This window comes from Colletes latitarsis, chromosome 6 (genome assembly GCF_051014445.1).
Source record: "Colletes latitarsis isolate SP2378_abdomen chromosome 6, iyColLati1, whole genome shotgun sequence".
Taxonomy (NCBI): Eukaryota; Metazoa; Arthropoda; class Insecta; order Hymenoptera; family Colletidae; genus Colletes; species Colletes latitarsis.
The window spans coordinates 20,747,889-20,819,977 of NC_135139.1; the positions used below are offsets into that span (position 1 = coordinate 20,747,889).

The following is a 72,089-nucleotide window of genomic DNA, read 5'->3' on the forward strand; positions in this document are numbered from 1 at the left end:
GGTAGCGTCCCTCGTGCTTCAATTGCAATCACGGGCTGTAACAAAAGTAAAACATAATTTTCGATAAAACACATTAAAATAAATGTACCTGTAACACAATAATAGCGATTTCAAACGTTTAGACGTAATATGTACCTAATTAGCTGTGAAGCTTGTCACCGTACCTCATCACACCAATTCCTAGACGACGAATGAAGAGCAGGTCAGAACACGTTTTCCGCGCAAATTAATGGGTGGGGGTAAAGGGAAGTAGTCACGTAGTCCGTCTCGACTCTCGATGTGTATCTACAAAGGAAAGGTTAAACCTTATATCTCGAATAATTGAAAATAAATAAAGGAAATATATAAAATAAATATAATAAATACAAAAAGATATCAAACAAACAATTAATTAATGATTTATTATCTTTATGCTCTTGTGACGTCACGATGGGAAGCAGCCAATCAGTGGCGCTGCTTGAACATCGAATATCGATCTATTATGAAACACTTAAGTAACTAGATCGATTGAAATATATTAATTAGAAATATAGTTGTAATGAGTAAATATTAACTATCAATCTAAATTTTAATCACTTTCTTACATAAATGTTCCTTCTCCGCACATTATATTTTCTAAAGTTGTTTGTTTTAATTCTCACTAGATTTACTTAAGTAACTATCTAGATTCTGGGGTTTGAGATTATGGGGTTTGTCACTTGTGGTAAGACAGCTTTCGTACAGGCATAAATAAAGTGTGGAATAGATGTCACGCACAATATTTTTTCGTAACGCACAGATTAAGGGCACAGACAATGCGTAATGCAGATGTGTAAAGCAATAGGTTTCGTGTCGCACGGGCAAAAAATTCGTGAGCCGAGCTCCAAGGTGAAGTCGAGAGTCCGGCGACCGAGAGTATAAACACAACCTAACCAAGCGTTCGACAGATAGCAAGCGTATCGGATTACTGGCCCTGAATTACGAATGCTAGCAATGGTAAGAATAAAATTACTTTTACAAAATATTTTAGAATACACAAGAACTAGGTACAGACGAGTAATAGACTAGAATACTATTTAGTGCGAGTTAGTAGATATTTTTCGTCTGTCGTTGTTGCATTCACCAAATTTATATCAAAAGCAGTGATTAAATCTCGGATTAAAAATCAATGTATTTACATATTATTAAGTACATATTTCAATCGATCTAGTTACTTAAGTGTTTCATAATACATCGATATAGTATATCGATATTCGATGTTCAAGCAGCGCCACTGATTGGCTGCTTCGCATCGTGACGTCACAAGAGCATAAAGATAATAAATCATTAATTAATTGTTTGTCTGATATCTTTTTGTATTTATTATATTTATTTTATATATTTCCTTTATTTATTTTCAATTATTCGAGATATAAGGTTTAACCTTTCCTTCGTAGATACATCGAGAGTCGAGACGGACTACGTGACTCCCTCACCCCACTCCCCACTCCTCGCGCGGTAGACGCGTCCGATCCTGTTCGTCATTCTTCGTCTGGAAAGTGGTGTGATAAGTGCGTTGACAGTTTCGCGTCTAATTAGGTACGCATTTTTCATTTTTAATCGTTTCTATTCTCTTCGTCATTCTCCATCGATGCATTTACACAATATTAATAAGTGTCTGTTAATAAATTTCTGTTTTATTTCTGTTAGAGCCCGTAATTACAAATACTACACGAGACTCTCAACTACGCTCAAGTACGGTCAAACTAAGGAGACTCAACCGACGCGACGCCATAATGCTTTGAGAGTTTCTGAACACATTTCGACAGGAAACCTGTATCTATGCGAAAAGGAGTATTTGGCGATGCCCACGTGCGAAAAATGTAAGTATCCTTCGTATTTTGTTCCGAGTACGCTTAAAAAAAATTGTTTTATTCAAATTTTCCTACATCAAGTCTTCAAATACGGTAGAAACCTTTTCGTTAAAACATTTACTCTTTCTTTCTATAGGATCCTGATATCTCATCATCGTACTTGTGGATCTAGAGAACCTCGTCGATGATTTCGCTGCTGACATTAATGCTGGCTTCGTTGCTGACTTCGCTGGTGGCTCTTACTAACCTAAATCGTCGCCCGGGTGCTCGCATTCTACAGTTGGTGAGTCGCATGCTATTTTGTTTCCTCTGGCCCCCAACCATGTTGAAGGATGAAAGATCCGAATCAACACGGGTGACCAGTTGTATACTTAGTATTTTTGGCGAATATAGTGACCGCGGGTATGAATCATACCCGTGAGTAGTAACATTCACTATTATATTTTATTAGTTCAGGATAGAGTTTTCTTGTGCGCCGCGATTTTTAATATGATGTCATAATATGTTAAATGATCCTGAATAAGGATATGTATGATTGAAAGTATAGGATAGAGTAATGTTTATAATATAGATTGAATATTGAATGTTTTTTATATTGTTCAATAATTACATTCACTTTGAAATGATGATTATCGAATATAATTTTTAATATTGATTGTCTTTTCAAATTGCTAATCTCAATTGTTTCATTCATGTTATAATTTGATAATTTTGTACCAAATATACCATAGTCTTTCCTTATTTATTAAAATGCACAAGAAGATATTTCGCGATGGATAGATTCTAGAGTCAAAGTAATATACATTGTGCACTATTTTCACATTTTCAAAATATACTTTGACGACAGAATCGTCCGAGGGTTACATATTCTGATTTATTTGCTTTAATAATTAATCTTAAATTTTTAAAGTAGTTTACTTTATTATAAATTCTGAACTGAAGTCATTTTTCTTATAGATATAATTAAATTTTGTTCAGTATACTTTTTTTACAGAATTACATCTTTCAAATATTAATTCGGATATTAAAATTAAATAAGAAATAATAGAGAAACTAGTCCGTTATATGTTATTATTCACAATAACCATTTTTTCTAGATCAGGATTTTCAGGATATCTTTCCGTGTTCATTGCCTAAATTCACCCAAGTGCCCAGGTGTTACTTGCATGAGTGAAGGCAATGGGCACGATGATTTAGTTTATAAGAATTTCTAATAACATCTATTTGCGACTGACATTGCGCTAGTGTATCGTGCGCGACACAATTTCCACATACGTGTGTGTGTGTGTGATTAGGCTGTGGAATTGCGTCGTTTTAAAAATTTTTTATAATTTACGATAAAAATTCTATTTTATCTTTTAAATATTTTTTTGCATACAAGATGATCATGGTACAGCATATTTAATCAAATATAAACGACTACATGATTTTAAACACAAATTGAAAATCGATTACGATCATTTATACAATAACATTATTTTATCAAGAATTCAATCAAATGAAAATAATGTAATATAAATAATAGAAATACGCAATGGACACTAGCCTTTATCAGTCGATTTCAGGAAATTGGTACGTACCTTAGAGTGTGAATGTTGTGTGAAATGTTCGGGTGTCGGAGGAACCCCGGGGAATCCTCTCTAGTTTAGGCTCTTGCGCCCGGACATTATGTGTGAGAATCGTGGAGTGTTTGCTTGCGAGAATGAGTTTTGCCATTTTTTAAATATAGCGTTAGGTAGGTAGGTAACTTACCTTCTGGTATGTGCGTTAGATGTAAGCAGGTAGGGTCAGGATAGAGCTGTTACAGGTTTTATTACCGTGGCAGACCTATTCCTATAGTTCGATTTGGAGAGTCGAAACGTTAACCGATCCAAACAGATGCTATCGTTTGTTTTGGTTTTAGTTTCGATTCTTGGAATCGCGCGACTTTACAGTCGCTCTTCGCGGTCGCGTTCGTTCGCGGTAGGATTCCCGAAACGCTCGTCCCGCTCGAATTTCTGCACACCTGGTCCGATAACGATTCGTAGAATCGTTGGAGGACTGTGTATTGCACGGAATCTCGAGCGTAGGTTTAAGTTTCAGGCTTTGGCAGGACCGCCGAAAAAAGAAGAGACTCTACGGAGTCGAAGAGGCCCTGACAAACTGTCGCAAGAGTGGGCTGCAACAAATGGCTCTTCATCTTCATCTTCGGATGAGGATGGAGTGTCATCGTTACTACTGTGTCACTATGTTCGCCTGTAGTTGTAGTTTTAATTCTTCAGACGATACTTGTATCACAACGACTAGTTCTTTTCTTTTTTTGGATATATCGCGGTTTGCTATTAGCGTTGCGAAATACAAATTATTCGCGTTTCTTTGCCTAATTAAAGTTTCAAATAATTTGCATTAATTGTGTAACTCCATTTAGTGGTGAAAACAGCTTGACAACAGGAATGAACGATTTTAATCCGCGACACTTTCTACTTTCTACCCAGGTCACTAAATTTGTAATTACGCTTCAAGTACTATATCTCAGCCATAGATCAGTATTTATAAGTACGTGCAATATATGGCTGAAATGTAGTATTTGGAGCAACGTATGTATGTGTGCTTCTATATCTGGTCTATGGCTCGAGTACTATCGGGAATGATATATTTTATTTACAGTTATGTCTGACCTATGTTCTATAACTGGGATATTTCTAATATTATATTCTGTTTGCAGTTAGGTTTAATCTATGACTGGAATACATTACTCGTAAGTATGTATTATATTTACAACTATATTTCTATTTGTTAGTGTGTCTGAACCTATTACTGGAATATATCATTCACAATAATATGATTGTAAATATATCTGGTTACAACTAGAATACAATTCATAAATATAGTTGAGATGTATTTACAATAATATTTACAATAAATTTTACGCCTGTATCTGGCCTATGACTAAAATATTATACTTTCACTTATGCATTCCGATCGTAGATATCTTTCGTCTGCGACTCGGGGGACATAGTATTCTAGGGGATATGTTCGCTCTAGAGCTATTTGTGGCTCATGGCTATGATATATAGCTTTCGGGGATATATTCCATTTGCATCTGTGTCTGTTCCAAACACGGGATATACCACTTATATGGATGCACTTTTTGCTATGGTCCGTGGCTGAGATATAGTACTTGCAGTGACATACTGTATTTGTCCGAACCTCTGAGCAAGAAAGAGCTTGAGCTACTTACCGGAATGGTCTGTGACTGACGAGCCTATTATATTTGAGAACATAACAGACTCGAACCGTCGTGAATTTGTGCACAACTAATTGGTGCCATTTGTCCACAAATACTAGCGATACAAATTTCGACTTTAGGCTTATATTGGCGTCCGTGGAAATTATTTATTAAATCATATAAACGAATCTAGATCGAAGCTGTCTCGTTCAGTTATTTTTATCGAAAAATAATCGATCGTTAACACACAATATACCAATTATGACGTAGAAAATAATTACCATGAAAATTTTGATGCATCGCATTCTCGAAAAGATACGCGACTCTGTCAGCTAATTACCAATCGACAATTCGAATTATCGCGCGAACGAAATCCGGGTTCGACGGTCGTCCCTTGAAATTCCTGACACGTTCTCGCAATTTGTACGTCGAACTCGTTATTCGCCGAATTTTGTTCGCGCTCGCCAGACGGGCTGTTTATGAATTCGCGCGCCGACACGCGTTCGCGTTGGCCAGTCGCCTATGGAAACTCCGGGAAGAGAAAAAATCCTAATTGAACGATGCTTTGTGAAAAAACGATCCGTATTCCCTTTTTCCCGGTGCGACGGTACCGAAACATTCGGCCCTGCAAAGCTATAATTAACTATGCCCGCGCGTTTGAAAAAGATCTCGTCGAAATATATCAACGTATTCGAATTCGAACGTCGCGTTTTTAATATTAAATTGGAATATTCAGAATTCCCCGGGTACCAAGGAAAACGTTTCGAAAGAACTTTTCGAAGGATCTTTATTGGAATTATTTAGCGGAAGACAGGACCACGCGATTGGTATGGAAAATTACGAGTATCTGACAGTGAATTATTTTCGAATTCACGGAACAGAGGTAAAATAGTTTCATTAGGGAGTCGAATAACAGGAAGCAGAGTGTCTGAAACCGAGGAATATTTTCTGGAACGTCCCGAAAGGAGAATTTATGGGTTTTATACGCTCGACGGGCTTCTGACGGGACGCGCCGTCGCTTGGAAGTTGCCAGATTGAAAATTACCTATTCCCTCGCGATTTTTACGTTACCTTTCAATCTTACCGACGAACATCGGCGACTAACTGGCTCGTCAGAGGCGCACGGCGCATACAGTTTAACAAGCGACGTATTTAATATCCGCAGGAGATTTTATCGGTCCTCGTTACTGGACGTAGCAAACCGCCGTGCACGAGTTGCAATTGCCAATTAAAGATGCCCCCGTCGCAGTAGGGGAGAAGCCACTCTGACGGAATATATTGGCAAGTCAGTCACCATGAGCCGCCATAAAAGTTCGAGTTCCTTAATGCCGCGTTCGCGTGGGAGGAAACACCCTCGAAGTTGTAGTCGAGGTTCCGGGGGGGGGGGGGGGGGGGGCGAAGAAAGAAAGGGATTTGAATAAAATCGATCTATTAATTTAATGGTCATTGTTTCCTCCTGGTAATCAATATCAATTTTTTTTACATTTTCTGGAAATATCGCCTCAAAGTTCTCCTCTGTGTTTTCTCGTAACCGCGTCTCACAAAATAATCTACGGTGGTTACTTTTCAAAAGCCAAAGGTGCTTGAATTTTTCCCTTTTATTCGTCCCTTCCTGGCGACGTAAAAGAGAATAATGCAACTTAAACAGACTCGTCGCGGAGGTTCCGGAGGCACAGTAACGAGTCCACGGCGCGTGTTAATTTATTTCGAAAGTGTTTTTACGAGCGGGGAGGAATGATTCGCGAATAACTTTAACGGTAGTCGCCAATGACGCGAAGTCGATCGACTCCGGGTGCCGAAGTTTCATTGCGAAAGTCTGATCGCGTAAAAGCTCTTTTACGAGTAGCTTAACACATTGGAATCCATCGAAGCCTGGCCTTTCTTCCTTCTCTTTGCCGTCGGTATGCAAACGATCGAGAACTGGAATTACAATCTTACGGTTCGCCTAAGGTCTCGTAAATTTTCTCTCCGGCGCGCGAGGCGCTGTTTAAAAATCCACCGTCTTCGAACGCCTAAGTTAATGCCTACGAATTTTCTGTAAATTTAGTATCGCGGTAAACGCGAAGGTGGTTAGAGAGAGACAAAGGACATTTTGTTGATCGCGAATAATAAGGTCCTTTGAAATACGGAGAAACCAAGGCCAAAGTCATGCGATATGCTGGAGCATCGAGCTTCCCCGGAAACTCCTTCCGCGTCTCCGACGGTTTAGTTTCAAACTCGTGGATCGCATCACCGCTACCGCGGCATGCCTAATTCCTTATTAGCCCTACTTTATGAACTCCTACACCGATGGGATTCGACAGACTCCAGTCGACAAATATTACTTCACGACTAGCTAGTAAATGCACTAAGTTTTCGTACATCTTTCGAGCGCGTTTACAGCATTTTCTGAAGTCCATTTTTCGAAGATCGAGTATAATACGCATAATTTAAAGTAGAAAACAGATAGTGAACGAAATCAAATCAATACGTCTTTAGTTTTAAATTCAAACATTACGATAAATATAGTTGTTAAAATTTTACCCAATTATTAGTCGTCTTTATTAACTGGACGTCGATACGGTTGATTACCGCGTCGTAAGAGGCATGAAAAGATGACCGATATCGATTTTTAATACCTCCCTGAATACTGGAATCGCTATCGCATACAAAAAAGTTTTTTAATCACTAGAAGCCGCATCTATTCATGAAACATTTATGAAAAAGAATTTGTTTGGATACCACCGGGCCGCATTAATCTGAGTTAGTCGCGATACAATCTCTCCCACCAGTATTGAAATCGTCGATAAATCAACTTTTTTATATCTAGAACGGTCACGACTGACGAGATGGGATATCGAATGAAAGCTTTGCAAAAAAATTACAATCGTGAAAAAAACCCCCCGTGAAATAGCTATCTTTATCTAGCTATCGTATTGCAAAATAGAATTATATCGTACTTTGTCACCTGGACGAGCGAATGAAATTATTTGACCGGTCGCGAAACGATTCGAAAGTTCCGTAGTCGGAGACCCTTCGCCCTCTGAGAGGAAATTTCTGGCAGCGTTCTTGGATCCGGTAAGCCCCCCTCCGTCCCCCCAATAGCAGTTTCTTGGCCAGGTCGAACCAGCCGCGGCGATAAAATAAATCCACGATGGGGTTCCGTGAGCCGAGGAGACCGGAAACGGAACCGTGGCCTAACCTGGCCCGTTTAAATATCGTCTTAATCTCCCGCCGGTTTGTCTGTAAGCCTCCCTCTTGCTCGAGTCGCTGGAAGGTCGCGCCTTAATTCCAAGCCGCGTAAACTTCCAGTCCAGGCTGACAAATCGCCCGGCACGGATTATCCGTCGACGAAAAACTAATTAAGCCCCGGAATACCGCCGTCTTCGTGGAAATATTCACGCCCGGGCGTGCGGGGGTAGGACGTGTAGGCGTTCAACTTTCCCGTTGCGGGGGTGGACAGTCCGCACGAGAGGCGGCCGCCATCGTCGTCGAGTATGCGAACGGCAGTCAGGCAGGTCGCTACTTGGCAAAAAGCGAAATCGCTCGACTTCCATACCCGCCTATCTAAATAGTTGGCCGAGTCTATAAATTTCCAGGCTTAAAGCCTTTCCGGGGGCTCTCTCTGCTCCCGAACTTCTCCGTTCCCCCCCCCCCTTTTGTTTCGGGGGATGTACGATTCCGTGGGTACAGGTGGCGAACGCGAACGAAATGCAAAGGACACCGACGCGGTAGGGTGAGCACCCTCTTGCGGCCGACGACTTCTTCCACGCTGGCTTAACGCCCTTAGCCTCGGCTTTATTGTTAGACCCTAACTCACCTTTCCAGGGGGGGAGGAAAATGGTTTCTATTCCGCCCGGTTTTGCGCGACTGTCGTCGAACGAACCTTCCCCGCGGCTCAACGAACGTTTTTTATGGTATATTCGGACCGCCAAAAATATCTTTGGATTACGAGAATCTTATTAAACGAGCGGAATTTATTCGTAGTACCGGGATGCGTGTTCGAATTTTTTTCTGATTAGGACAGTATTAAAAAAAATCACTGGCTAGTATTAGCGTGAACACTCTTTATAATAGAGTGATCTTTGTGACCTAGAATCTTGTTAACGAATTGTTGAGCTATCGACGTGATTTAAAATTGAGAGAAACAACTGAAACCTCGTTGATGAAGGTGACAAGGTCTGACAATTCGAGGCGTCTCGGTTAAAAAAGTAGATAACGATGCCGTTTTTCTTGCGTCGTCGTGGACCGAAGGCGACGTTTTCCCTCTAAACGGCGGGATTTGCAACGGGTTAGAGTAACTGATACCGGAAATTCGAGCCATCGCGCGGAAAGCTGTCGGAACACCGCAGTGGAAAGAGGACACTCGATTTTCCTCCGCATCGAGGCGCGAACGTTCGAGAACGAGCTAGGATACGGTCTCGCTTCGTCGAAGATTAAGCTAAGTCTTGTGGACAAAGTGGCGCATTGTCCCGCTCTTATCGTTGGCAATTGGCTTCCTTGTGTACCGACCCTAAGCTTCGCAAGAACGTTTACGCTAATTTTGTCCCATTTCCACCCCCGGAATCTTTTCGGAGCCGCGTGTCTAATTATTCCGCGACATAGCTGCAACCCTTTACTCCCGTCGGGTGTGCATGTACGATTAGGCGATAAGCCTGTTGTATTTATGGCGCAGATTTCAACGTGCAACGATCATTTTTCAAACGCGTCGCTCTGCAACTCACAACGATCCTCGACTTCCCTTCCACCGACCTTTTAGGCGAACGAATACTGTAATTAAGATCTTCGAGATTTCCTTACTACTTTTCGCACTATTAAAAATTATACAGGGTGTTCGGCCACACCTGGGAAAAATTTTAATGGGGGATTCTAGAGGCCAAAATAAGATGAAAATCAAGAATACTAATTTGTTGATGGAGATTTCGTTAAAAAGTTATTAACGTTTAATGTTCCACCCGTACTGAATTTTTTTCTCGAAACTGAGTAGGATTTCGGGGGAATGTTTAATGACCAAAAGTGATTGTAATCGACCCCTGCAACCGAAAATAATTTTTTTAGAACGATTTGAAATTTTTTAATTTTGTCGGAAAATTTCACACCTTGAATTTTTTTCTCGAAAAGGGGTAGGATTTCAGGGGTATATCTATTCACCAAAAATGATTGTAAGTGACCCCTGCAACCAAAAATAATTTTTCCAGAACGATTTGAAATTTTTGAATTTAATTATTAATAACTTTTTAACGGAGTCTCCATCAACAAATTGGTATGCTTGATTTTCGTCTTATTTTGGCCTCTAGTATCCCCCATTAAAATTTTTCCCAGGGTTGGCCGAACACCCTGTATATTGTATGTAATATCTTATGGACCAAGTAGGTCGTCAGTTTTAGACACTGTGCGTTCTCGAGACTTCTTTAGACTTCTATAATTTGATTTTGCATCATTTTCGAATCAACTCGAGACCTAATTAGATTTTATTTATAAATTCGTAAAAAATATCAATTCGACTCGAAATCCTTTAACGGAATTTTAATTGCATTCCAACGTGTCGCGGGGAAATAATTGCGCGGAATGGTAAACGTTAATATTGTTTATTCCGGATTCGCGACGCGACGCTTCGAAATGTCCGAAATCTGCGACGAGGGTCGATTCGTCTACTTACTTGGAAACACTGAACTACGCTTTAGAAATCTGTCGTTCGGTGATAATAAGATTTAGGTGGGAGGAAATTCCAGGGCGATCGGAGTCGACCGCACGTCCAGCCTCGACTTTATACTCGTCCCGTGCCGAAGGGAGAAACGAACGGGAAGAAAGGGACGACGATTTTCCGTTGCTCCCCATCCACGATACTAATAGGAGTGTCACGAACAGACCGAACCTATAATCCGTTCGCGCTAATTTCAAAGAATACCGAGAACGTCAGATTTTACAAGTTTATCGGTTTCTCGACCACTCGGCACTTTCCCCTCGAAACTGCTGTTTCCCGTTCGACGATGTAAAAAAAATAAGAACCGTGATATAGAGTCTGGTGGACCCTTCCAGCGAACGAAATTTCTTTTTATCGCGTAGCCTGCGAACGACACGTTAAAAATGATTTTGAATTATTCTGCGCTACGATCATTCCGCGAGTCGTTCCAAACCAGTGGTTCGTAACTCCGAAATAGTAGATAAACGTCCGGAAACTTTATTTATTAATATAAAAGTCGGAATCTACGTAAGATTAATCTCCTCCTTCCCAGGGAAAAATGACCACAAAATTAAAATTCGAATACTGATACATCAATCGAAAATAACATAATTTAACAAATATTTGTACACAAATATATTTTCTAGAAACTTCCAAGAGCACAAAATTTATTGAAAAAATTTAGCATAGCGGTAATTAAAAAATATCGATTTTGCTAAAATTTAAAAACGTTGTTTCGAGAAAAAGGACCCACGAGGACTGTAAAAACGAAAAGTTAAGAGCCACTGTTTTCAACGGTCCGAGCATTAAATTCTGCCGTTTCCTTTTACGTAACGTTGCTCGAAATATTTATATCGTTCGTATTTTCTTCTTTTTTTTTGTTTATTTTCCCTAACGTTCTTTTGTCACTCGAAACGTAGAAGTAGTAGTAAATCAAGCGCGGACGGTCTCCGTTTTTGCTTTTATTTTATTCGTACGGCATCGACCGTGTAACTGAATTCACTTCATGTAATTTCATTCATATTGACTTTATCGAAAATTGTTGTGCGCGAAAATGTTACAATTCGCGGATGACGCGTAACGAAGAACGCGCGTTCGCGTTTATTTTTCATTGCTGTTAATATTTTTTATCTTTTTTTGTTCGTAATTTTACTAAAAATAAAATCATTAAAGGAAAAATACAAATTTTTTTAAGGGTGGTTCGATCGGTATTTTTAAATTAAAAATCTGTTTTCCCGCTACAGAGCAATGTAATCGAATCGAAGATGAAACCTACGAATAGCTCTGATCGAACCTTTGCGCCGGAAATGCAATTAAAACAGTAAAATTACGCGTACCGCTGTGAACAAGAAATTGATGAGGAAAGCAATATTATTTGAGGGTTTAGACTGACGAAATGTATAGCTGAGCTTTTAAAAAACTAATTATACCAAATTACAATTCTCGAAGCTATTTAATTTTTGTTTAAACTACTGTTTCACGCGATGGATAATTCACGAGTAATTTGCATTTATAGATTAAAATTTCTCGACGTTCTTAACTTCGATCGTTGTACAAGAAAACTGTACTTTAAAACTTGTTTCTTCTTTCGAAACCACTTCGCAGTAGCTATAACGATCTGCAAGGCGAGACTGTGAAGTTTGTATTTGCTTGGAGGCCACTTCAAACTTTATTTTATTTATCGTTTAAGTTTGAGGGATCGCGAATTGGCAATAAAGCGCTCGCAAATCTGTGTTAGAACGCAACATTTGCCTGTTCCTCGTTTCCAAAATTTCAATTTTAAAACGGTTCAATATTTACGTTGGCTCATTTTCAATATTGTTCAACAAAATTTTAACTAGCCAACTCCCTCAAGACTCATTAAATGTTCCAAAACTCTTCAAAACTTTGAGACCGATTAAAACCAACCGAGACCTACCAGAACATTCAAAAACTTTTGGTATCGAATAATGTTCGAAACAATTTGAAACCTCGTAGTCTTGAATACTTCTAATTTTTTTAAAGACACTATCCATGCGTATAGATGAATTTTAATTGCTATTTCCACTTGTAATTTTTGAATTTGTCATCCCCTACTCTTCTAACGCCCACGCCGTTTTGAACAGAATCGTAGGTCCCCGTCTTGTCGCTGGAAAGCGGAAATTACTGTATTTCGCCTCGAAAGCATTCGTTTCGTAATTTGCCTGCATAAATTTCTGCGTGTTGTCGGATCTGGTCGAGTTCGAAAGTGGAACAATGGCCTCAAGTTACAGAAGTCCTGCAAGTCATTCCGACGAGGTCCGACCGGAGGTCTGTAATCTCGAAAGTTTCCTCGCGTTTGATAGCGCGCGCTCGCGGAGTAAAAGGGCTGGTTAATGAAACACAAAATAATTAGACCTAGCAACTTCCATCGCGCGCACCAATGCCTGTATTTCGACTACGTTGCTCCAGATCCTCTTCCACGGTCATTTCACGACCTTTAACCCTTTTAGTCGGAAGAAATTTCACGATTTTTTACTAAGATTCACTTACAATCGATCACAACGATACCAAAATCAAGATACTTTGCGTCGGATCAAATAATGGACAATTTTTACTTGCCAGGTGTTTTATGAAAATCGAAACCAAACACTCGTCGCCTGTTCTCGAAATAGTCTTTCGAGGACTCTTCTTTCGTTGTGTGTGTTTTAACAAATATGACCATTGGTTGCATAAACTACGGAACGCCAGAAATTCGTTCGGAAATAACTGACTCGATCAAATTGTATCAATAATTCTGTTTACCAACCTAGTCAAGTGACACTTGATATTATTATCGAATAAATAAAGGAGTGTTATAGCCAACAGCTTCTGCAATGCGCGTGGTGTAATCATTTCGTTCGCCCAAATTGCTGCGAAATTAAACGCGTTTTATTTTATTATTGCCAGACATGGAAATATTTTAGAAAACAAATATATTCATCGACCTAGAATTTATGCAAATAATTTATGAAAAAATCTTGAACGAACGCGTAAAGAATACATTTTTAAATTTTACCTATCACGTTGAATAAAAATCGAATTATTTTCGTGCTCTGCGAATAATATATATTCATGCACTACGCAAACTTTTTCGAGCATATAGTTTCGTTGCAATAAAGGTCGAAAAAAACCATGAATATTTTATATCCCCGACCCGGTGTAACCCCTTAAGGCGATTAAGATCGGTCCGTTGAACGCGTAACGATGGAAGGGGTAGGATAAATAATTAAAAAATTAATGAGTAAATCGATATCTGTTCATCGCGGACCGCCTTCGACGACGCTTCTCCGCGATCGTGTTGCAAAAATAACGATCGGAATCGGCGGGCATCGTTCGAATATCCGAACGGATGGATTTATGATACGGACACTTATTACTAGATTGCAGATTTTATGCATTTATGGCGTATGCAAATGTGGCAAACACATGCAAAACGTATGCAGAACATACAGTACTGGCCAAAAGTATCAGACCCAGCTTTATTCGATGTCGTTCTTCAGGGAAATATTTATACGTTAAAAAGGGATACTATAGTTTTTTGAAATGTTTCGGTCGATAGAGTTGATTTAGAGGCACGATAGTTTCTATATCAAGGCGGGATGTTGTTGAAAATAAATCTAGTTACGATTCATGAAATTTCTACGAGGTTACAAAATTTTTAAATTTCGAATTGTACAGTTTTACAAGCGTCGGGGAATAAAAATTTGGCATCGTAAAAAAATTCGCGAGTATTAATCTGTCAGTCAACGCGATGGGGTGTAATTTGTCACCGGCAGTTTAGCAGTTTGACACCCTAATCTCTCTCTTTCAGAGACCGGGACTAAAAAATCGGCCAAAGAATCGCCGCCCTTATTCTACCGCCTTCAAAGAAAAATTTATATCTATGTTCTGTATTATTCGTTTCGGGGGAGCAATATATCATTGCGTGTCGTTGTGTGTAAAAAATACTGTTGAACGTATATCAATCCTGGAGGATGATTTAACACGAAGCGAACTTTTAATATACCGTGCACATTCTTTCGTCTTTGTTTAAAGAAAATATTTATTTGATATTTTAGTTCATACAAAAAATGTGCGTTGGAAAGTGTTAGAGTATCGAATGAACATTAATTCTTCCCAAGAAAATTTTGAAATCTTTTCAAAGGAAGCAAAACTTTAAAGAAGTATTTAAAAGAAAGTTCTTCCTGAAAATGATCCTAGGTCACGTGTAAGGCACCATGATACAAATAACGAGATTAAAGTCAAGCACGTGAGTAGGAAGAATCTCATTTTAACCTCGTATTTAACTTTGTCTAATCTAATTTTTGAAACTGCATAGCCCGAATAATGTTCCGCTTCGAAATCTCGTATTCTCACATTATCTTAATCCTGTAGAAGTACATTCGTTAAAACGAGTTAACACGTCCTCTACCACCATTCGGTAGGGAAGACTATGCTAAACTTGCAGTAATTTCATTTTATGCAGTTACTTCTAATAATAGTACCTTTTGACCACTAACCTTCTATAGATTACACTATCTCTTCCTATTATCAATAGACATTGTGGTTTTTAAATAGTAATATAGCCTATAAAAATCAGTATGCAACAATTATAGGTAGAGTACACTTAAAAATACCTGTTTATTGAAATTCATCTTTCAATTTGTCTCCGTTGTCAGTATTCATCGATGATCGTATCGTATAGTTTTTCCCAGGAATCAAAGCTTGCGTTGTAGAGGGTTAAGGGTTAGTATGTCTTAACTATCGTTACTGCTACACTTACCATAAAGAATTCTCATTTTTTATCTTTTTATTTAAATCGGTTCGAATGGTTAGATTCGACACAGAATCCGGATCCTCCCAGCGACGCATAATCAGCGTAGCCCTTTTCCCGTGGTCGGTCTGGCGCAAGATTGTACGCGTCCTGTGTCACGAGCACTTAGCTTCCTCGAGCGACAACGAGATTAATCTCGCTCGAGGGTTCGACCGAGGCTCTCCTCCCCATCCCTCCGTCCCACCCCCGGTGGCGGGAAACTTCGTCTTACTCCGCGTCCAATCACGTCTCGCTTTTTCTTCGAACAAGCTGCTTCCTGAATTCCAAAGGCTGACCCCGAAGAATCGACGACGTCGGCTCGTCCTTCGTGGCTCGTATATATTCGCGACGAGTATCCGATCGCGATAACGCCTACGAAACGGCCGGTCCCGTCGTTCCGCGCCGCGGGGAAAACTTTCGTCCCGACGACGAAATTATTTTCTGGCGACGCTTCCGATACGACGTCGAGTCAAACTTAGAACACGGAGATCAGGTGCCATCGACGCGGAAATTCACGCGTCGAAATGTGTTCCAGGCTATAGTAGGGCGCAGGGATGTTCGGTTCGTTAGTCGTTGCAAATTGAATTACGATAAATCCTTACGTCCATGGTTTCTGTAACTATTTATTAGACGATAACTTCTATAGTTTTGGTCGATACGACTATTCGACGATAGTTTTAAAGTTTGTGGGACTCATAGTACAGCTTCTCCTACGACGCGACCATGTTGGATGGAGATACAACACTGTCATAAATCGTTATACGTGCCACGGACGTACTAATTTATCGTGCGTTATAATCAACCGATAGAAGTTATATAATGTTTGTTAATACACCTGTTCGACGATAATTGTGAAGTTTCTGGGGATTATTGTTCGATCTATCCCACGATGCAATTGTCGTGCGACCATCGTACGATTAATTGTTACATCCATGGTCCCTGTAATTGTCAATAGGCGTTCCTGAATAGCTCCAATCCGAGTAATCTAATATAGAGGCTCTGGAAACTCTAATTAGTAATTTTTTATTCATCAACAATTAATCAACGACACTCAACAGATCGATAAAATTATTTAAAGACTTCAAAAATATATCATTCCGTTCGATACGATAATTCGTCGACGATTCTAAGGCGGCTGAGTTGTTTGGTGAAACGCATCCATACTATCGTCACAACTCGACGTACGATTCTTTACGTCTACGACTCCTATAACGATTTGTAAACTGTACAGTTCACTCTAATAAGTTTTTATTCATCAACGATATTCGGTAGATCGATAAAACTAATTAATACGACGACAGTCGAGGGTTTCGGTGCAACGCGGCGGCCATATTGGATCGACAGCGCGCTGCAATCCTATCGTCGCAACTCGACTTACGATTCTTTATGTTCGCGTCCCTTGTAACTATTCGTAAGTTTTGGTCGATACGCTCGTCCGACGATAACTGTAAAACGCGAATGTTCCGCCACGCTGGATGACAGTAGGACGCAGCAACACGACCATCGTGCGTTATATCGTGCGATAAATCGTTACGACTATGGTCGGCAGTCGGAACGATTCGATACAGCGGTATCGATGTCAAACGTAAACGTATCGATGGTATCGACGGTTCGTCTCGGTTCAATGCAACGCGATTTCTTATGCAGTTCGTCGAAGGCAAACAACGCGACGCGTTCGCGAACGAGAACGCGAGCATCTGCGATCCGATCGATCCCCGGAAACTTTCCCAACGAAGTTTCACGATTTTCGAAGTCCGCGACGCGCGTCCTTTCTTCGGGAGCGGCAAGTTCGTTAGGAGAAGTTCCGCGCGGAAGAAAGACCCCCGACCGAGACGGAGAAATTCTCGCGACCACTTCGATGCACTTTCGAGCCCTTACGCCGAACGAATTCGCGTCCACGTCGAAGAGGAAATGATCGAACTAGTTCCTTAACCTTTGCCCGAGTCGTTCGAAACTGTATTTCCTTTCGTATCGATAATGACTAGTGGATTTCATGCATTCACCGCGTATACGTGTTGTTCTTTCTGTTGAAATTCATAATTAAATATTGGATGTTGAGTCGAGTCTAACGGTTGTACTATTTCGGCGACATATATTATTTTTTGAAACAGAGGAAAAAAATGTGGCATAAATGCATAAAATTCCAACGTCTATGGACAATATCATCGAGCACAAAAAAGAGTCCACCGTCGACAATAGCTAACGTACCAAACGCACCAGGTCCTATCGTTTAAGTACTCGTTAGAATATCGCGCCAGAAGCGATCAAATCAGTCTGTCGTTCGCGTAAGGATCGACGATCACCGAGCCGTTTTGCGCAGCTTCGATCTCCCTTTTGGCGACACCCAAGCTCTTGTTCCTCCTGCGTGGCGGGGTGGGAACGATCCCCGGGCCCTCGAACAGCTCGTCCATAGTTCTGTGCAGCCTGCTCGGTTTCTCGGGCGGAGTATCCGCGGGACGCGCGACGTGCTGACCCGACGGAACCCACCCACGATCGTCGTTCAGACGAGAAACGACGTTCTTATCTAAATCCGTCGGACGTTCAGTGAATTCCCGATCGTTCGGGGTCTCCGTTTCGGCCGCCGTCTCCTCCCAGGCGCAGAACGAGACCTTCCTGCCGGTAATCGGCTTCCTGTCCTCCAGAATCTGCCCCAGAGACACGGGAACCTGGTTCTTCTCGGACTCCTGACGGATTGGAATCTGATCGGCCGTTCTTTCTGCAGCCTCGACGGATCGATTAATCTCGTCGCTCTTCAAACAATCGAAATTCCGCCCGATGGGCACGATCTCCGAGTTCGGGAGGCTTCCAGAAATCAGTTCGTTGCTCCCGTTCCTCCTGCCGTCGTCCTTCGCAGCTTCCTGCGCCTCCTCTTTCTCCAACATGTCCGACAACGCTACCTCCAGCTCCGTCAGGCTAGGCGTCATCGAGCTCAAATTGCTCTCCTCGGCCGCTTCCTCTTTAAGGACCTTCAGCAGTGTCGAATGGTCGCCGTCCACCAGCTCGTTTCCGATCCTGGGCTCCGGACTGGGCGGCGGCGTGCTCGTCTGCCGATCGTCCAGGCTCTTCTTCAGCTTGTTGTGCACGTCCTTGGCCAGCTTCTCGTCGAAGAAGTCGTCCAGGTCCTGCTGCTCGAGCATCTCGCGCGGCAACGACTCCTCAGATATCGTCCTGATCAGGCTGACCGGACGACGGTCGCTCGTCAGCTCCTTCGACTCGTACGCGTCCTCCTCCGGCTCGCTCTCGTTCGACAGGCTCCGACCAAAGATCATCCTCGATTGGTCCGATCGATCGGACTCCCCCGCGCCGCAGGACCCTCCGATCGTATCTGGCAAATGGAACGTCCGCGGTTTAACTAGTCACGTGCACGGATAGTTGGGGTCCTTTCTGCTCCGAGGAGACGATTACACCGCGCGGAAACCGAGACGTGAAACTCGATTCGTCTACGAACGATCCCAGACCGACGGACCACGTATCTAGGAGCCATATCGCGGCGACCGGATTGGCTAATTTCACTCATCGTTCCGGTTTACCCCCTCGACCAGGGCCAGGGACTGTTTGAATCTTTTATAGATACTCGAAATTTAGTTTATCAAAACTAGGGACCCCAACGGTTGGGAAAGCAAAGATAACGATTAGAATTTTTCTCGTAGAGGGTCGTCGATTTAGATAGAAAGGAGGTATTTGAAAATTGTTTAAATAGAAAAATTCAACAAGTTCCGAGCGGTTCGCGATTTATGAAGGGATGCAAGGGAGTTTCTGTTGTGTTATCGGAAGGGTGTTTTTTCAAGACCCGAACTTAATGGAGAGTGACGGGCCACCTTGGAGCTTTCGGGGGCTCTATTTACCTAAAGCTGAACGATGTTTCGCCTCGTCCAGGAAAAATGGCTCTTTGGTTGCGGCCGTGTCTCGGTTGTCCGAAATTCTACAACTGTCCGGCATCGTTGGTGGATCAAAGTACCTCGAGTGAGACCTACGGAAACAGTCGGGGATGGAAACGTGTAGTCTTTCTCGATGGACTTCCGTAAGCCTTTTCTTCCGACCGAAGTAGGCAATTCTACCGGTGCCTAATCTAACGTTATTTATTTTGATTGCTGTCGTTAGTGTTTTCTATTTTCGTAACAGCTGGGAGCTGTTTTCGCGAAATTCGTTTTTCTGGTCATCGTGGTTGTGAGATCATAGGTAATTTGTCTTTTAATAATATTTAAAAAATCCGATGGGTTCGATATTTCGAAAAATTCGTATTTAATCGGTTCGTTGAAGGCAGAATTTAAAGACGACTAACTTCTAGAATAAAACAGTTGACTTATTATGTCGTGGATTTAATTTTTTCATAAACTGGCGGTTAAATTTTAGAAAAATAAAAAGGATAAAGGATACGTCGTCCCAGGGACAATAGGGTCGCCGCGCGACACGGATTCGGGTATTACGAGATCAAAGGCGAAGGAAAAATCTGGGACACCGCGGTGAAAAATCCACGCAGGGGTCCGGTTAGGGGAAGTTAAACCTCAGAATATGGGCTTACACCACTTGGCATCCGAACGCCCCAATTAAATCCAGTTAATCGCTTGAACACCGACCAGGGATAATCTCTACCGACCTATTTGGATCCACTTCGGAATATTCCGCCTCGTCGGTCACGGGGGACGGTGTTTTTCCAAAAGCCTCTGGCTTCTGCAAGTACCTCGGGGAGCCTGCAACGCCTCGATCGACCGGAGACCTTCTTTCGCTATCTCGACCAGCCGCGAAATCGACGACGTCCTCGTCCTCGCCGGAACGTTTACCTTCGTTCTTCCTCGCAGCGTCCTGAAAAATGGCAAAGTTCGATTCGTCGCGTCCACTATTGCGAACAACGAATCTTTCAGTGTCTCCGAATCCAATCTATCCGATTCTTTATTCGCGTTTCTTCGTTTTTTAACGACGTCAGAGTATCTTTGCATTTAGATCGTGACTGTACTCTGACATTAAACATCCTCGAAATGCGACTGTCCATTGACCCACATGCGGATCGCGATAGATTTTACTCAAGATTCCGTTAAGCATAAAACGAATATTAACCGTAGAGCCGATCTAAATGAGATTTTCCTTACATTAATTAACGTATTAACTCTGCCAGTCTCGAGTCAAAAACGTTTGTTTCTTTCGTTAAATTAGCCCGAGAAACGTCGAAAGATCCGCTCCCCGCGAGCATATTTCTACAAACAGCAAAGGGACATCGATCGGTAGAGACTTCACCTCGAACGAGAGCCGCTGCTGGTGATTCAATTCGCAATCACCGATGCCGTCGAGATCCCAATCCTCCGATTTACTCGGGTCGTACTTTACGAAACCGGCGTCCACGACCCCGTTTTCCCCACTATCCAGCTTCTCCAGGACCTGATACGACGATAGGTTATCGGGGCTGCCGCTCCTCGATACGTAGTCCTCCAGTCGCACGCTCGTTTTCTGTGGATTAGAACATATTCCTGACAAATTAACCCACTGGGAACATTTTCCTAGCCAATTATTTCGGGTCCAAGCAACGGAATTCTACGTCAACCGAGTCACCTTTAGTTTCTGAGAACTTCTTGATAACGTTTCTCTTCGGACGAGCGAAACTTCCCTTTCGAATTTGTCAAATTTCATCCAGAATTCGTTCCAGACTGAACTTACTAATTCTGAGCAGCGAAATGAAATATGCAGGGTTTTCGGCCACCCCTGGGAAAAATTTTAATGGGGGATTCTAGAGGCCAAAATAAGATGAAAATCAAGAATACTAATTTGTTGATGGAGATTTCGTTAAAAAGTTATTAACGTTTAATATTCTGCCCGTACTGAATTTTTTTCTAGAAAGTGGGTAAGATTTCAGGGATAGATCTATTCACCAAAAATTATTGTAATTGACCCCTGCAACCAAAAATAATTTTTCCAGAACGATTTGAAATTTTTGAATTTAATTGTTAATAACTTTTTAACGGAGCATCCATCAACAAATTGGTATTCTTGATTTTCGTCTTATTTTGGCCTCTAGAATCCCCCATTAAAATTTTTCCAACCAGAAGCCATTTTGGTTGCGAAATAAATTGATAATATAATTTTTGAAACCGAATCCGTACTAATTTTGTACCAGCGATAAGTAAGAAGAAGAAAGGATAATAATTTTGTTACAACCAACCGTTTCTCTCGTCCGGAGAATCCTTGAATACGAGAAACGAAATAAATGCTGAATATTTAGCGTCGAGCAAGAGCCACATTGAATTGTTTATCTCGCGTAGTATGAGTCACTGTCGAGAAACTGGTTTTCTCATTGAAGTAGATAAACCTCCAGTTATGTTAAGTGGAATGGTTTGACCAGTCCTAGATTGGCAACGGACGACTCGCAGCAAGAAAGGAATATATCTTTCGCGTCGCGATTTTTCCGAACCGCGAGTCGAGATAATTCTGGTTTGCTCGTTAATGATCGTTTCGTTCGTCGGAGCAAAGAATAATTGTACACGGTGCGCCCACTCGATTTACTTTTTGTCGCGTTCAGTCGCGTTGCATCGTTGAACCCGGCTGCACTTCGTCGGTTAACCGTGATGCATTGCATCGAACAGCCAATTGGGTCCACCGATCGATAATGTCCCACTTTTTTTTAGGAAAGTAGAAATTAATTATCTCGAACCCAGAGCCTCGAACGAAAAGATGTTATTGCTTCACTTCGAGACTTTTAGAGACGAACGAAAACGTCCTAATACAAAATTATACGCTATCGAACGGTCCGGATTTATTTCCCGTCCCGTGCAACGAAGAATAAAAGAAAGATGAGCGAGATATATCGTTCCATCCGTCAAAGGGATCCTGAGGGAGATGTCCCCGAAATACCAGATAAGTTGCGTACCTCTGAAAATGGCGCGAGGAAGGATTCAGCCGGAAGCGATCCGGTGCTGCTCCTGACGGGTCTCCTGGACTTTGTTCTGTCCCCGTCGTCCCCGTGGCCCTTCGTCCCTTTCCCCTGATGCCTGGCCACGTCCAACTCGTCGTAATTCGGCAGACTGACGGTGCTGTACTTGCTCCTCGCGTTGCCAGTCCATTTCTCCGGAACCCCTAAGGTATCCTTCATCTGTTTCTCCGGCTCCCTCGGTTCCCTTTTGTCCTCGCGATTAGGAGTCGACGAGTCCTTGCTGGTCCTGTTCCTCGCGAATCTCTCGTACTCCTCCCCCTCGTGCGCCTTTCGTTGATAGTGACTAGTCTCCGTGGTCCTGCCAGGCTTCCTGCCGGACACCACGTCGCTCGATATTATCCTTCCGGTACCATTCACCTGTTTAAAACCACAAAAATAGTCAATTTCTTCCGGTGGCCTTTTTTTATCTTAACGTATAAAACATTTTCCCGGTTTGCTTCGACAGAAAAAAATCACCTGCCCTAACGAACGCCGCGCGCCCTATCAGTAAATATCTTTTAATGTCTATTTGTTTCACAGATTCGCTCCCCCGTCGCGCTCTGTTTGCCCAATCGCGACGGGTATTCGCGCGAAGGTAAATATTCGCGCGAATGCCGAATTCGAATCTATAATGGAAATCGTCCGTTCTCGCGCCCCCCCTCCCACTCGCCTTGTGTTCATAAATCTCCTTCGTCTTTCTTCCCGTGTCTTCGCGCTCGTCGTGTCCGATCTCCTCCTCCGGGTCCTGCTCGTCCCCGCTGCTTCTAGGAGACTGCACCGACGAGTATAACGGTTCGTCCGTCGCCTCGGCGTGCTTCGAATTGCTCGCCGAGTTCTCGGTTACTTCGTCCGGTTTCGGCGGCAAGGGCCTGCCCTTGTTCCTTTTTCGCCGTCTCGGAGGCGGGATCGGCGTCGTGTCCTTCAGATTCGAGCCTACTGGACGACAAAAGGTTTACGACATTTTTCGTGTGACTAAAACCATTCGATCAAAGCTCCCGTAAAAGTTGAGGTTTTAGGTTCTTTGAAAGGGTGACGAAATAGTGCATTAAAAGGGTGGTTGTAAAAGGGAGGTTTCGATCTTTACATTAGTGAAAGAATCTGTGAGTTAGGGTTATCTAAATGGAGGTCTCAACCTTTAAGAGAAATTTGTTGTAAGACTGCTTTTCACGAAGTCAGAATACTGTTCTGATACAGGGAGTCATATTAATTATTTCCCTCCATGAGATAGTCATCGGTTCCCTAGTATAGAGTTAAGGAGATTATGCACAGATGTAGTATTTCAGGATTAATTCTTGCCCTGTAGGAGATAGTCATCAGCCAAGATGTCTATCCACAGGAAAAGGGGATCTTTGATGCCGAAGCTAATGACTTTCTCCTAAAGAGCAAGAATTACCCTGAAATACTACGTCTGTACCTAATCTAACGCGTTGACGTCCTCGACATCTGTTCAAATTGCAGCGTGAAAAATAGAAATATTACTATTAAATTCAACATTTTATATCATCATTCGTCAATGTTCTTTTCCTGAGGAACGAATAAAAATTTTGAGAATGATCCTTTTGTCCTTCGCGTCGAAGGGTTGCTTGTTATTTACAAAACGCGGACAAATTCTCGCGAGCATCCCTGAGCGCAGGACGCGCACGGTGTACCGTCCTTATCGGTCAGAATGTCAGAACGAGCATGTTCTCGTTAAGGATACAGCTTGCAATATGAGCTAACGATAAATTGTGAGCTTACAGCTGGACGTCGGGGTGGTGGCGGGATAGAGGCTCGTGTCGACGGTTAAATTCGTGAGAACCGAGCTCGGCCTCGGTGTACTCGGCACTTCGAGGTTCACGTCAACCCACTCGCTCGGATGAAAAGGCCTGTCCACGGAATCTATGCTCCTTCCTCTCGTGAGCACCTCCCTGGGCGGCGAACCAGCGTACCCTATCTCCGAGCTTCAAATAAATCGAAACAACGTAAATATAAATATATTTCCATCGCTGTTTGGACTCCCCAACGCGTGATATTACTCTACCACACTGACTTGTTCGAGAAATCATATAAACAAAACACGGTCGTGTTCGTTGCATTCGCAAATTTAATTTGAAAACATGCACGCCGCGCGAAGTAATAAAATTCTTGTTGAAAAGAAGGGTCGTAGGGAATGCTTGTAAAATGTGCCGTAACTCGTTTGCGGTTGCTTTCTCAACAAAATAGTGCGTAACAAGAATCGTTGGAAATTAAATTCTATAACTTCTTTGTTGTATATGTATTTTATGTACGATCGATAGTAATCGAGATATTGATTTTCGAAAATTAAAACTCCTAACAAGCTGTATGCAGTATACAAGAACGCGTCACCTAACTCAACGAGCTTAAATTGCTCGTAAACCGTTCTACGAAAACGTGTTTCGGGCAAAAGTTGTGCGATACTCAGAGGATGTATGTAACATAGTAATCAGTTTCTTGCTATCTTGCTTTTTCCATCCCAGATATAAAGCTGAACCTCGGCATTTTAAACGGAACAACTTTGCATACGAATACCTCTGCAACTATTAACTCCTGGCCTCATATACCTTAATGCTTTTTTTTCTTGGCGCGTGGGACACTTTCAAATTCCATAGAGAAACATTGTAATTTATATTTCTTTTTTAAACAGGAAGCGTCCTCCGTAATTCAATGTAAAAAAGAAAACACCAGCAAAAACTGCATATTACATGGCTCTATTAATACCGTGCAACCGTTTGTTTGGAATACATTTTCGTAGAACCTTCGTAGAATATCGTACAACCACGAGCGTCTCATCAACATATTCAGACATCCTTAAACGACCCTCGCGATAAATTTCTTAATTCCAAAACCAGGTCGTTCGATAAACGTTGGATAAAAAAAAGGAAAAATAATTCGTAATTTTCCAGATTGTTTCGTTTCATTTTCCATCCGGTCGCTAGAATTTTGCAAAATGCAAACACGATGCAATTTTCTCGTGCGTTTCGTTATGCCACCGGGCCATTTACGGCCCCGTTCCGGTTCCGACCCGATTCTGGGCGCATTTTCTGTATTTCGAAAATTTCAGCTTGACCCGCCGAAATTATTTGGCATCGCTACAATGCAGCTCTATTATACGGTTACTCGCAAATGCATGCCGTGTTTCTTCGTGTCCCCGGAGCCATAACTCTTCGGGGACGCGGAACGTTGCTGGAATTTCTCCCCCCGTCGCTACAGTCTCCTCCTTTTATACGAAAGTTCCTTTTAACTTCTTGCAGGACGGTCTGACGCACGCGAACGATTCGAGAATATCGACGAAAATCGTGGAATTCCGTCGATTAACGTTTTTAGCCGTTCGAGCTCCGTATCCGCGGAATTCTTTCCGTTTCGACGACTGGATAACGTCACGACAAGGATCCTCGAAACAAAAACACTGTCGAATTCCTTGTATTTCTATCCTCCGCTTTCCGTCCGCCTGCATTCGCTTTTATACAGACAAATAAATTTATTTCCGCCGCCCGTCGAGAGATTAAACCGCTGCTTCTATTGAAACCATTGTCAGAGATATTAAAATTGAATATAAATATTGTTATCCCGTAAGATCTCTATAAATAAACTTGCAACTTTGGGTTTGATTGAAAAATTTTTGGACGACCTCTACCTCGTTCGAATTACAAATTTTTAGAGCCCACGTACACGTGTTATTCGGTTATCGATAGTTGGCTGAACATATATCGAAAGTCGAACTCGCAACTTACGTTTATGGTAGCTCGAACATGGCGTATCTTGCAAAAAGCATCCCCCGTTGATATCGGATTCTCCGTCAATGAGATACGCGAGTATCGCGCATACATTTTATGCGATAATCATAAAACTATTGTTTCGCGCATTACCATATCCGCACGCCGAATACCGATTTAGCATTATCGCGCACGCGACAAATTAAAACAGAAATAATTTCTCGTTTTCCAGCGAAATCATGAGCCGCTTCTCGCGAACAATTCCCAGATTGTCCATCACTGGGCTTTATCGTTCTTCTACTCCTTCGAGCGCGCAGCAACCCCGTTTATTGTTAAACAATAGTAAAGATAACTCGTTATTATTCTTTTCGTTCGTTTCCATTTCTCCCGACGCTTTTGTCCCTGAACTTTTTTACATTCCAGCCTTCTTTCTTTACTATTACTTCTATTATTCTCCTCCCTCTCTTCTGCCCTATTATCATGTTTATATCATGTTTTTCTTCTCACAGACAATTTCTCGTCTTTGTACGATAAACGTGACGTAGTTTAAATTTCGAATAAAAGTTATTCGATATTCCCCATCTCGAAAGATCCTAATTACCGGAAACACCGAGAACTGGCCGATTGGCCGCAATCTCGATCAAAAGTTTAATCCGTGCGGCGTTGCACGCGCCTGGAAACAATTTCGTCGCGTACGTCGCAGATAGGCTTCGTCGACGTCGATCGCAACGGAATACTTTGACAGTTCGGCTTTCGATTCGCCTAATTCGGAGGAGGACAATGAAAATGATGCATCGCTTATCCGTGCACGCCGGTGCATAAATTAGGTCGCGCCGGATCGTATGAACCCGACTTAACGGAGTGCATAAATAAAGTGTACGTGTACGATGGCCGTTCCACGTTTGTGTGCGTGCCGATCCACCAATAGCAGCCGGCTACATATTAATGCACGAAACAGGGATCCCTTGCGAGTATCGAGTAGCATAATAATCGATGCTACCTACCACTGACGAGAGTAAACGTATCGTAACTGCTAACGAACAGCCCCGATTGATAAGACGCGACGCGTGTGCAGAGATCGAACCATACGATGAACGGTGTAAATGAAACACTGATCGAACGAACCAAATGAAACAACTGAATCAGGTAGATAAAATGAAACGATAGAAACACACGAACTAGATGAATCAAATGAGAAAAAACACGCAAATGAAGCAAATGAAACAAATGAATCGAATGAACTCTACATTTATAAGAAAATGGCTGCTAGTGAGCTGTTAGAGTTCTCTTAGTGTCTACTATTTCCCACTTAGTATCGACACTTGTACCGACAGTTTTGAGGCACCAAATGTGTTCATAAACGCGTGGAAGTGTCCATAAAAAATTTAGCAGGCACGCTGGACTTTCTACGAGGCCACAATGTTGGCGATGCCCGATGTTGAAGTGACGGGAAGTCGGTCGACAGGCGCGCGTTATGAACCTGCGCGGCGATGGTAGTTTTAAAATACCGTGCCCTATAAACACCGTGGGTCGCAACAATTTCAATTCCAAGCTACCGGGCCGTGCACAGAGGTGCAACGTTACTCGCCTGCGTATCGTGACGCGTAACGAGACACCGGAGGAATGTCGGTGTAATAACTGGGAGAAAGATCTATGCGGAGATATCTACGCTCGTGGATCGTTTCTGGTCGCACGCGAGCAGCGAAGTCGACCGGAACATCGTTAGATAGTCAGAAATCTACGAACGTGGAAGATTTATGGCAGAACCTTGCAAGAAGATGGCTCTCGTGCCAAAGAATGGCCCGCGTTATTTTGCGTATTTCGAAACGAATTATTCTTTGTACGTGATTCGAGTTTGGGGGAAAAAACAAACTTAGGTCACTAATTACTTAAATAATTAAAAATTTACGTTCTCTAGCCGGGTCTCCGACTATCGATCCTCCGAATCGGCCGAATAAATCAAAGTATAATTTCACGATACGTTACGTTCCGCGCGGAATTTAAAAATGAAACCATCGCTAATAGCTTTCACCATTTAAATTCGATGTTTAATGCATTTACCGCGTGCGTCGATGTTGCCGTGGCGGGCACGAAACAAATATTTATCCGGCAACAAACGTATGTGGGCAATCTGTTCCAGCGTAGTTCGAGGATCGTTCTCGTACCGGGGAAACAGCGAAAAGGAAAAAAGTACCGGCGTTGTTCGAGGATTACGTTCGGTAAAGGTCGACGAAAACGAGCAAAGGTGGAAAGTTCGCCGAAAATAGCTCGATAGCGGTAACGTTCGCGTATAAACATGTTACTGTACACCTGTGCTTACGCGAGATGAGATCCGCGATCGGAATATAAAACAAGTGCATCCTAAATGCACATACGTGGAGACGTAGATTGCCAAGCAGTCGGATTCGCTTTGAATCCGAAAGCGAATCATTCGTAATACGCGAATTTCGAAATCGAATTACGGACAGTTCCACGAAATCGTCGAAAATTGTGTTTTATTATCGATGATCTATTCGGGGAGCTAAAACGCGGCAGAAAATTCGTTTATCTGTTCTCGATAACTTTAATAGCTTTATTAACGGGTCCACTTAATCCTTAAAACTTGTACGCGTTTTATCGCGTCGCGTTATATTCCGTTTTAAACAAATGGATTCGAAGAATTTTTTGAACCGTATCTCCGAAACTCGTGAAATATCTCGTAAAAGAAGTGAATTTTTTCTGTTTCATTAGTGAAACTGTCAACGGAAAAAAGTGATATCTGCAGAACTCTGCACGATAAATACAGGAGTTTCAAAGTTTGACAAAATAGAAAAAAATTGCATTTGACGAGGCAACGCGCAGGAATGAGGCGTACAGACGTGATTTTTGCACAGTTTTAGACAAACTTTGAAACTTTCCCGGTCCTATTTATCGCACAGAAATCTGCAAGGTTTCGTTTCTGTCCAGAATATATCCTCTGCAAAAATTAAATATATTTAATTCGTATTCGAATACCTTCGTTGTCACGATCGAACGGTCATTTTTAATTATTATTTCTTGGGGACTAGTGACTCTATTTTTTATTCAGATATGATTTCTACCCATCTGTAGTTTCACATAGAATCTGCCAACAGAAGTAGATCAACATTACATATGATTTCCTTCGAAAGTAGCAATCTAATACGAAATGCATAAGAATATGATGAAAGACTCGTGACAGTTTAATAAGAGAGTATATCAATCATTGCTGAACAAGGATCTGTAATCAGGACAGTGATTAATGATTACGATTACTGAGTAATCAATACTTTTGATTAACGAGCAACACAAATAATCAAAGCGACTGCAATTATCAGGCATGACTAATTCAATGATCGTTAATCACGGAATGATAAAATCAATAAGTTAATCGTACAAGGAAGTTAGAAAACACGTTGCTAAATTGTAAAATACTAACTTAAAGTTGACGCTTCGTCTACGACAAATAAATCTGAACCCTTGATCGTCCAACGTTGAGCACCGAGTGTGAAAATCATGGCCAAGAAATTTCGTCATAATTTTTTTGCGATTCCAAGCAGGAACTCTCCGAAATTGGCGTCAGCTTCTGGCGATCGTATTATTTTTGGACACCTGCGACGCAACCGCCGTTCCACTGACCTTAAAAAGGAATCGTGGAACCGCGGCGTGGGCGGAAAAAGCAACCTAAACGCGACCCACGCGTCGCATGGATTCGTCGTAACCAGACCTAAAACTTGTCTCTATACGGGAACAAAAGCTGTCACGCGATCGAGATTTCAATTCGCGATAGCTGGGACCTGCTCCGGTTCTTGTCTTTTATAGGCGCCTTTATCCTTTCAGCTGACAACACTGGTAAACTCTCTGGTGATTTATGTCCGAGTTCCCAAACCGTTTCGCAATATACGAGCGTGGCTGAGTTTAGCACACACGAATAATTAAAAAAAAAAAAAACATAAATGAACATTTTAGACGTCTGCATTTTGTACAAAATTCTGTTTTTTCTCCAGTCCTTATGGAAAAGTTAGACCTTTGATTTCAAGATTCGAATCTTTAAAAAAACGGAAGTAATCGATTTTATGATTTGAAATCGCCGGACCGTCTTCGTCGTCTTTAATTTGTTTCGTTGCAAAAGTCGACGCGTTTCTTTTCATATTTCTCGATTTCTTATCCGGCGGATCCGTTTTAAAGCGGAGCGACGGTTTCATTACGCGCACGGAAATATTCGCGGAAATTATAATGGCCGGGTAAAAGCCAGCCTGTTAAACGTCGATGAAAACCGATTTCCGAACGCGCGAACGCTTCCGTCGAACACTCCAATTGATTAGTCCTTTCTAATTTTCTTGCCGCGTGACTGCACCGCGGCCACGCTGGAAAAGCAATTTTCTCGGAGGGAAGGTATCTCTACGAGAAATTAATTATGTTTCTGTAGCTGCGTTTGTAGGCGAGCAGACCGAGGCGAAGCACGCCCGGAGCAGGAATCGGAATTCGGTTCAAAAGCTTCGTCGAAAGTTCGCCAAAGGAAACGAAAGCTGTCGCGATTAGAGCCATAACCGTCGAAAGCTCCTTCGATCCTCGCCCGACGGACTCTGGGCCCATTCAGGCCTATTAAAACTAGTCCCACGGTCCTGAAGCGTTTAACAAACCACGATAATAATAAGTATATTGGAAATGTAAAATAGTAAAACTTTCGAGAATACTTTCTTATAATTGAATAATATTATAGTATATTGTGTAATACATTTAAGCAGATTTTCAGGTCCCACTGAGAGTCTGAAATTTCGGACGGCGTTAAACGCGTTTAGTGCTGAATTTTATTACGCTCTTGAAACATGAAGGTTCCTCTTGCAATAAAGTAGAACTCCTACGTGAACCATCCGTAATGGGGGGAGATATAAAATTTAGAATGCATAGATTTTCAGCTACAGCGGTCTACGTATTCTAGAATACTTGGTAATGCCGAGACTAAAGATCCTGAGTCAGTACTTTGCGTAGAATCGTAGAATATGTAAAATTCGCTGCATCAGAAATTCGAATCGCCTAATGTCCTCACCGAATAGGTACGAAAATTGTTTGTAGCAAAATTATTTAACGGGGAAAGCAACAATTGCGAATAAATAATTGTAAACGAACGATCGACAGACGTCAACAGAAATGACGAAAGAAAAACAAATTAAAATAAGATTTAATAATAACACGAATCGCGGATACCGCGTAATCGTCGATCGTGGCAACTTCTAATTACAAAGCATTTTTAATTCGATATTCACACGAATCTCCGATGCCCGTGAAACATTTCTATCGCAGCCAGCTTTCCAAGAGCTCTATTTAACTCGACGGTTATTAGCCTCATTTGCGATTCACTCGAAACGTTAACGAGCCGATCCGCGCATCGAGTTTCTTTTCGACGCAAGAGGACACTCCAGTTAACGAAGAAACGTTTCAGCGGTTTTCTTTGCCAGATACGAATTAGTTCCGCTCGCGAATCATCATCCAGCTGATCGATAAGACTCCCGCCACTACGTTCCTAATTACTCGAAACGCGTGTTCGCCGTGAGTATGGAATATCTTCGCGTTGCACAGAGTGGAAGGTAATTTAAGATCTAATCCGAAGTGCGGCTAATTGGTCAATATTTGATGTTTCCCCTGGAAACTGGAACGACAACGGGTAATTCGAACGAGGCGTTAAGTACCAGGCGGTCGTCATCTTGCGAAAATTAGCTTCCAACTCGAAATACATAAAACAGCTTTTCTTACTCTCGACGAGGAATAAAATTTTTATTCATTCGGTGGTCGAAACAAAGCGTCCCTTATTTTCGACAGTCTTTCTTTTTTTTATAGTTACAAATAATAATTCTCCAACGCGCGAACGATGTGTATCCAAAGAGATAATAAAGCACGCGGAAATAACGTTCTCGATTGAGCTTGTACTCGATTTCGCGCCGGACGTGTACGCGTGATTCTGTGATTAACGCGTGAATCCGCACGGGGATCATTTGTAGAGTACCGGTGTATAGAGATAAAGTTGCAAAGCTCGCGGAGAATAAATACTGCCGTTGCTAAATGGTGACTGGGATAATTTACATAGTTGCGTTTCGCGCAGAACGATGCGCAAAAACTGCAACGATTGAACGCCTTTCGCGCGAATCTCTTTAAAATTTGAAACTCTCGCGGCGGTATCTATCGTCTGGACAGCGTAGAAAAAATTCGTTTTATTTTCGACGATAAAGGATTCATTAGATAGAAAGGAAGGAATTCGTTCTGACACAGTGTACGATCTACGATCGTCAACCGCGAAACGAACTTCTCGTGGCCGTAAAGAGGAGCAGGAACGAGAATAAAAGTGTGCAATTAATGGACAGCGGGCCAAGCTATTCGGAATTCTTATTATCTCGGCTCGGTACTCGTCCCTGGTGTTATTAACAGCACCGCAATTCCAGTCGAGGCGCGGGCAACTTTCCAACGGCGCGCCTCTTAAAAACGACACTTAAATCCTGCTACGCGCCACCGATAAAGCTCCCGAACAAGCCACCGATCCACTTAATTGTGTACGTATCCGCGATATTTTAAACGAACACGTACCTAGCACCGATACCGCGCAAACCTTTCCAAGCGTAAACTATGTCTTTACCGAAGAATCCTCGAACGCCGGTGTTGCGATCGAATTTATGTCTAAGGGTCGCTCGACCCCCCGATTTGTGCTCCGTTTTAGATATCTTCCGATCGAAGTAACCGTTCGCGCGTCGAAAGATCGTTGCTCGATAATCGTTTGGCGAACCGACCAAGAAACACGTAGCGTGATTACAAAATTGAAAGCATATTAGTATTATTTAATTCTTCGATCAAGCCAGCTGGAATACTCACGAAATAACTTTGTAATAAAACATTTATTTTTACCTCGTCACTCTTTGCGTCGCACCCCCAAGAACAGATCCTTCCTCCTTCAGGCCTGGGTAGATCTGAAACAAGGAAATCAGTACTGCTTTTTACAAATTTTTTAATTTGACTAGAACTCAACATTTTTAAAGTCTACTCTTCATAGTCACGGTGATATAAAAACATTAAAAAATTGATCAATTCTGAAAACCCCAGTGTGCTAAATTTCAATATCCGTAGCGAATTAATCCTTTTAAAAAGAATAAATACATATTTGACATACAACTGAATTCCGATCACGTCATAAGTATATATATATATATTTTCCTGTTTGCTTGTTAAAGATAAAGAGGAACCGTAAATGTTGTTTTAATGGAGAATATTCGAATCACAGGAGCGAATATATCGACGAGTATTTCGCTGGAATTTACAAATTTATCTTGGCCTCGTATGTGATTAAATTCGAACTCGCAATAAATCAAATATTTTTATTTCAAATCAAACGTACTTTTAATTGGAAAAAGAGGAATCGAACATTTGAGGGAGAAATACGTCCTCGTAGATTCCGATGCGCGTTTCATCGATTATCCGGTGCCACAAATTAACGTAATTGGTGTTCAGAAATTTACGCGTATTGTTCGGCGGCTGAATTTAAACGCGCGATAACATTTTACCAAATGAAACCGGACTTTCGGCCGAAGAAAACAAATCGAACCTATAGAAACGTAGAAAAGGCTGACAAGCAGCTGCAAATGATACAAATCATCGGAAATGTACGCGAAATTTCATACCGGTCAAATAGAAACTCGCCTCGATCATTTGTATCCCTATTTAAATCAAATGTACTCCCCATTCGAGCCAATTACATTAACCCGATCGCCGAAAGAATTGGCTTCTGGTCAATGTATGTCACGAATTTTCATGTAAATGGAAAATTAAAAATTCTTCTCGAACCGATGCATCGACTACTATATTTTGATTTCAATTTTTGTTCCTGCTAGTGGACATTCAATGATTGTAGAATGTATAGGCATATAGGAATAAGTGGTCGAGTACTCGTGAGAAATACAGGTTGCGAGCGCGGTAGATACACATAGATTACCGCGAACTTTAAATAACAGTTCAAGTTTCAAGTATTTCCACTCGTTTCTCCTAGAATTTTTAAGGGGGAAAATAATCAAACTCGACAAGAAACAGCAGAATAAGATAGTTTAGATATAAATCTTTGTTCCCAACAAATTATAATGGTGATTTTCGGTTCGAGGGATTACTTATCCCTCTTGTTTCTTATCGTTATTTGAAGCTAGAGTGCCCCAACCCTTTCCGTGCGTGTTTACCTGACTTTCTGACGCGTGTCCCGGCAGCGAACCGATAAGCGAAGCCGAATTAGCTTAATCGACTCGCCAGGATGGATCGTTCGATCCTTCTTCCACGTCGTATCTTTGTAGGAAATTGGCTCCGGATTCCCGTGGGCTGGGAAGCACGCCCGGCCATCCTAGTTGTTAATGACTTGTCTACGTGCGGTTCTTCGGCCCCCGGAGCCGATCGAGCGACCGGTACCCGCGTCGATCTGCCCGTGTAATCTCGCGCCAGCGAATGGGAAAACGCCGAAGAAGCTGATGCCAGCGGGGAATATTTCAGGGGCAACGACGCGGAAGAAAATTACGCGGGCTTCCGGTGTCTTTTGAACTGCGACCGTCCGGCCGGGAGATTTAAACGGCCGACGAGAACCGATCCGGGAAACCGTCGTTCTCGAACCGTCCTCGGTGCACTTTTCGAAGAGTGGAGATCACGCTCCCTATACTCTGCACGAACGGGAATTTTTAAACAAAATTCAATATTCAAGCCTTACGTTTACTATGACGTAACAGGGAACCATTCCCTTCAGTGTTTACCTTTCCGGCCCATTAGATTGAAATTTTCGTTAGTCATTTTCGATGGAATGGATTTAAATAGAACACGACTCATAGCTAATCGCTTGTGTCCTTCGTCACCACATGTAGGAAAGTTCCACGTGTTCTTACCAGGTGGTCTAGCCAATTGTAAACACATAAAACACACGTGGCTGAGTAATATCGTAAATAGTGGAACTCACGATCGTAAACTCTACTATCCGAAAGGCGTACGCTCGTTACCTTTATGGTAATAATTAAGATATCTCTGTGCTATCAAAGATATCTCCGGTACATAGAAATCTATTTAATTAAAAAATGACTTTATTCGAAAACCAAACAACGAAATAATCTAAACGAAAATCGTTCGATCGTTACTATCGTTCTGCATGCTCGCATTACAATCGAAGTTGGACAGTTAGTGTCGTCCCCTCGTAAGATAATATTTTAGTTTAATGGTCGTTCCTGAAGTGCTGTATTTCAATGGCGACGGTCGCGTGGGATTCAACGTTCGTTAAAACAGCGAACAGAGTTGGTTCGCGGAAGAATGCTAGGTATCCCGTTCGAAGACCGATCGTAAAGTCCATCGCGCGCCATAAAGACAAGAAGCGGTTCGATGGTTTACCGTCGTTGTTGCGCGCAAAAAGACGGTTATTGCATCGCGGTTCAGGAACTTTGAAATATTCAACGGCTCAGTCGGCGTGAATCTAATTCCGAGCATTGTACCCAGAAAAATTGATTCCTTCGGGCGGCGTCCTCCCAACAAACACGATAGATTAAAATTCACCGTCGCGCGCGACCACTGGCCCCGAAATTAAATTGGACTTACAGGTGGCATCCGTGGACGGACAAGGATCATTTAAATTTTAAAGTAGCGAGTCTGACGCGAAATTCGGAGCCAGCGATTCTCATTTCGCGTTATTTCCGGCTACGAATTCGCGGTGTCGTTTCCCGCGAGGCGAAAAATTCATAGACGCTGGAGAAAAAATTTTACGTTCGTGGATTTTCCGACGGTAAACTTCTACGTTGTAAATTGCGCGTGGGTGTGTGTGTTTCTTTTTAGAAATTTCTTGTCGAGAAACTTGGTAGCGAAAAGAATTAAACAGTTCGGGGAAAGATCGTATCGGAAGTTATTAAACCGTGTAAAATCCTTCCGCGCGATTGTTTTATATCTTCAATTAGAACGGAGCTATAACCAGTTAGCGGAATCGCCGATAAAATTCTATCTTCCGTGACATTTTGACTCCGGTGATTTGATATTTTATTGGGAATTGCTTTCGAGTATTATCGCCGAGAGTCGGTTCCATAAAGTATTAACCGATGATAAAGTGTCTCCTTAAAACCATTACGCGAGATAGCGTCTTCGCAAGAGCGTTAATATTTTAGTAAAATTAAAGCTTCGTCCGTTATTATAAAGATTTACGGATCTGAAAAAGTTTCGAAGCAGCGTTTTCTGACGCACGGTAACACGATTAAAACACTATGTTATGCTAATCGACGCGGCAAATGGCGCGTTCGTGTCTTCGATAACTATTAATCAATGGAAGAAACTTTTAACGCTTGTAAATCATCGATTTGCAATCTCAGGCGTATCTAAGAATAGCCTCGTACTATTTATTTTATTTACTCTGTTACGTCTCTCCGTTAACGTTTTATAGTGTTTCTGATATCGCTACGATTATTTAAAGATTCATAAGTATTAGGATTCGTTCGTCGTCCCAGGTCACCGGTGGCCGCCATAAACGTGTTAAAAAAACTGTTTCGATGAAATCTTGATCGAGACTAGTGTTCGCAAATTGAAGAAATATAAAATGAATATTAAAATATCATTTCAAATAGTTATGTTCGTATAAAATGGAGCTTGGGTCAGGTGTGGTGCACAGGAAACGCAGTTGCGTTTGATTCCCGGAGCTGTTGCCGAGGGATTGCGCAATCACCGACACACGTAGCCAACCTGCGCGAGTTGCATAATTCCCTTTTGTATCTTCGCTGGCACGAAAACACAGTTGCACGCGAACGCGCCGAGCTGGAGTCGATCTCAACGGGATTCCATCGACCTTTAAACCATTTTCACCTCCGAGAATCGTCCGTGACAGGTTTTTCTCATCGACGAGATACATTTCCCTGAGACCTTGAAGATTATAAAATGGGTCGATCCAACGAAGGATGTCTCGAATCTCTGTCAAGTGGTCGATAGCTTTTAAGTGATTTTGCTAATTGCAAATATTTATCGGAACAACATCGACGACCTACAATCGAGAAACTTTAATATTCCTATTTCTGATTATGGTCCATAGGGGTAGAAGTCTCGAAATTCTTGAAATTCCTAGTTTTCGTTGGTCCCTTCTCCTTTGAACTCTAGAACTAGTTCAAATTGCAGTAGAAGTCCATTTATTGGAACGAAATTGTACTCAGTGGCCGATTAACCGAGCTTCGGTATAATTGAATCCATTTATCTGGACGTGAACTCCGGTTATTTGAACGAAAAATCAATAGACTGCGGGGAGGATTAATGAACTCCTATTATATGAACTGTTTGCCTTCCGGCGGACTCGAATAAATAGAATTCTACTGTATTATATTAAAACTAGTATTTTCAATTAAATTAATGCTACTCGAAAGTTTAGAAATATTGAGACTTATGGGAAAACTACCCTAGAGGTTTCCAGAGTCTCGTTCCTTATTTTCGATGCACAGGAGTACAATTTTCTTAAATTATGTGATGAATGAAATTAAAAATTATTGGAATACTTAATAAAAATGACAGCAAACGACTCGAAATACTATAGAATGAGACCTTTGAAAGGAGCAGCATTTTTGCAGCTCAAAGAGTGTCTGGCGACGCATTCTACTCGGTGCAATGCTAGGAATCTGCACTTTCGTTGTTTTCACAATATATAGAACAATATAGATATTCCCGATATTTCCGAGGACTTTACGATAGAAAATCCAAAGAATGTTAACTTTGCACAACCTCTGTAAAATCAATATTATTCAAGCACCGAACGTTCCCATTTAATTCATTTTGTCCTGTCGATCGTTCGTATTCGATTACCGTGTTTCACACAAGAATTTAAAGAACAGTAAACTTTTATCGTCTTTTTTATTTCAATTTAAAATGGCACTAGAAACACTTGTAATTTTCAATTTGGTCATCCCATAAGAGAACTAACAGTGGAAAGTAACAAACGTACCCCAAAAAATACATTAGGACGATAGGTTTAAAAAATCCAGAAACGTCACGAGTTACAACAAATCGTCTGTAACACAATCCTAGCGTGGAGAAATTTTCTCGAGCGAATCCTGTCGACGAAAGGGCGGTAGAGTCGGGGGGGTGGGAAAGGCCAGAGAAGCGTCCTGGTAATGCAAGAATTTTTATCGACACCCCGTGCACACATAATCGCGGCTCACGTACAGAACGTCCCTCCGGAGATCGTACACGTGTCGTTTCAGCGAGCACGGTTTACATTGCAAATTCGTCGGGGAAGTTGTCGCGGGGCGACACGCTGGCCGACGACGGGGCTAAAAGTTGCCCCGTCGATTAAATTACCGTGCCAGTTGCCGCTGCTCCCGGATTAGAGACATTGTTTTGATACATCGCCGAGAAATTGTCGTCATTCCCCGACTCCTCGCGATCCAGAAACGAAAATCGTACTTCAACCCTAATTTTAAAACCGATTTTAACGTTTCTATCGTGCCGTTTAACTGAAACTCATTTCATTTTTAGGGGATGAAGTTAATCGCGTTGATAAAACGAAGCTTCGCGTATAAAATTTCGTTCTGAAACCAAAAATAACAGTTATTTTAAAAAAAATATGTCGAATATAAGGGAGAGTCGAATTTTTCTGTGAAAATATTGATGGTTTAGAGTCTCCAAGATATCGGACTATTTGATTTTCGACGAATTCAAAAAATGATAAAGTTTATGGAGGTTCGAAAAGTATGGCGTATAAAGGAAGGTATGACCAATACCGGTTCCAATATTTAAATGCCAGTCGAATTTCAAACGCATTCTTCTCCAAAGCTACATATTCCGAAATGGAACTTTTTTTTCATTTTCGTCAATTTTCATTCGGCCTCTGTTATAAACGATACAGAATGGCAAATTTTATTGAAATTTTTGTAATACCTTTTTTCCGTATTTGCTTTTGCGACATCGTTTGAGTAGAAATAGATATAAAAAAAAATATAAACACAGTTCCAAAATGAATTCCATGCTGGTAAATGATTATTTACATGAATAATGCACCGCGACGAACCATTGTTGTCCCTTAATGATGAACATCAATCAAGAGAGTAATGGCAAATTTGTGCATTTATATTGGGAACACGATTGCGCGTGCAAAATTCTCGTCAAGAATTCCGGGGACAAAACTGTGACTTCGGTACACTAATTGATTAGTTTCACGGTTTGGAACACGAAATGAAAAATCTTAAAAAAATGAGAACAATTCTCATTGCCTTGAAAGCTAGATTTTGACCGACTCCGCGAATACAGTTTTACTTCAGTTTTAAAATACGCTAAAAGCATGATAATTTAATTCTACTCAGGGGAGTCTGCGTAAAGATTACGCTTGAGAAACACTGGCTTACGTAATAACACACAAGGGACAGTCTCGAAGAGATAATCAGCGCTTTTAATAGAACTGGAGCAATTGGAGCAAAACCTATTTCCTCGAATGTCTAGGAAGCTATTAAACCCGGGAATAAAGGTTAACTATGAAAATTGTGCACTTTCGAAAATTCGACTGTGCAAGTAGCGCCCGAAGAAATCTATTCAACGTGTAAATCAATGCGTTACGATATTTATTTAATCGTTACAAGGACTATTTTTGCAATTTCTATTAAAACTTCAAACTTTATCTCTCGAGGTCAACGTTTACGTTCAAATTCAAAGAAGGAGTGCCAAACGGAATTATGCGAGCGTAAAACATAGATTTGGAGCAATGGCTGACGAGAGCGGTCGCTGTACCAATAAAATGAAGAACTCGCGAGAGATTAGCGCGGTACGTTTACATTATCATCGAAGAAAGGAGTTATTCTTTGAAGGAGTGCTATTCCGCGGACACTCGATCTCGAGAACCACCCTAGAATTCTTCCCCGGAAGGCGGTATCCGCGTTTCGCTTAGCGCCGCGCTACACATTTTTCAAGAAAACTGACAATATTTTCCGACGCTGCGCTCGAAGGAATTCGAGTTCCAGCCGGCGCCCGTGAGAAAGTACTCGCTCGAAAGCGATAAGTCCTTCCACCATAAAACTTTATTATTTACCCGGGAAGCGTGAAGAAATTTTAAAGGAGCTGGAAACGCGGCGTCGTAAAATTTTCATAAAACGCGGTGGTGGAAGGGGGGAAGGGGGGGTGTAGGCGGTGGTCGTTCGAAAAGCCACCATGTTTTCGGCTTTTGGACGCGACGAGCGATATTCCTTTCGACGTCGAAACGCGATATTCGATACGAATTAAATCGTCGACGGTCGAAATTGAGCGATTAATATTCAAGAAACCCCGAACGAAATTAAATTACCAGCATTCGCGATTGTGTTCGCAACGTGGATAAAATTAAACTGCTACTATTTGAATTTCAATTACGTTATTGATTTCCGGGAAATTTGAATTTCAATAAAAACATACAAAACGACCGTGACGAATAACTGCGAAACGGGACGACGCCGAGTGTATAACGAATCTCCGAAGTCTACGGTTGTTTGCCGATGTTTGCCCGACCGGTTAACGAATATCATCCAAGTAAAAATTACTTGGTCGAAACGACAAGGTAGATCTGTTTCGAAGTTTGTATTTAGTATCGATAAAAGTGCTAAGAGGCTTAAATCAATCTCGCGTATTACGAGCCCAGCCGGTGATCATTAATACTTAACGTTCTTCCGTATTGGCGTTCTCTGGGTTTCTACGGAAAGATACAATGAAACTTTCACTAGCTATTAATAATACAACTACGTAGGTAGAGACCCCGTACATTGGCATCTCCTTCATTTTACGTGCCTCGGTAACGATTCAATTATCTCTGCGAGAAGAAGACTCTTCCGTTGCTCCATTAACTGTTATACGCCGGTATCTTATTTGTAAGACATTCGGAAAAACAGCTTTTACCGGTATCAGAATTTATCTCGACGTATCGTATTTTATAATTAATCGTTCACGAAAGTTTCGAACGCAGAACATTTTTTAGAAACGTTAAAAATTGATTTCCTCAAGGCTTTTAAAGGCCTCGCGTTATTCCGTACTTTCGAAACTACAATTTTAATTCGCTCCTCGAGGATCGTATTTTCCACTTATCCTCTCCGTGATATGCAAATCAATACACGCTACTTCATCAAAAAATAAACGACCCGCATTATACAATTATCGTGCATTCTTATGAATTATTCCGAACAGAACTAGACTTCGAGCGGAAGAAACTGCAACAGTTAATTAAGCACGTTCTCTCGTTCTATTGCTCTCGCGCTAAATAAACTGCACTGTTGCGAACACGTCTTAATTTCGAGTACAATTTATTTATACAAAAGCTACCGTATACTTTATATTTTTGTAGCTGCATACACAATTTTCTACGTACGTTGTTCTACAATTTTACTTAAACAGAACTTTTGTGTTTTTTCTCGTTAAATTTTTCGCGAATAAAACAAATCCCAGCAGACTCCGCGACAAGTTAACAAGCTCTAAGAACAAAGAGAATGGTTTAAATTCGATACAGTTCTAATCAGTCTCGTAGACGTCTAACATTAGAGGCCGCGACAAGGCAATTCGTCGACATTGTTGCTTGAAAAGCAATTTTATTATTAAGGCTGCGCGAGCGGAATATTAACGACTTCTCTTTCAGCGGACGAGTCTTGCCACGCTTTACGTAACCACTATTTAACGAAAATTATTCAATGTTGCTGCCTCGTAACGTTAATTCCTTCCACTGGTCGCGGATGTTTGTCGTTTAATGATCGATGAAAAATTGAAATACAGAGGAAGATGTTTCGAAGCTGTCAAGATAAATATTATGACAGACGAGAAACTTATTTCTAGATCATGTTTCCACGTGATTTCAAAGCTCCATCGATCTCTCGGATCCAAATTATTCCAGAGTCGATGGTAGAAAGTAGCAAAAATCGAGGGTTAAAAATTGTTTTCTATAACAATGAATTTGCAAAATCGAATTCTTGGGGTTGTAGAAATCACTTTCGGTCAGCATTTCGGGATTTTCGGGGTTGTTGGTTTGGAATCGATGGGCGCCCAATTCCGTGTCCTTAATATTCCGCGCTGCGGCTCGAACGCGCAGAAGATTTTCAGCGCAAACAAACGTCCGTGTGCTCCGCATAAAAGACGCTTGTTCGCGTCCTTCCGACGTAAAAACGACGGCGTTACTCACGTCTCCAGAAATACGCGACGTACGTGTTTATGCAATCTTCGTGTTACCGGGTAATAAACACCAGATACGTCAGTCACACGCGCGCTTCTTCGCGACATCGTTCTCGCCTCTTTCTCCCCGAATTTTCGCCCTTGATCTTGCACGATCGACAGTAGGTGAAAAATATTAACGCGTTCGGGGACCATAAGACGCAATTAACGAGTCCTCGCAGAGGAGTCTGCATGCACCGAAACTGTGAACTCGATTCGCCTTGGACGCCATGTTGCTTAAGAAGTCGAGGAACAGACAAAACACTCTGAATGCACCAACATTTTCACTATTCTATTGTAAATGATCGTTTGTGGTATTGATCCTGGAATGGAATGGTTCTTAGAATATTGCATCAGATTGCAAAAAGAAAACTACTCGTACCGAAATGGAGAATACGATTCGCTGTGTGGAGACCAATTTGACTAAAGAATTGACGAAGAGCAAATAAGATTCGAACGAAGTCCTTTCTACGTTATTTGCTCCCGTCACTGTATACTACGCGTTTCTGATTAGGTCTGGGTCAGCCACCGCTTATGGCAGCTCTTGTGTAAGAAGAGGCTCGTTCTTGAAACCTATGCCCATATCTGAGTCGCTTCTCGCGTAAGGAAAAGAACCAGAAGTGGAAACGAGATTTTTTAATTAGTCGTATTTAAAATTCCAAACCTCGTCCACGTATTCGAGAAACACCACTGAAAATAGTATAAAACCGATAGTTTTAAACACGAAAGAGGTTAAGGATCAAACAGTTAAAGTCCTTTCATAGATAAAAGAATTAAATAAAACTAGTAGAAACGTTTAAATAATAGCAGGAGAAATTTCTTTCTTCTTTCGCAGATCTCGGATCTCGTCTTCTTGATCTTCGATCCTAGACGAGGCGCCATCTTACTGTTTTTGTGCATTTAGTATCACGTAACGTCCAAAAAAATTACACTTTCAACTATAAATATTTATCTTAGAAAAACATAGTGGAAAGACTTCTTGCTTGCTTTATTCAGATCTAAATTGTGAATATTAATGCTTCGTTGATACGAGGACTTTGACATTTTGCCTTTCAACCTATTTTACGTGAAAAATCAATGATCGTACGCGCTAAAACGATGGATTAATCAATCACAAAAAGAAGATCTAACAGTTAAATAAATTCCAGACGTTATCCCTTGCGTAATCTAGTAAGTGCCATAAGTGTCACCAAGATCTCAGACGTTAAATAATAATATTTGCTACTGCAATGGTCGCCGACTCGTTAACGGTGGTTTGCTAATTATTCGAACGAGGTCGTATCTCGATAGATCTTCCGTCGACGAAGAGGACTCGATCACGAGTATTACAGTCCAAGGAGATAAGAATGATGATCGCAAATCGCGATGACGTCAAGAAACCGTTCAGGTTGACGGGTTTTACGACTACACGGATTACGTATCGTGTATCTTTTTATGTTCAGGATGTCAAGGAATGAAATCGAAAGGTAGTTCTGCGAATCTACGATAAAACCTAGAAAAGTGACTAAAAATTACGTGTCTGTTATTTTGTCAACGTTTATTACACTCCTTTACTGTTTGATTTGCTAAACTTAAATATCGAATGGATAATACTATTCATTTACTGATCCACTTTCACGTGGATCTACTCGATACCCTTTTTTCTAGCTATTATATTAATTATGTTCGTGTATCATCGAAGAAAATTAAAATTACTATTCCCGCTTCATCCTCGTCGAAAGGAAAAGTTCACGCAATACCGGTAGTCTTAAATTACTAAATCACATACCACTGACTGCTAATTGTAGCGTGCCTCAGTAATTCATAACAATTAGAAATAATTACACACAACAAACGACGATAGTAAAAATTAGACTTCCTTCTCGCAACAAAGGTTCACATACTATCTCTTCCGAGCTTCTTACGAAAAGAGACATTCCAAAATATCGGTACCTCGTCCATATATCTCTGTTTCTGAACCCTTTATTAAAATTTTCGAAGAAAACAGTTTAATTAAAACTACATCGAACTCGCGTAATAAAATTAATTGGAGTAAAAATGTTAATTGTGGCTCGTCTTAACGAAACTTCAAAATGCATTAATACCATACGGTATTTTATGTTTAATGGATGAAACGCACCTAGCATAACGTTCGTCAGATAATAGCGTATAGCATTCACGTAAACGCAATGTTTCTTGTACTTCTACGTGTTTTAGAAACAGTGGGTAATTCCGATGGGTAACCGGTTCATAGTAGACAAGCTATTATAGTACTAATGGTCATGACATTTTTTATAAACACAAAAAGAAGTAACGACGACTAACCGAATTCAGTGAACCGAGCCGATCGAGAATTTTCAAATTCGAATGCATTTTATAGTAAATTTAAATATAATAATAAATATTTTATTCGTCGAAACTAATTCGAATGATACAAATAAACGAATAAATACAATTTATTGCATCGTCCTTGTCTTGACTTCTCTGATTTACTCTACAAAAGATTAATTGTGAACAAACAAAAAAAAAAAACGCAATAACGCGTTCCATTCATTCAAAAACGAGCACTCGATTGCATATATTGAAGTAACTCCAACAAATATCCACTAAAGCGGGTTCCCCTCCCAGACACAAAGCTCCAAAACTGGAACACGAGGACCTCGATCGACCAGAATCCCGTTTCGGTTTCTCGTTTCCTCTTTCGCCCGCTTGAATCGCGATCGCCGTGTCCGCGAGCGTGATTCAGCGTCGTGCAAACCGTCGCGATGTTTCTTGCGCGTAACCTGTGTCGGTGAAGTGCGAATGTCGGACGCGATAAGGTGGCTGGCGAAGACCGGAAATGGCCGCGCCCTGCGGCGATCAGCCATTGTAGCTTTCGAGCAATCTTAACGCGTCCTCGGCGGAGATAACAGAAAATTAAAGACTAACACGAGGGAACCTCGATAAATAGTATCTAGGGGAAACCATTGGACCGCCTTCGCCGACTGACGCTTCTCTTGAACCCTTTAACCCTAGTAATTTTCAAGATAGAATTCTGAAAATATTTATACGTCGCACTTTACGCTGAATACAAAGAACAATTTATAAAAATGATTGCATCGTAAGATCCATACCGTTGTCTCTACGATACGACGTACAGGGAACACAAAAGAAGAATAACAGTGGGAAAGCTTCTTTATTTAAAGCCCATTCGACGAACCAAAAGGATATAGTTTGTCAAACGAAGGGGAACAAGCGGTTCGCGAACTGTCCGATTATTCGGTCGAACGTTTACGCCAGAGTTGCAAGAATTTTCTATCGCCCCATCCGTGTAATCGAAAATCAAGGAATAAAACAAGATCAAGGGTTCGCATAACCGGTGGTTTATGGTGTGCTCGCCGACCAAAGAATTCCAGGAATCGCGGTCCATAAATTACGAAAGCCGCGTTATCGATCTTTCCCCATTTACATTAAAATCTCCGCGGACGAGGAGACTTGGGTCCGACAAAATTCGTCGAGCATAGATCACAGACGGGAATTGGTTTAAACCGATTAAAAAATGTTCCCCGGTGGAAAGGGCTTTAAACTCGGAAGAAAAGTATCCGCGGACCGAAGTTTGTACAACGTTTCTCCCAGCCTCGCGCCAAACGAATTGCGTTAATGAACGCGGCCCATAAATCGTCCAAGAAACTCCCGTAGTCCTTCCCCTGGACAGGGAAACTACCGTTTCTGCCTGGCAAAAGCGTCGCGCAATCCGATTAAAAACTGCAACATTAAAGTTTGTTTTGTAGCGCACACGAACGCGTAATTAACCTTTAACGCGAGGTGTACTTTTTCTCGGGTCGCAACATCTGCTGGCGGCGTTAAGTGCGAATTATATAAGAATGACTAATACTCACGACAGCCTGCACCGCTTTCCAGAGACACAACGATACGTACGATCGATTATCGAAACGAAAATCCCGCGAAACGTTGTCCCGTTTCGAAAAACGAAATTTCCGACGATGTTCCTTTTCTTTCGGATCGTTCTGCATCGCGTTGCTCGAAAGTCTTGGTATTGTTTAAATTGTGCAGCTCGAGAAGCTACGGGAAGCAACGGAACAAATAGAAAATGTAAAATCCGCGAGTGAAACGTCGGAGACGTTCGAGTTTCCACGATGACGAACGTGACATTGAACGTCGCGGAATTAAAAACCGTTTCTTCGGACCTTTAGAAAGTCCGGCGCCGTGAGAGCGTAAAATTCAGCGAATTGTCGGACGGGGGGAGCGCAAAAGTATAAATAAACGCGTTCGTTCGGAAGAAAAATCACCGCGGTCGTTCCCCGTTTTCCGGCCGCGGCAGATAAAAACGGTAGAGGGGGGTGGTGGCAGAAGAGGAGGAGTAGGAGACCGGCGAACAGTTAATAAACATGTGCCGGCCTCGGGCTCGATTTTTCCTCCTTCGTCGGCTCTTGCGCAACCGTAAATCCTTGACGGCGCCGCCGCGTTTTCTCATTTAGCAGCGAACTTATCGTGCCGCGTCTAATTGATCCTGCACAGCCTGTGAAACACGGGTGCCCCCTCCCCCCACCCCACCCTCGAACCACGATCTATCGATCACCACCTGTTCCCTCGTGCTTGTTTTCGCTCTGGACGACTCTACCCACCCTCGATCCTCTTCGACGATACTCGAAACAACGAGAATTGGCAGGGAAATATAAACAAACGTGCAAACGTTGTTCACGATCGAAAAATAAAGACAGACGCTGGGAAGGATACTAGGGTTTTTCTACCTGAAACGAATCGATGAATTCAACCGTCTTGTCACCTTTCGAGAAACTCAGGTATACACCAACGTTAGGGTCTCCGAGGTAGTCGATTCACAGACTTTAGTTCGTAATCTTTGGATCAAGAAATAAGCTTCCAAGGTGCAAAGAAAAATGTCGAAATTCGTAGAGTCGCTCGAAATTTATTAGGAAGATATTTCGATGCACGTATGGCAAAATAAGAAATTTGATACGAGAAATAAAATCTGGTCAGGATTGGAAAATATTGCGTAGAGAAACGAGCTTCCAAGAGTTGACTGTTCGACGCGTCAAAAGAGGTCAGTTGTAATATACCCAGTTAACATATGCGTGACATCTCAGACGCAAACACAGTGCCAATCATGCTTGTAAACACTGTGTCATCCATGCTCTAGGAACCCTGCTTCATCCTAGCTTCCGTGTAGTCCGTGAAACTTCCTAAATCTTACCTCATCCTATCCCTATCGCTGCTATATCCGAAGTCCTACAAAGCCATTATACAAGGTTTCCCCGTAATATGTAAATAGACTACAGTGGACCGGTGATTGCTATTTTGTCATTTGTCGTGCTCGAAGTAAGCTTGGAAAAAATGCTAGAAAGACATTATTGGAATGAAAGTTTCAGACTTATCAGGAGAAAGCGATTATCGAACCATCGCGATGGGTCAGCTTGTTATGCCATTACGGAGACTTTAACAGTGACGGGATAACTCGTCTTCCGCGCAGTAAAGGTTACTTGTGTTTCCCACTGCTGTGATTACTTGGACAGAGAGGAATTTTTCTCGGTCGTTTGAATAATTTCCTTCTGTACCCATTATTTCTCCTCTCGTTCGTTTCGTAGACATAAATTCAGATAAATGCAAACTCGATCCACGCGAAAAGTTCAAAATTTAGCGATCGATCGTCGAGAAACTAGTTCAATCGTTACTCATGGATTCCTATAAAATAAAATATAATTAAAAAGGACGAATTCTGCGATAGAAAGAATATCGATCGCATAGCGATTTTAACGAAGTCTCGTATCGAAAATTTCCGTTACGATCGATTATTTTTAGCGACTAACAAACACGCCGTGCGTTTGCTTTCGTTTGGCTGCTGTTTGAAATCGTATCGAGTTCGTCGAATCCCGAGCCGCAGTCGAAAACAACCAGCGAGGTAAATAAAGCAGAATTTCTGGAAAACTTCGCGCGGAATCATTGCAACCACGCTCGAAGGTGACGAACAATGAATCCAAGATGGCGGACAAAAACAACGTCGTCATTATTATTCCCACAATCGCGTGCAGACATATAAAGGTCGTAAAACGTGTTTACGCGACTCATTTCAAACGAAGCTCTACATAATTACGTTTATTAATAAACTTAAGCGAAACAATCGAACGGTGCGTATTCTTGGACTGCTTTAGATGGATTTTATGTAACCAAACATAAAAAGCAATTGCAAAGAATTGCAAAAAATTGTTGCGTTTAAGAAACAAGTGTGTATATTCGTTTAGAAGAATATCATGGCTCGTTCCAGTTTCCAGAATCGCTTCGTACGCTTTTCCTTTCAGTCATTCGTTCTAGGAATAATGTTAACGCTTGTATATTTAACGCGCAGAAGAAACCGGGAGAGGAATTCGATCGAATCGAAACGCGCTCGGCGCAAAACAACCGACGGTTTGTGTAAACTACGCGCAAATTGTATTTCACGTAACCGGGCAAGGAATCATCGACGCGAAACCAGAAAAATAACGAAACGGATCGACGATGGAGAGACCGTCGCGCACAAAACCGCCCGTGGCTCCTTAGAGCTGCTAATCAAAGCGAAACACGTGATAATTAATTACTTTTCATTTGCAATGGACCCATTATTCCGCTCTGCATTTCGCATGATGGGTTACGTAATGGTGAACGTTACGTGTGTCGACTCATTAGCGTGCTCGTTACTCTTGCATTAAAGTTTCAACCACTACTAAACACCGTTCTACGGGTGCAGAAATACATTAATTTTTATGGTAAAACGCGCGACGATGGATGGTAGCATAATCTAGCGCTAAATGGAGACAAACGGAAGGGTCGAAACTCGATCAAACCCCTTTTACCAGTTTCGTTGACGCTGCAGAAAATTGGAAAATCACAGTTTAAACAATTAGGAATTGAGAAACCTAGATTTAAAGTAAGGTAGCGGATAACTTTAATCTAAAATATTTATTACCGGGAAGCAGCAGTCTATTGGTTTCGTAAAAACTTGCTCCATCGAAAGTAAACGATTCGGTTATTAATGGTAAAGTTCAAAGTACGTTCGAAACAAACGCGTCGCATGTGTTTTTGCAACTCCGACAACTTTTTGCGGATGGTCGCGTCACTCGTTCGCGTACATCATGCAACGAGGGACCGTCACTCGGTTAATTAGTAATTACACGCATATCTGCGTGTCTCGGATTCCAAATTAGAGTGGCGTTCGCGTTCGATGCACAATGATAAATCCGCGCCGCGCATTCCTACACACGAACCGTTCGACGAGTGTACAATAATCGGTAATTCGAATCTTTCTTGCGAGCACTGAAGAAACATCGGGCAGATTCTGTTTTCCGATACGCGAACAGATTGTCGGACGATAGGATCGTTAAACGCGAAATAGTACATTATTTATGAACGCGCCTCCACCGTCTGATACGTCCACGACGTTTATTAATGCAATTTAACGAAGAGTTGTAAAGATGTTAGTTAAAAAGGATGTAACATGTTTGACTACCATATAAAACTTTGAAGTTGTCTCTTAAACCTGAGAAGCGTACATTTTATCAGAGTGTAATTTCTATTTTTACGCGATAACGTCTATTTTAGATTTTAATACGATGCCTACAGTACGAACCTAATCGTGGATTAGAATCTCTATGCCCGTGGCACGAATTCTTTGTGCGTGAAAGATTTTTATATTCGTTACTTTCTACCGTGAATGGAATAGAAAAATGACGGTTAGGTATGAAAGATTACCCAACCGCGGTGAGATGAAACGTTTAATGCAGAAAACAAATATAGAATGATAAATGTCAATGCATTATGCAAATCTCAATAAGCGTTTTTTGAAGAAGGACCATATAGTTTTCTATGAAATTTATAGGAGAGAAACTTTAAATGCATTTTTCTTGGAACCTGACTATATTGGGGGGGGATTTACTCAGGTTTCCACGGTTTTGAGCGACCGGTGCGTCGATCCATTGCCTCCGTTTGCGATTCGGAGACGAAACGAAGATAAATTGAGAATATTTATCCACATACCCGATGTGCACAGCGCACGAAGACCCGATCCAAGGGAGACTTGGAGTCCTGAGCCTTGGAGGTCTTCTCCTTGCACCACGCTTGTCCCATTTTTCTTCGTATCCCGCTATTATCGGTTCGCCCGCCACGTGGCCTGCCCTCCTCTCCGTTTCTTCCGCGATCCAACCGTCGCTTCTCTCACCGATAAGGCCGGATAATGTAGGCCATCTTAAGACCCGTTCCTCGTGACCTGCCGCAACCGGTGTGCCTTCTCTCGCGATCCTCGCACGCGAGAGATCGGTCCCGAGCCAGGCGTTGTTCCTCGTTGACCTTTTCGCGGCAGACTAGACAAAAAAAAAATTAGAAAAATTGACAACTCGAAATTTTGTACCATTGAATAACAAAAAACGAAAACCCCTGACGTGAACCCAAAATAAACAAATCGAAACGTTCGATTCGACGATTGAAATCTATAGTTTCCGAAGTTTCGGATGGCTTCGTAAATCACTGTTTCTTTACAAACAAGAAATATTTATTTCACCTTTAATTGCAAACGCTGCAAAGTATTTACCGATCCTCGTAATAATAAACGGCTGCTAAGAGCGGAAACGGAGCCTAAAGGGAACTAAAGACGCTTGCACGGTCCATAAAATGGAAAAAACGACCCAGCAGGACCTTTACGAGGAAGAGGACCTAGTTTATGGTCACGGAATAGTGGGCTAAATGTTCTAAACGATTTTTCTAGCTAGATATCGTAAAACTTGGTCAAAAATTTTTAAACTGGAACTGAACGTGCACATATTTGAATATTCGAATATTCTGACTCAAATAAGGAGGAATTCGTGCATTTGTTGTATTCGAATAATGCAAAATACAATGCAAACACTCCGCGACACTGGAAATTAAATGAGAATAAATGTCCTTCCGTGCCATATTTAGCGAAACTCTTTTCAAATATTCCAATTACTTCTTTCGCTGAAAAACTCGTTTCCGCAGCTGGAAATATGCTGCTTAAAGAAGCTGCTTACTGTCGGGAAATGTAAATGCATTAGTTTTTCGTTACGTAAATGGAAACTTTGTACAACATATCAAATGAAAATAAAGTTAAAAAAATAACAGCGAACTCGAATAACTTGATACATATTCACCACCTAGCACAGGTCATATTCGTGAATAATTATCATAACAACGTCGAAAGCCCTAAAAAATAAAGATTGCAGAGGTTGTTGGATGATAAAGTGTATCCAACTTCGCGACAGAATCGTTGCTTTAGGCTTAGGAAACGTTGATTTATCGCATTTCTACTAACCGGAGTCGAATCGTGCCAATTCGTAACGAGAAAGTAGAGTTCGAACGGAGAAGGGTTCGCTGGTGTGCTTTGGAAAAGTTTGAGAACGTTTTCAGCCATTTCCCTGGCGAGTTTATTTCATTAGTCTGTCTAAAAAAAACTCAGCGTTTGCTTATTCGGTTTTTTAAATATTCGGTCAGAGATTTCTCTCCTAGATTTCAGAGTTACTTACTCCTTTTATTTTACTGGTTAGTATTCCAGGCACTAAGTATGATTTCACTTGTTTATCTGACGACTATGTTGCCCAACATAACTCGGGTGCGGCATTTAAGTGGTTAAAACAGTGTCGCGTATCGTTCATGCAGGATCGTAACAAGACAGGAGCAAAAGTCGAACACGACACCATTTTGTAAGATCTCAGACGCAGACAAAAGCGAAGAGAATTTAATTAACTGTACCAATACTTTCTCGCAAAATAATATTAACTCTTTCCTTAAGCGATTAATAGGGGGTTGACTGTAATATTGAGTTTTAAGTTTCATAAAATTTCTGTCGTTCCATGCACGTTTTAAGTAATTGATTTTTCGCTTCATCGAACTGCTTAAACCTCTACTGTATAATTTGCCCCATCGCGAACCCAATAAAGACGATCCAAGTAAAGTTCATCGAGGCAATCGTAGGAGATTCGCGCTCGATGCTTTCTCGTGGGAACATCCGATAATCCTGCTGGTTCTGCCACTTATTATTTGCTTTGAATATTAATTCAATCGAGGATGTGCAAACAATCAGAATTTCATTCTTAAAAGATGAAATAAGGCTCGTACAATAGAAGGTTAATAGTTTCTCTACGACCAAGACAACAACCTATTCTAACACATTTGCAAGAATGGGTAAAAGTACACAAAAATATAATTTTTTCTAAATATTAGGTTTCGTTAAAACGTTTGATACGTTGTCACGATAGAGGCTTTCACCTAACCCAAAACGTCGATCAATAAATCGTTCCAAATTGCTCTGACGACCAAAAGGAGTTCACCTTTTCTCTCATCGCTAAATAGGCTTCCATTTTACTAATACCCTGTACACGCTAGCGTTCTATCTTTAGATCATTCCATTTTTTTCCATTCGGGAAATGACAATTTAAAACTGATAAGCTGACGGTCTGGATGCTAACTAAGCAGCATTACATAGTGCACTCCCAGGTATTCAAGCAAGTCTCGCATTAAATCTGTTCCTGGACAGGTGACCTTCTGTTCAATGATCATCCGAAGAATGCCAGAACACACCCTTTTAACGGTGCATTACGCCGCGTAACGTCACCGGTCGGTTACGCGTCGACTATCGCACCAATTAGTCCCCGCCGAACTGGAATCAACGTTTCAGACTAATTTGCATCGGTGAACGTCGGCTCGTAAAATATCCAACGGCGAATCGAGGCAAAGATCGCGTCTAGGAACGCGAAACAATAGCCGCGACGATGCTCGGAGCGATCGAACGTTGTAAATCAACCGCGTATTTGAAAGTCGGTGTACTCTCGTTACCATAAACGCTCCACGGATCGTATTTTACCGCCACGACGATGACACGCGAATCCCTGATCCGCGATGCGGTCCCCATTCGAGCGTCACAATGAAAAATACTCCGATACTCCATTTTTATTTCGTTTTAACAAAAATTTTTCCAACTATCGACTATATCGTTTATTACCATTCGCATAATTAGGCGTCAAACGTGTTCGAGTCGAGCACTTTGCATCGGTAGCACGTGGAAAGTTTAACATATACGGTGTCGTTGTTCAAAAATTTTTTAATAGAATTTAAATTGAAAATTGTACCGTCTTCAAAAGCATTCCAGACGCTCGCCGTCGAGTTTGAGAGTTTTTTTTAAATAAAATTATAAAGGCTTCCCATTTTAACAACTTCAATCTCAGAGCCCACCGTTGCAAGGATGAGAATGGAATCGTTTCTCGCAGGATCGAGTTAGGAAACAGAACCGAATCGTGAATCGTAGAAACTTTGAGGACATCGGTACACTTTCTTCGAAGCAACATGCAAATTTCGAGGCGAGTCGACACCCGGTGTGCGTCACAGGGTCCGCACCATGAATGGACAGGCATGTGGGTCCGCAATGGGAACACACACGTGCGTGTAGCAACCTACGATCGTGGTGCGATCACGTCATCCCGTTCGAGGGAATCGATGAACACACGCGATTGTGTGCAACGCATAATCGCGTTATTATACGCGACTCTCGGTGTCCCGTGTTTGTTACTTGCCTCGCGACTGGTCGCTTCTATGTCATGCGTCTGGTGTTTATCGACGCGGATGGATCTCGACGGTCAGTTAATATTTGACGCGTCGCTAACGGAGTGCTAAGTATTCACGCTGTCGGATTTCAATAACGAAATCGTTGCAAACGAGCTAGGATCACGAATAAAAAATTTAAAATAAAGTGTACTTCGTGTTTATAAACTCATCGCTACGACTGGTTCCGTTGACAAAACGTAACACGCTTCGTATCGAATATATCTAAATTATATGGGACGCGAGAAACACAGGTCGAAACGTTTCAATTTCCACGAATAAAAAGTCGCGGATAAAGACACTGAATTTCATTAATATCGGTTTGATTACGGCGCGTACAAATTCATGACAACAATATACGGTATATGTATTGCGTAACTTTCCTCGTTCCAGTTTTTCCAAGTCAGGTTTATTGTCGAGACCACGTGAAGTACCGTTCGAGGCAGTAAATAGAGAGTTGGTGGTTGCGCAAAACGCCCGGTGTTAGTTTAGCGAAGCTGGCGAACGACGATGCAAATTATCCAGAACTATCTTATCTGCATCTCTTATCTACCGTTATTAATGCTCCAAAACACGTTATTCACTGTATCCACGATTCGGGAGCTCGTAATAGAATTTCGTCCGATACCAATTATCATGACTAGCGGGCAAGAATTTATTCGAAAAAGAAAGCGTTCGTTCCTCGAAACGGGGCAGAAATGAATTCGAACCGCGTAATTTGTTCCAAATATTTCAAGACGTTTACCATGTGTTACATAAACGAGGAAATTATCTTAAACGGTTCACACGGGAACTGAAATATCTTGCGATTGTCTTCTCTAATATGAGAGCAACCATCGTGGCTAAACAATGCCAAGACCGATACATTAAGTCAATTAAAACTGCGATTAGTAATGCAAAAAACATTCCCAGGACTGAGGTGTACAAAGCAGTAGCGTGGAACAGAAAGTACCCTAACTGTAATAAAGTACAAGGATAGAGCAGTTGACACAGAATCTGAAGGTGCCAACTTACATAGAATCCATTAAGTGCATGTGGGATGCATATTTATTAAACAATTTTTTGTTGTTGTGTTTGTACGAATTGACAGTCAACTGCCTCGAAGCATTCGAGAACCTTGTTTAGACAATTCTAGTCAAGAGTCTCAAGTGTTTCAAGATAATTGACTATCATTTCGCATAATCACAATCCTGCCACCTTTGGTATTAGATCTACTCTTTTATTCGGACTAATAATACACAGAACCAGCGATGAATGCAAGGAGGAGTCGTGGCGCAGGTTTTTTTTCGAGCTTAAGAAGTTTGTTTAGAAACTTCATTAATGGAACAATCGGACCGTAGTTGCGTGCGTTAATAGCGATACATTCTTGGTATTCGTTTAAGTTTGTTGTACTAAAGGTTAGAAATGCAATAAATAGATAAAGATATTCGCCACGCGCGGGTGCACTAGGAATTACACGTGAAACCTCGGCGAGGGAAAGAAGGAAAGAACGGCGGAACAACGGCCCGTCGCACTTTCTAACTCCTCTAAATCGTGCATCGAAAGTTGCACCTGTAAGTGGCGACGCGAGAGCGAGAAGAGAGACCAAGATCGGGCAACGAGAAAATTTTTGGCATTCAACAATAGAGGCCTTATGCAATCGGTACTCGCTTGAAACGCGTTGAACCCTAATCCCACGATCGGAGATTCGCGAGAAAAGCTTAAATCCTTTCTCAGAAGCTGCAGAGAACCCTCATGGTTGCTGCAGGCGTTCATTTTTCAGTTATTATTAATTTTTTTCTTTCCTATTTTCTATTTCTTTAATTTTGGAATCGATCGTACTCTTTTCCATTGTATTATCATTTTCTAAAAGCATCTTTTGAAAATTTAGTACACGAACAATGAAATTACGTACGACCCGCGATATGGTAGCAAAATGGAAATTGGCCCAGGGACCTAAACGCGTTTCACACGTCCGAGCGAGACTGTGGTAGGATAAGGACCAATGTCGAATCGCGCCCAGGGATCTTATTTAACTATTCGGCTATTCCAACTCGACCAGTCCAGGCAACGCCAACAATTCGCTCCAATGGGATCCACAAATCCTCGAAACCGTTCTAAGCATAACGCAAACCGCACCTAGAGATAACGAGCTCCTCTCAGCAAGAATCCAAGTTCAACGAGGCGAGATAAGGTGTCACCCAAACCCGATACCGAGAATCACTCGGGCTTGACGGAAATCGCCGGACCAGAAACTACACAATAGCGATATAATTCAACAGAAATTCAAAAGAGGGTCCAAGCAGTCTTTCTTCGCGACAATCAACGCAACTTACGATCGGTAAACACAATTTGATGGGGATGACCAAAGAAAAATATTAAGGGCTCTAACACTTCGATTTGTAAAAGTAGAGATTTAAAACATTCTCCATTTTATAATATAAATTATTTAGAAGATTCGAAGTACTGCCATTACAGAGCCCATTGTGCCAAGGTTAAAGATAAGAAAATTTATTTTCTTGCAAAATCGAAACAGACAATCGTACCGCATGTTCTTTATCTGACATTTATCTTTATCCTGTTTGCAGTGGGACTAAAGAATTCATAAAAACAGCATTCGTAATGTTTGTCATGCAGAATATCTTTATTGGATCGAAATAACGAATCCAGAGAGTGGTAGAAATTTACTGTGCTATGGCGCATGTGTCAACTATGGCTTACACTTATCAACGACGTAGAAGAAAAAAAGGTATCTTCTTAGACATCTGATATAAAAAAACACCACATCCTCATCAAACGGAACTAACGAAGCTCGTGAAGTATTCAAAATTGAACATCCCAGACTCAAAAGATATTCCTATTTAGCATTTCTTGCTTCGTCCAAAATGAACGTTACCTGGTCACCTAAACGCTATCCGGGTTATTTGTCTTGGGTCCAAACAATGCCATTCGCTCCAATGGGATCCAGGAATCCTCGAAACCGTTCGAAGCAAAACACGAACCGCACCTGGGAAGCTGTTCCCAACAGGAATCCAAGTTCAACGAGGCGAGATAAGGTGTCACCCGAACCCGACACCGCGAATCGCTGATGTCTGACGGGATTCGCCGGACCAGAAACCGTGTTGGCCAGGGTCGCCAGGAATTGCACGCACGGTACCCTCTTCCCGTGGAATCCCGTGGAAGTCCCGAAACGGCGCCTGCGTCGCGCTACGGACTGACCCACCGGTTCACCGGATGGCAAAACGACGACGAGGATGTTCTCGCGATCGCGGAGCCAGCTCGACGGGGCAACGACGACGAGGCTCGAGCAGCTGCCGGGCTGCAGGGCAACTGGTACCGTACTGGTACCAGTCGGTCAGGCGTACGGCACTCTTAGTACGCGGACACCGAGCATACTGGACAGGTTGTGGCGTCGCGCGGCGTGGACGGTCAGGTGATACGCGACCGCGACGAACACACGGACAACACTGTGGGCCCGGCTTAAGGCTTTCTAACCGCAGCCTCCGCGCGACACCGTGGCGGCCAGGCATCGCCGAAGAAATCGCTCCTCCACCTCCGCGTCAGCCACGGCCTCCGCGGGCCTCTCCTTCTCCGCTGGTCCCCCTCCTCCTCCACCTCCTGCCACCCTCCCTCTCCTCTTTTAAGACTCCTCTTCACCGGAGACGTAGACTAGCAGGAATCTGGCCTCTCGCGCCAGAGGACTCCAGCGATGGGAACGATACCGAATTCACCCTTCGTTCGTGGGCCCCTGTGAACTAATTTTATGGTAGGGCAAAGGTCACGCCACAGACGAGGTATACGAGTAGACCTTATACCTTATGGACTTTCGTAGATCGATCTGACTGCCATACCGACCTGAAAATTCGGAGGTCAATTGAGAATCTATTCACTGAATTAGTATTGATGGACAGTCAGCTGCAGTGTGTGCATAAATACATGTCAGTTGACTATGGGAGGGATTGAAAAAGGCAATTCAGTATTATCAAACGGCAGACCGGTGCCCAAAGGAAACTGCCCTTCCATTTACACACAGAAATTTTTTGGCGAAGATAAACAATTTCAAATCATTCTAAAAAAATTATTTTCGACTACGGGAGTCAATTACACTAATTTTTGGTGAAAAATTCTTTCTTGGAAATATAATCTGTGGCCCGAAATGTTTCTGGACTCAAGGTTTAATGAACTTTCAATAGTATTGGAACTCGTCAAACAAACGAAGGGTATTGGAATTAACTTAGATTCGTGAGTATGTATTGGACTCGATTCCATCTCTACTGTTTGTTATCTCCGCATTTGTCGTTTCTCTCGGAACACTCGGCTGTTGGGGCTTTTGTGGGGACTGGAGATTAGAGGGAACTTAAATGGACCGGTCGAGTTGCACCTTTTATGACCGGAGAAGCGGCCGAATTCTTGCTTAAAGAGTCAGAATGTATATTCCGTGAACGAATTTAAACGACATAAAAAGCAAACATAAAATGAAGAGCAGAAATAAATACTGAACCGAAAGTGAGAAGAGAAGCGAAAACAAAAATCATCGTAAACGCTGCTCCGAAATGGGAAGTAACCAGACAATGGCTTGGACACGTAACAGCGATTAGCGTGACAGAAATATTTCAGAAATGCTTGAACTTTCACCTTACCCACATTTTAGTCCCGCAATTAACTTGTCCAGTACAGAGACGTCCAACACATAAACGCCACGTCCCTCGAGGGTAATTAACGCGACGTTAGTGGTCGCACGTAAGTGCACTAAAATCGGTTTCAGCTCAGGTATGTTCATCGACCCGCCTAATCGCCCGGAAAGATCGTCGACGGACTCCGAGAGGCTCTCCGATCGGTCGAAAGCCCTAAAGGACTCTTAACAATGCGACATATTTTCCTTTTTACTCGTCGGTGGTAGTGTTTCGTCTATAAATAACCCTGCGCAGCTCGAAAATGCTTTAGTTTACCACCGTCTGCCTTCGGAATGATGCAGTGCGTTTAATATCAACGAAACTGGAGGAAAATTCTCTGGAAAAGTGGCCAAACGCTGAAAGCATTCGTCAAGGAAATTCCAAATATTAAACTCCTTGGTACCAGAAGGTCTCCCAGTGTTAACATCTTCGAGTATCGAAAATATTACTAAAGATCCGAGCTCTGAGATTCCAGAAGATCCTAGAAACTTGCTAACCATGAAGCACGCGATAGTAACAGTGTTTCTGACGCTAGTCTCCGGTTCGTTCGCGTTGAACCCAAATCGATTTCTCTGGTCTGGAATCCAATCGCCGTTGACAGCACAGGATGCACAGGTGGTAGAGATTGTCAGGTGGCGTCAGCCCGTTTGCGTGGTTCCCGCCGAAGGAGTAAAATCCTGTCTGGAAGGCCTAAGAAAATTCCAGGCCGAATACGAGCGCGTCAGCGGAAAATCCGTTAACGAAGACAGAGGGGAGCGTATCGAACCGATTAATCCAAAATCGAGCATATCGTCCATGGACGAAGAAGGTACCGCTAGACTGATATCTCCGGAAGTCGTCGTTTCTACGCCTTTGGGAGACCCGGAGTCGTCGGAAGACTTTGACGGTTTCTCATCGGAACTTGGAACGAAAACACCAGAGCTGACAGAAGTTTCAGAGGGGAATATTAGAGTAGAGAGATCGTTGGGGTCTGGCGGCGTATCGTCGAAGCCACAGCGGATTTACGTCACCAAGGTCCTGGATTCGCCGATGACTGCCACCCTGGTCGCCCATAATTGTTTACCCGACATTGGCGTGCCGTTGTGCGAGGGTCACCAAAATAACGTCGAACCCGCAAAACCAGTTCCCGATTCCAAGCCCACTTTGAGCATCTCCGTGAATCTTGAACCGACGACCGATCAAGGAACACCGGAAAACGTTTGCGACTCTTCCTTTGGCGGCGCGGTTTACGTGCCGATGATCGAGCAACCGAAACCAGTTCTCGTGATCAGCAAACCCGGCGTCGATCATTCGGTTGTGTTGCAGCCTATCGTGGAAGTCGATGGCAGACCTGTAATCCTTAGTGATCTTCCACCATCTAGGTTATCTACACTCGAAACGCCATTTCAGAATTCTAATCGATCTACAGAAACTGAAGAGCCAGAGGTCTCGAAGAATAATAGCACATCGATTGATCAACCAATTAAGAACAACATCTTTCAAGCGATCCAGAGCTTGGTGAACAGAACAGAGAACTCCGTGATCGTGCAGACTCTTCAAAATCTCTTGCACAAGTCTCACGGTGACGGTCAGAAATCAAATGGATCATCGACGACTCAGACTACTGAGGCTTCCGAGTCAGGTATTCTGGGGAACTTTTTCAGGCCTGGTAATTTATTTCAACGTCGAAAAAGTACCAGCACCACGTCGAAACCAGAGACTGTCGAGGGTGAGTCTGTCAGAGTTCCGATGGAGATCGAGGAAACACCGGCGATCATGGACGTATCGAACAATTCTGGATCGCTTAACATCTTGGATAGCTTGCGGGATAACGTCCATCTGGAATCCGTGGCGAAACCTACGGAACAGCCGGGATTATTCGGCGATCTGTTCGCGAATCCTGTCAGGCCGCGCGAACTTGAGAAACAGGAACAAGATAGCGTTACGGTGTGAAAACGCCAAGTTGTTTGAATCGTTGATTCGTTTAAAAATAGGAGAAAACTTATTTCGAATAGCATAGTTTCGCTTTTTACAATTTATTCATTTAGTATATCATGTAAGTAAAACGTATTTCATGTTGTATTTTATTGAAAACCCCTCTATAACAAATAATGAAATTATGAAGACAGAAAGTACTCTTAACCATCTACAACCTGCAACTTAATGTTATTCTACCTTAGTATTTTAATGTACATATCACATACATGTAATTGATGTTCGCGACAAAGAGGAATTTCGATCGATTCCGAAGAAATCTCTTCGCGCAATAGGAGACACAACGTTTGTTCCAACGTCGCAAACGCGGGGGTGTCCGATTGATAGAACGACATTGGCGAGCCACGTGATTCGGATTGGACCAATCGGATGTCCTCGTGCCCGTGACGTCGGAAGAAGTTTTCTACCTTCCATTGTACATTGTTTTGTGTCCTGAGATCAATGAAAACGTCTCGAGTCGAACGTTTCCGAGCGGCGAGGACGTCGGTCGATTCGGGACGAAAATAATTCGCGAGCAATCGAAGCGAGCGCGATAACGGTAATTACTTATTCGGATTCGTGGAATTCGATCTGGAACGCGGAACAGATATTTCTGTTCGCCCGGAAGAAGGAAAGCACGGACGATTTATCGCAGTGTTTCTCAAACTGTAGTCCGTGAACTCCGGAGTCGGGAAAATTTTATTCTTGAACCTCGCTTCCATCGAAGTTGTTTCTGGTAACAGTTTTCTTTTCCTCGTCGAGTCTGCGCGTCGAAAAATATTTTTTAACTTAGTTTCCAACTTAAGTTAAATGGTTTCTTTGAATTTAAATGCAACGATTTTTACTAGTATTTCTGCGATCGTTTCGTAGGGAAATATCTAAAATATAGTACGAATCCTTACAGTGTAATTAGCAAATACAGGTATCTGAAAATTTTGGACCCGTGTATTGGAAAAATGATAATTTATTTCGACTCGGTATCGATTGATAATTTTCCTTTGTTAAAGGAAAAAGGAAGATTTGAGAAGCACTGATTGATCGGAATAAGAAATCGAGTCGAGACGTTTTTCCGTGCTTCGATGGGATTGGAGAACGGTAGAAGTGGGGGATGAAGGAGAGGAAAGCGAGAAAAGAGGAACGAAGCGAACGTCGTCGTAAGCGCGCCATCGGCTTTAACCCTACCACTTTTCAATCTGTCAGCTTGTCCTCGTTGAAAAATTTCGTTCCAAATTTCAAACAGGATCGAAGACGCGGCGAACCTGACAAATTCTTCGAATCTGTTTACTATATTACTGCTTTCATCGCGGCGAAGCTCCTTTGGCAAGGTAACACTGTTTATATTTTCCCAGGCACGATCGTTGTCGTTTCGCGTGTTTGCTCCAACCCTTCCGCAAGCCGTACAGCAAACGACGTTTGACTCCTCTCAGTGTTTCATGACTTTTAAGTGGTTCGTCTAGTTTGAAGATAGAACAAATTGATTCAACAACTTCTAAATCGTTTTCGTAGAAAGCACAAAAATGGAGAAGCTGGAATATTTCCACAGAAGATTCCCATGTTACTTAACTATACGTTTTATTTCCACCGTTGGATGGAGTAGTTCTCGCTAATGACAACGTCTAAGACAGTTTCGGTACCGCGAACGTATCGCGTCGTTTCCCAACGAGCGTCAGGCCGCGAATTTACACGCGACCGAATGTAAACGCACTTCGTTGCCATTTCGGAATCCCAACTATGCGTGTCCGACAAGTAATTTAAAAGTTATATTAGTTTCGCCGGTGGACCGCGAAACTCCCGTCCGACAAAGCGTCGAGCCCTCGTGTGGCTCGATTTTTAATCACGGTGGCCCGTTCCGGACCATGTGTTCGAAGTACCAGCGTAATATGTAACGAGACGCGAAACAAACGCTTGCTTCTCGACGAACGGTACTTTCGACGCTTCTACAGTGGAGCCTTGTTTATCCGACCAGCCAGCGATTCGAAGGCTCTATTATTCGACCGTCGAATAACACGTTCTTCCAGAACAGGGCTCGGCACATCGTGGCCCGCGGGCCGGACCTGGCCCCCGCCCCCCCTCCGACTATTATTGTACGACCCGAAAAGCAAGAATAATTTTAACGTTAGTCAAAATCACGAAATTACTGTCTCTATGCGCATAAAATAGTAAAGCAGAGGAAACCAATTTAGCCACATGGGGTTACCTTCACCTTAACGACAATTATTTCATCTATCACTATTTTATTGGTTTAATTACGATTTTTTCATACAGCATTGGTGAACGTTGCTTTAACCACCTTTGTATAAACGTTTTATATTAGCGTATGGTAGGGCGTATTATCGCGTGTGATCGTTTGGGGTTACTTACTGACGTGAAACGTAAACGCGCTAGTTTTTTTACTTAGCATACAAATGTCGTATAATATCTTAAATCATAATGTTTTGAAAAGGATCGACGAAGAAACGATCCACATCACACTGTTCGAATCTCACAACTCGATCACTGCACAAAATATTTCAATCACTTGGATGTTCGAGCATTTGAATAGAGAGCAGTTCGACGAGAAATCCTAATCCTAATCCTAGTTCTTACATAGTTTTTCAAGAAAAATGTCCCTCGTTTCTCTCAGTCCATTCGAGACGAGAGCGACTCCAAATAATTTCAATACTTCTTCTTCTTCGCTGATTCCTTCGACAATCTTTTCCGCGACGTCGCTTTCAAGTTAACGAATTCGTCCATCTTTTCACGAACAGTGCCTTTCATTGGCCAGCTCTTCGTCCTACGATTCGGAATCGCGGAATAACTTTCGGAACGAACGATACCGCGTCCATAAAAAACATCCTCAACTTGTCAGGAATCGACTTCTCGATCTCAGAGTTTCCCTCGAGCTTTCTGAATCGTCGAACGAACGATTTACCACCGACTCCTCGATTCTTCGTTTCGTCTAGCATCAATTGGTTCTCTCAGCCTTATATCTCTCTTCCTTCTAAATTCTTCCTCGATCGCCTGCTCCTCTGTCAGCAGATCGTTCGATCCGTTCACGATTCCGCGATCCTCTGTCCGCGTATCGAGTAATGGTTTCAAAAAGTGCTTGGAATCGTCGTGATTCCCTGGCTCGTCGACAGCCATCTTCTTGCGATCTACGCGATTCGTCGCGATCGACGTCCTCGGCGATTTAACGAGCGGAGGCGCTGGAATCGCGTCCAGATTCTCGTTTTTATCGTCCGTACTCGACTTCTTACGATCCACGACGGTCATTTCTCGCCGACGATCGGCTTTGTTGGGAATTTTCCATCTGGAATGGCCGCGGGACTTCTTCCTCGGTCGCGATTCCATTTCATTTCCCCGATCCTCGGCGATCCCGTTCCTCGACCACGCGTCGCTCGGAATTCTAGGATGATCGCGGCTCGTGTTCTCGATACTCGCCGTGGCGTAAGACTTTGGCGATTCGTTGTGCTCGATTTCCCCGATTATCCTCCTCTCTGTGCCCGTCGATGCCGCAGGTTTCGACCAGCTGCCACGAATGGGTCCCCTCGATGACGATCCGTTCGAGACGTTCGTATTGGCGACGATCGCGTTCGGCATCGTTTCCTTCGTCGTCGCTGCCCTCATAAGCTCGTCCGTGCGGCCGTGAGACGTTTTGTTGATCGCAGCTTCCGCAGAAATGGCCGTACGATGCTTCTTCTGAAACGAAAACGCGAGTTCGATTGTACCACCGCTGGACTTCGGGAAAAGTAATCGTCTGACATCTTGCTGGATGATTTTTGGCACAAGCACAGGATGGTTTCTCTTAACAAGGTTTAAACACGAACTTAATTACCGTATAATTTTATCGTAACAACGTGTACGGTCCTCTGAAGTTTTCGAAAATTAACCGAGTGAATATTCCGTAGGTTAAAAAGGAAAATTCAGACGAGAGACGGCTAGAATATTATCGAAGAAAACGCGAAAATAGAAGAAGTAGACGTCTCGATACAAAGTATAGAAAATTCTATGGAAGGTTATGAAAGAGGAATTCTATTGAAAAGAAAATTCCGGAGTTGATGTGAATATTGGAGGAAACCTTAATTCCGAAGAAATTAGAAGTCCCCTTAGAAACTGATGAAAGAAATACTTTATTCGATAAAAGTAGGGAAATAAACATGCTGCAAATAGGGTCCGGAACACTGCTGAAGGAAATTAAAGAGTTCTCCGTAGCATTGAAAAGAGGATTGGGCAGGAATATTTCTTGAGAATAAATTCTTAATTCGAGAAAAAGCTCAGTTACTCACGTTGCGTGCATTCGACGAAACGTGGTTTCCAAGTCGCGTCTTCATGCGCAACCATTGGTCGTGGGTCACTTCCGGAAAGACAAACGGTGGATTTTTCACACCCTTCACCGCGAAGGGATAAAATCTCTCCACTCCCACGATTTTGTCCAGAGCAATTCCCTCGCAAAGTGGCATCAAAAAATGCAACCTGTCGAACGATTTAAAAAAATGCATTATATTATTCTTCCAATTTTTATTACCGTGCAATATTTTCCAAAATTTGTTATATAGTATTTGTAAATACTGATGGTGTACCATCTTTTTACTAACGCGATAAGACTGTATATATAATTTGGACTTCGTTTTATTATTTAATACCACGTGCACAGATAGTTATTAAATTTTTTTTATTTCGTATGTCGCCAACCTTCCTATCGCCAAGTTTGTCTTGTTGTGCTTGGCAATTTACTTTTCTGTATTTTCTTTTGTCGCGTTAGACTTTGATCGACGACATTTAAAAATAACTTCTCGCGATCGCTGCTTTCAATATGTTTACTATATTAAGCTGTCTTCCTCCTAATTACACGTGACTGTTCCAAGTTTCAGTATGAAAGCAACATAAATCAAATTAATTTCAACCTCTATGAGAGAATGTTTCTCTAGCTTTCAAATTTGAATAACGAAGGCGCTACTATTGTGAGCTTCTGCCTCTACCGAGTGAAAATAAATCGGGGAAAGATTGAAAATCATACCTGTCGTGTCGAATAGGTGGTATGCAACCCTCGAAGGTGTAAACTATGACTCGTGTCATCGAAGAAGCGTCGACGTTTTTGGCCCTCGGGCGTGACTCCGTAAGTTCGTCAAGCTTCGCGTTCAAATCTCTCTTTTCTCGAGCTGTCGTCAAATCCGTAGAGTCCTCGTCCTCGTCCAGCATCCTGCGAACGCCATTTCTTAAGTTTAAAAGCAAATCGTGGCCAATCGTGACTCAAACATGCGTATTTTTATCCACGTAAAAATTTCGACAAACTGTCCAGGAGCAAAAAATAAATTAAAAGGGACATCGTTATCCTAATTTTCTAACGGTGGTAGAAACTCACCATTTAACGTCGCAGGTCGGCAGGTTCTCGTCCACGAAGAGACACTCGTAAGTCGTGGACGCTGATGGAGCCTTCGGGGTTAAAGTGTTGGCTAAACTGTTTCTTCTCGAGGAATGTTCTTTGCCGTGCGGGAAAGATTGACTCGTCGGAAGCATCAGGACCAGCAGGAGCACAAAGACCCCGGCAAAATTGTTCCTCATTGTTCCCATTGTCCGCAAAAGACTCCCTCGCGTCTGCGAAAAGTTCTGCAACGTCAGTGATCATTCGCAATAGCATTACCGTTGGCTCCCAGCAATTGTTAGCAGGGCTGATTATTTAGCAAGTCGAGTCCTCCTTCGCCATCACAACGGAAATTTTATTACTAACAACGAACGCAAACGTCTTGCAAACCGGTCCCAAACCTCGTAGGATTTAACGTCCAAAAACTCGTTGGCGCGGGATTAACCCTAATCCTATTAGAATGTGGCTTCGGGTCACGGAGCAAGTTTGAATAACTGCAGGGTATGCAAGTAAAACGTAGCATCGACATTTTATGTATCTCATAACTTGATGGTACATTTTATTCGCAGACTCCACGGTTACATAAATTTTAAGAAATAGTCACAATGGTTTGATAATACAACGAAATTGATGTTTCAAATTTAAAGTTCGAGCGATTTTTCGACCGACGTTCGTATCGATCGCCTTTTATCGGTAGCCATAAAATGCCGCGAGTTTCACCGTCGGTGGAGCTGGAAGAAAATCTGGGAGGATCTTTCGATATTTCCGCCAGTAACGCGATGACGAGAATAAGAAGACGCCTTGAGCAAAAAGTCGGTTGAATTACGAGTGCACTCCATGAACGTTAGGTCAAAAGGGAGCTTCATTGCGAAACGAAGGCCACTTGGTGGCTGCCAAAGGAGCCCTTAAAAGGCACGGACCCTTCCAAGCCTGTCTTCGTCCAATATTTACTTCCGTGGTTTATCAAAGACGAGAACGGGGAGGAATTCGAATTCTCCTCGCGGAAAAATATGATGGCGACGCGTCTTTGTCTTCGCGAAATTCCGTGGGGAACGATAATACGTACGGTAAATTGAAAATTGCCTCGTAGAAAAATATAATAACCATTATTTATCGATTCTGCAAACTTAAAAGTTTATTAAAAATTGCTTTTATTGCTAATCCGAGGCAAGGTCCAATTTCCAAGGAGGTCATTAGCTCCAAGGGGACGCGGTTATGGTCGTTACGCGCGGAAACGCGCGAGGAACGAGCAAAGAAAATGGTGTCGCGTTCAGGACTGATTTTAATTCCGTCCCGAAATTAAAAGGCGCGCTTTTCGCTCGAATGTTCTGCGCGTAGCAGCAACCGACCCGGTAATCTTTTCGAGATCAAAGAACCTCGAAGATCCGAAAGAACCTCGTTACGGGAAGATGGCAGGCTTGCGAAAATTCCCTCATAAATCGTAACGCGGCGACGGCGGCGGAGGATGGCTGCCGGGGACGGTGACGAGCTCAGGGTCAAATGCGGACCGACAAATCCCCTGGAGATCTCGGGTGTCGAGCAACTTCCACGAGAAAATATTTTTGAATGCCCGGAACGCCAACTATTTTCAATGGCCGACGCGTTCGGCCTGTTTCTTACCCGATTCCCAGAGCAAAAAGATGAAAAGATGTCGTGTACGGGATCCACGGCGAGGATTGCAAATTAAAATGGGGATTTCTCGACAAATTGTCAGTCGATACTAGCAGTTTTTATTTTGCGAAAGAGTTAGGCAAAGTTGACACAGACCGAATTATAACCATTTTGTTTTTTAAGTTTTTCTGAAGAATAATAGAGATACTTTTATATATCGTGGCAGTTAACGCGTTAAAGGGGTCCTCGTCGCCTTCTATATTTTCTGAACGGGACGTCATATGCCCCCAGTGATCGTTGTTCTAAATACTATACTACCGAATAAGCTCGAAAGCCCGACACTTTCGGCTCTTAATAATTCGCGATGCGTCAAACAAAGTTAATTCAGCGTGGAGAAACGATCAGATCGTATTAAAATTCGGAACGTTACGGTCGCGGCCGCGATTATTTAACGTTCCGGGGTCGGCCGTGATTAATAGAAATCGGCACCGCGCGACCAACAGAAGCGGGAAATAAATTAGGGATCGTCGTCGATTAGTTTCGCCGGGACGATTTCCAATCGGGCAGGTCACGAACGCGGACCTTTAATTATTTATTATATAACGCACAGGGAAGGGAAAGGGGGGGAGGGGAGAACGCATCGTCGATGCTTTATTAATTCCGGCAATTAAACTGCGAGCGGGACACAATGTTTAAATAAATGCGGGCTAGACGATACGCTAATGTAATGACACCGCTAATAGCGGGTTAACAATGATAATTCGCCCGTTATCGCGGCACGAAGTGGTACAGCGTAGATAGATCGTAGGAAAATGGGCGGAAAACAAACCGACGACGCCCGATGTTGCCCCCCTTGAATCGTTTACGCGACGCCGACCGATCGGTTTGATCGATGACCGCGCGATCGTTTTCGTTACTGGGTCGAATCGAATAAAACGCTGGACGCGCGAACGCAACGATCTCGGCTCTGAATAAAAATTTATATTCGTATTAATTCGAAGGAAAAAGAGGAAAAGTTGTAGGAAATTTCTTTTTTAATATATACAGCTTCATATTTTCTCGTACGCAGAGTGTTCCGATGATAAATGAAATCTGCAACTATGGTTATGGTAAAACGATATCGGTTGTATTCAGGTGAAGCAATACTAGCTCGAAACACGATAGCTCGTTTGCGAATAAAAAGAATTCGATCGACTGTCCGATCCGAAGTTCGAAAAACTACGTTTCTTAAACGTCATGTTCATTACTCCCGGAGTAGAATAATTTCGAGCCACGGTACAGCTATCCGTAATCGTTAATGACAATGTAGTCAGCCATAAAACCGTAGCACCGTAACAAATGGCATAATCTATATTCAATTACAATCTATTAGCTACAAATCTACATGTCTGTTGCAATTACACGCTACTCTTCCGCGCTATGTATTGTTAAATTTTAATCAACTGCAATCTCCCGATTTATGTATCCACAAGTGGGCAATTTCATCACTTTTATTTTAATTGTTCCACATGTTAAAATAATACTACAGCGATGAATATCGAAATTGTATTTGAGGTCTTTTCATTTGTTTGTAGCGTGATATTATTAACTATCTATTGCTCGAGTTAAACTTTGCCCGTCTCGATATATACGCTCGGTGACAAGATTCGTTCCGTCCAAAGCCACAAAATCGGGGGCCTCTGTATTTATCCGCGAGAATCCTGTTTCGTCGACGTTAAGAAATCCACTCGCGATTTACGGTGGAGAACGATACGCGATTTATTTATCGAGAGGACCACGTTGACACGAAGAAACCCGATGACCGATATCGAGGCGATCCGTGGACCGAGCTACTCGATACGAAAATAATTTACACGTGAGGAGAGAAAGGCCGACACGTGACCGAGTAACAGTATCGTTACCGTACTGGTTAGTTGCATATGACATAATGATACTGTTTACCAACCGGTGCGGAACAATCATTGTTTTCGATTGTGCCGATCGATCGACGGAACCGTTCCTTGTCCGTCTTCCTCTTCGTTCGAGACCTCCTCAACCCCTTGTTTTGCGTTTAATTCGCGATTACCCGAACCCATAATCGGGCACTAAATTTCTCAGACACCGAAACAAAGACATGACATTTTAAAGGGTAATATAGAATATAATTACAGTCGAAAATTAACACACACTCGTTGGGTTAAACGCTACAGCCATTTTCCGATAAATTAAGCAGATAATAATGTATTCTCTGTGTTGGTGGAAGTTTAAAATTCTATTACAGAAAAGGTGTTTGCGTAAATAAATTTCGGGAACAATCATAGAAGTAACGAATAAGGAAGCGAATCGACACCCCCGATTGCCATTTCCAGGCTCGAGTCGATAATCGTCGCAAATTTTCGTGGAACGGCGACCACTTAGAGCCCTTTTCAGAGCCAGCAACGTCGCAATCGACGCGACGACGGCATCGCCAGAGGCAAAAATCGGTAGCGGACTGGCAAGAACGACCTGCCGTCCTATCTGACGGGGATATTCCTCGAATAACAAGCGCGTGTTTACCCGCGAGCCGCGAACTCGAGGGGCAAGCGTCGCGACGACGATAAAACGAAGACTCGTATTAATAGGTCTGCATTATTTAGATACAAACGGTCGGGCGCTATCGAACGTTCGCTGAAACGCGAATTGGATTCGCCTTAATCGGCCGCGTTCTGGATCGTGAGTACAGAATAGTAAGTTCAGAGCCGTGACAGGAGTGCACTGACTTTGAATCAATAAAGAGTAACTCGGTTCACGTTCGAATTCAATTGCCGGCGGACTCGGGGACTTTGTTGAATAGAGAAACGCGCCCGAGAATGGCGGGTTACTGCGGGAATTGAAATTGGACCGATTACTTCCTCGAAGACGCTTCTCGTGGAGCATTTGTCGTAGTCCTGCGGATGAAGCTACTACGTGGCGATTTTATCAAAAGTTTCCCCGCTCCTATGTTCGCTTTTTCGGCCGTAACCTCCGCGCTATCGACAGGAACAGGAAAGATTCGGCCTGGGTGGGCGAGACACGGCTCGACTCCGCCCTCGGTGGCGCATCTTGGTATAGTTAAACAGTACATTGAAACGTCGATTATAAAAATCGATCGGGAGACAAATCTTTCTTCTAAAATGAATATTTGAGAGGCATCTTAACTTTGTCGGGCAGTCAACGCGTTGACGCAGTTTTCCCTGTGAGGAAGCTTCCCATCGAGCGACTCGTCAAAGCGTATCAACATTCCCCGGTTGCTTTATCACGTCGAATCACGGACGGGAACAATATTACGGTGTTCAACGTCACCGCAACGACGCGTTCTCCTTAAATCAGGTCCTTCGAATCCCGTCAGCTGCTCAGCGCGCCAAATACCCCATCCCCGTTTCCGCAGAATCGTCGTCGTTTAATCGTCCCAGCCTTCTATCGTCGGTATGTCAAGACTCCTGTGTAGAACAACCAGCCCGTAGAAGATGTGCACGCAAGCAGGATTTCACGGTGCGATACATGCGCGTCTCGTAGCTCTCTGACAGATTGCTGCATGTCACCTTACATCATTGCCACCGCGTTGCCGTAATAATGGCATTATTAACGACGACTATATCGACGCCCAGTAACCTCCGTCTGGCGATCGATTATTGTAATTGCGTTAATAATACTGGCTACCGTTTATTGGCAGTTCCCGACGACAGGGCGGCCCGAGACATTCGCGAACCGAGTCTCGACGACGCTGCGGAATATTTCGTCGCCTTCGATCGTATAGTTTTCGATTTGGATGATTTTTTGGCAGGGAACTATTGCGCACACAGGAGACAAAACACGGAAACTAGGATAAAATCGTTTATAACGAAGTACGATGCTTGTAAAATTGTGAATGTCAGGGGGTTAATAGGGCATCCTGGACTATTCGGGGTGAAATGTTTGCATATAGCGGGGTACTACTGTATCGCGCGTACTGAACTTGATCTCGTCTCAAATTCCAACAGAAGCCGCTTCGAAAGACGGTGGGCAGGAGCACGTCGAAGAAACTAGTTGACGTCAATGATAACTAAAACGCAACCAGGCCGAAGCGGCATCGTTAATAAACAATCCAGTAATAGCAACAAGATCAGTAGTAGTAGCAATAACGGCGCGAGTAGTACTAGGGTCACGGGAGTGCGATCAGAACGCGGACAAGACGGCCAGTCCGAGAAAAGCGACAGAGAGGACGGGTTATCGACACGACATACTATTTATAAGCACGCCCACGGACCATTAAAAATACGTCGCGACGCGATGCAATTATATCAGACGGTGCCATTCGGATATAAACAAATGGCGACCGCGAGGCGTGCAACTAGAAACGAGAAACGGAGCGTGTAATAAAACGGAGATGAAATGCTTTTCGATAGACAGAAATCGTAGGAGATAAATACCAAACGATGGATACTTAATACTTAATACACGAGACCATTTCGATGACTAGTTGTACCCACATTCCTCCTACGTGTCATTGGATAGTGGACAAAAGTAATTAAATTACTTAACGCTTAAGTACCACCATATTCTTTCTGTCTTACGCTATAGCAAACTACCATTATTATTATGTTAAATTATTGACGTTATCGTGCCAGGAACGATGGACGATTTACTTAAAAACAATTAAACACGTTTTAAGGAAATCGATTTCCAGAACTGCCCCACCCCCCCTCGCCGTAA

At 42.5% G+C, this 72,089-nt stretch overlaps 2 protein-coding genes across 3 annotated transcripts in view; both read right to left on the minus strand.

The window, feature by feature from the left end:
* Positions 1–16,498: 16,498 nt before the first annotated feature.
* LOC143342501 (uncharacterized) lies at positions 16,499–51,675 on the minus strand. Its single transcript, XM_076766462.1, is given in 11 exon segments — positions 16,499–18,819; positions 19,340–19,464; positions 20,092–20,297; positions 20,727–20,936; positions 22,351–22,770; positions 23,063–23,325; positions 24,130–24,332; positions 32,997–33,058; positions 50,274–50,440; positions 50,443–50,596; positions 51,562–51,675. Coding segments are annotated over 11 exon segments (2,970 nt in total). The 5' UTR covers positions 51,661–51,675; the 3' UTR covers positions 16,499–17,758.
* A 10,348-nt stretch (positions 51,676–62,023) lies between these two features.
* LOC143342344 (uncharacterized) overlaps positions 62,024–72,089 on the minus strand; it is an 11,676-nt gene continuing 1,610 nt past the window's right edge. Inside the window, exons 2-5 of one of the 2 annotated variants that reach the window (XM_076766118.1) lie at positions 65,790–66,022; positions 65,445–65,627; positions 64,714–64,900; positions 62,024–64,126 (exon numbers count right to left, since the gene is read on the minus strand). In XM_076766118.1, coding sequence (XP_076622233.1) covers positions 63,356–64,126; positions 64,714–64,900; positions 65,445–65,627; positions 65,790–65,998 — 1,350 coding nt within the window. In that variant the 5' untranslated portion in view covers positions 65,999–66,022 and the 3' untranslated portion in view covers positions 62,024–63,355. Of the gene's footprint in view, positions 64,127–64,713; positions 64,901–65,444; positions 65,628–65,789; positions 66,035–72,089 lie in introns of both variants that reach the window. The other variant, XM_076766117.1, reaches the window with a different exon arrangement.